The sequence below is a fragment of the Rosa rugosa genome, chromosome 2, assembly GCF_958449725.1.
Source record: "Rosa rugosa chromosome 2, drRosRugo1.1, whole genome shotgun sequence".
In the NCBI taxonomy this organism is placed as follows: domain Eukaryota; kingdom Viridiplantae; phylum Streptophyta; class Magnoliopsida; order Rosales; family Rosaceae; genus Rosa; species Rosa rugosa.
Genome location: NC_084821.1, coordinates 4,737,146 through 4,809,035, shown reverse-complemented (window position 1 = coordinate 4,809,035; position 71,890 = coordinate 4,737,146). Strand labels below are relative to the sequence as shown.

Below are 71,890 nucleotides of genomic sequence, written 5' to 3'. Positions count from 1 at the left end.
CACATACTTCAGTCTTCGCGGTCTCGGTCATCCCCATAGCTTTGAATAGAGTCTGAACAGAGACTGATATTTGATTTGTGCCACAACAACTCGTTCAGCCTAAGAAGTATACTGAAATTACATCTTTAAACCAGAATCGTGTGTGTGTGTGTGTGATTGAGACAAGATAGAGAGAAGAAAAAAGAACTTCACGCACCAACTGTCAAAAATTGAGACAATATATACCTGAATCTTCAAACATTCTTTAGCCTCCACAGGCTGATGAATCCCATCAGGCCACCTTCTCTTTCCTTCACGCTGCCTGTGAGCTGCAAATATAGTTTAATGACTTTCAGTTTCTAATTCAATGAGACTTAAATCTGTACTTTTCTATGAATATCATCATAAATCTTAATATTTTGATCCAAGAAACTCACAGGTATCAGTGATATGGCAAGAACACAATAATCAAGTATTACATGGTTACAGTCGGATTATTTATGCTAATAATATTTTCTGTAGAATTCTTTTATTAATCTTGTTCTAGCCTATCAGTTTTGCTTATTAAAAGTAAAAAGTAGACCTAAGCTTAGATATCTCTTTCCATATCCTATCAGGAAGGGGATTGGAAATCACCTCATCAGCTGCATGTTGAGCAACTCTGCTACAGCTGCAACAAGTATCAACAAGGGTAAAACGAACTGGATACATGCAGGAATAAGGAACAGGAAGCAAATGAAGCATATAACCTGAACATGCCTCCAAAAGCCAACTAATGTGAAGTACACTTGACTGGAGTACATAGGGTGCATCCGCATATGGTTTTGACAATCTGTAAACCAAAAGATAATTTAAGATAAGTAGGAATTCATGGCAGGAAGTCTTCGGACATGGATTCTGTAATTTTTGTCTGTAATCAGTTTGTAGCTATTTCACAGACCGCAACATGTTTGGTTGTCAATTCTTTAGATCAGCCCAATAACAAATTTGACAGATATATGTTGACCAATATGAAGGAAATACACCAATGAATTTTACCTCATGTATATGATATTTCATAGTCCAGTAAACCAGAATTTTAAATACCCAATTGTGGTTACAAATACATCAAGTACGTGGAACCTCTTAATCAGTGGGGATCCCCATAGACAGTGCCATATATATAAACATTAACTTAAACTCAAAGTAAACAAAGAAATACAAACTATGAATATTAAGTGGTAAGAACTATTACTTCTTTTTTCACTTTGTGTATCCCTCTCTCCCTCAGCAATTCTGTTGTTTCCAGATTTCCGACATTGAAGACACCTTATTGTTGGGGACACAGAATTTAACTCATCAGTTTCATCATCATGACATAAACCTACTAATTTTGAATTTCTCATATATGGTGTTCTGCAAACCAGAACTATAACACAGGTGAAATCAAATAATCAACAATTGTCTAGAGCTCTAAATTTTAACAAACCCAAAACCAAAAGAAGCAACTGCATTGCAGAACCCATCAAACATAGACATGAATCCAGCTCAAGATAGAAAAAATGATAGAGCATACATAGAGATGAACATGGAAGCGAGTAACTACAATGCAACTGAATGTATATTGGCACCAAAAATTAGAATATGAATCAAAACCCAGCAAGTGACCCAGATAAAATACAACAAAGTTTATAGCAACTGACCTCTAAAAGAAAGCGGCAAAAGGAAGAAATAGAGAAGAACCCAGCAATAGAATTAGACCAAAGAGACGAAAAAATCAAACAGGAAGCCTTATTTTGGGGAAAAATAAATGCCTCATTTTTTAGAGGGTTTGAAATTGGGAATGCTAATGGAGTAATGGGTGTGACTTGTGAGGAAACCAAAAATATGGACGGCTGAAGAACCGAGTACATGCCAAAAATATGTCTTTCCTTGGCTTGTGATGGAAGTAAGGGATTAACGGAGTTTGCCATTTCTAGAAAATAGATAATGGGCTTTTTTGTTTTTGTTTTCATAATGTATTGCGTTATACCATCGATTTATCTGATTGTAGAATTTGTGTATCATTTCCATCTTCTTTTAATTATATGCTAGCATTTCTCTACACATGCTTTGTATGTGCAAGTTTTTTTTTTTTTTTTTCAGAAATTAAAAAAGAAAAGAGTTTGTTATTACAGAGAAAAGAAAATGGGAGAGAGAAAAATGGGTTGTGGGTCATTTTTTAATTTTTTTTAATAAAATTACATTTTATAAATGTCTTAATTATTCTTGTGATTTAATTAATTCTCAAAGTTTATTAATCTTCTAGGGTCAATTCTGTCAAAATTTTAGATTTTGGCTAACATTCTCTCAATAATAGTTTAGATACACACTAAAAAACAAAAGCAACTTATTAATATTTTTTTTTATGCTTCAACGCTTAAAGTTTGAGTATTAGAACAAGTTCGATCACCCATTTTTTTTTTTTTTTTGAATCAATCCATCAATGATTGCATTACTAAAAGCTCAAGCCATAATGGTCATTACATACCCCTCCGCTACCATTCAAAGATAGACAAGAGGTTGTGGAGGTAACACATGGTACATAGTGCTAGACCATTCATTAGACATCTACTGCTCACTTATCAAAGCAAGCCTATTAACTATGATAATCTAGGACATAGTAATAGGCCGAGTAAAACTATACTCATTAGCGCTCGTCAAAAAACTAACAAGCATAGTCCCTAGAAATAAAGGAAATTATTTAGTAAACAAGCTAAACTAAAGAAAAAAGTCCAAAGGGCAGCCTAAAAGAAAACCCCAAAACTCAAGTCCATCAAGTTGGAGCAGCCTAAGCCCAGGCCTCCTCCTTTGCGCACTAGCAGCATCCATAGGCGGCTGCCTCGCCTCCGATTTCGGCTACCCTGATCCATATCGCCCTGCACCACGTTGCCGACCACAGCGCCTACACCACGACACCCAAACCCGGTCGCTTGCACCACGGCACCTGCACCACAACGCTTGCTCCATGTCGCCTGACTACATTGCCTGCACCACGGAGCCCCGCTTGATCGACGCCATGCACCATCGTTTACCGAGCCCTGCCTCTGTACGGCACTGCCACTGCGCATCAAAGGAGTCAAAAACCAGGTCTTCGCTGCCTCCTCCCTGCCAAATCGTTGAGCAGCAAACTTTCTCCAGAAATTGCCCAAGCAATAGTCTCAGAACTTCTCCCATCCGACCGCACTCTCCACACAACGACAAGCCAGAAGCTTGCCACGGGCGGGAGCCACCGAACGAGCAGCGAGATGGGTACTGGGAAACCTAGGTGTGGCGGCGTAGGGTTTTTCTCCTTGTGCCTCAACTTCAATCCAATACAAAACTACTTAATTTCTCTTCTTATAACATTAAGTTCGATCACCCATTGGTTACTGGTTCAAGGTCATTAGGCCACTATGTCAGATATTATTCACTGTTTTTTTTATGGTTGTTTCCACTAGTTGGATTTGGGTCAATTTCCAAACAAAACTGTGTAGGTAAAAAAACTGACCCAGAATAACCCAGATATCAGTTTAGAAACTAACTCAGTGACACAGACCCAACAGGTGGAAACAAACATAAAAAAGTAGTGAATTGTGTCTGACCCTGATGGATCAATGGGTGAACTTGCTCTTAAATCATCAGAGTTCTTTTTAAATCAATTGAGAGGGGGTTACTCGTGATAGAACCTTTTGAATAGAATAATGTCATCCTTCAAAAACACCAAAAAAAAAAAAAATGTTCCTGAATTTAAACCTTTTATCACCACTATTTGAGTTAAAGTGATTCTATTCATATATCTTCCCATCCCAATAGGGCACTAGTGACCGCGAAACGGCCGTCAATTTGGCATGTGGATGCTCTGAGATGATTACTGATAGGACTTTCATGAACTACAGGTCGCCAATTCAGTCCCTTAATTGCTAAAACAAGGCTATTCCCCAATCAATTATGTTAAAGTTTTATGAGAATACTGAGAAAGAAAGAGGATAAGAAACACGGAGCTATTAAATGGTGAACAATAGTTCTATTATGTCTTTTACAAATTAGGATATGATTGATAGAGATAAACAATAACAAAGATAAGATTGAATCACCATCCAATGAAATTACTATAACCTAAAAGCTGTAGATGTGATTTTAGCCAGCCCAAAAGGATTTAATTGTTGGGTAAACAATATAAATGGTCCATATAGTCAGGGCCGGCCCTGAGGGCTGCCGCCTGAGACGGCTGTCTCAGGCCACCGGTTCCCGGGGTCCTCTGAAAATTTAGTTCTGTATATATGTTATATAGGTATATATTATGTTTTTGCTTCTCAACGCACGCATAAGCGTGTTGCTTCAGTGGAAGCACTGTTAATCTTCTTCCTCCCTAACCAGGGTTCGAACTCTGCTACTTTCCTTTCCCCTTTTCTTAATTCAATTTTTGTTGGGCCCAGTTCGAACCTCTTTCACTTTTTTTTTTTTTTTTTTGGCAATCACTTATGAATTCTATATCTATTTTTATTCAAAACAGATTATTTTGTACTAGTATTTGGTGCAAATTCGAACCTTGCTTCCTCTTTCACTTCTTTTTTTTTTTTTTTTTTTTTTTCTGGCAATCACTTATGAATTCTATATCTATTTTTATTTAAAATAGATTATTTTGTACTATTATTTGGTGCAAATATGTGTATGTACATGGGTGTTTGTGTAGAGGCCACATTTTAATTTTTTGCCTCAGGCCGTTAAAACCTCAGGATCGGCCCTGCATATAGTTTGGTCCTGTGCTTTAGAATATTGAACAATCTCAATTATTATTATTTTAGTTCAATTATTAACTCTGTAAAAATTTTGATAAAACCTCAAACAATCTTGAGTCGTGTTTGTTCTATCTTGAACAAGTATAACAAAGCATATTGACTATAATCATTTTAAAAATAAAAATAAAAAACTCTTAGCTCATCCCACCCTTACATATGTCAGTGATGTTGAAATTATAATTTATCAACATGTCACAGCTCACTGACATATTGACTATAATCATATAACTATGATATATGATGATTCTATGTTGAAAGCATGGATTACTACCCAAGTGCTTTTATTAATGAAAATGTCAAACTGAGAGGAATAGTGAAACACCGCACATATACAATTGAAGAATTTTTTTTTAACAAGCAGCATATCCATTAAACTAATAAAGATTCATTAAACGAGAGGAGTTTTGGCACGTTTACTTACTTGGAATGAAAAATAATCATGAATCGAAGATAAGTGGAATGGGAGAAGAAAGGAATCGGTATTGATTCCGGAGGAATGATTCCTAAACCCATCTCCCCCCTTCGTAATCGAATTCCTGAGTATTCAGGAATCGATTCCTGATAAATAGGTGGGACCTACACCAATTCCGATTCTTTCATGTGTTAGTAAACACATGAATTCTTTTACCTGGAATCATTCCGATTCATTTATGTGTTAGTAAACACAGGGGCGTTTTTATTCCGTAATCATTACATTCCATTCCATTCCAAGTAAGTAAACATGCCCTTAAATTATTGAGATTTTAAGACATGGTCCAAGGCAGTGGATTGATCCCAAAAATCTCCATACTTTGGTTGCAGTTATGGACTTTTTTTTTTTTTGGGTAAAGATTTAATACAGGTAGAATGGGAAAATAAATTTTACAAAAATTAGGGGAGGTCTATATGTTATGAATAGAAATTCTCTTGTAAACTCTTTTTTTTTTTTTTTAAATAAAAAAATAAATACAAATTTAATCTCTATAATATTTTTTAGGGTATTTAACTAAAAACACCAAAATTAAGTAATTAACCCACTTATCCCAATAAGGCGTCAACAGATTTTTATTGCCACTAATCCAATTTAAAAGGAAATGACAACTTTGCCCTTAACCTCTCTCTCCCCCGCGCTTCCTCCTCGTCAGAATCGGACAGACGACGTCACCGATCTCCGTGCTCGACAATGGCGGCCTCTGCGGCGGCAACTTGCAAGAACAGGAAACCGGCTCGAGAACTCGTTATCGTCTCTGTTGCTCATCACATCCACAGATTCGCCTAAGATGAAGATCAGCCAATTTCAAAAATTCCAATGCCCACTTCCCAGGCAGAAGTACATCCCGGTCTCCAAGGCCGAGCCACTAGACGGCGCCGTTTCTCCAAGTCAGATTCTCATTCTAGCAAATGGGTGTTTGAAGTTGTCTGTGATTTGTTCTCGTCTCGGAAGAGATGCAAAACTCCAGCATTCTCTCAAATGGGTATTTGAAGACGGCTTCAGTGAATGGGTGTTGGCTAATCGAAATTTGTTTCGAGACATTTTGAGTGTACATGAATTTGAATTCCATTGGTTGCTGACATGCATAGAAACTATCCTTGCAGAGTTCATCTATTTATTATGAGTTCCAGTACGGTGCAATTATGATATATTGTGTGGTTGTGACTTGTGTCTTTGGTTGGCTGGTAGGGTCACACAAGAAAGTGTAGTTTACAGCTTTGCAGCCTTGTTGCTAGATCTTCCCAAGTCGCAAACATATTCTTCCCAGCCATGTGAGTTCAATGATATTTGTCTTTTTTTCTTCTTAAAAAAAATGATATTTGTCTTTTTTGAAAGATGTTAAACTTGAATGAGAACTAGTGCGATGATGACGATGATTTGAAGTAGCTTTGCAATGATATTTGTCTTTATTTGAAAGATGTTACTTCTTTTTTTAATAAAATGGGGGCAGAAGGCTCAGAAAGAAAGAAAGAAAAAAAAAAAACAATTATATTGGAGGGCAAAAAATGTCTATTGTGAGGCAATAAATGTTTGAATTGATGTAATCTCCTCATTTTTTTTTCTTAATCATAAAACTATTTGTTTAATTTTATGGAGATTAGTTCATATTCCAGTGATCGAAAGTTCTATTGAGGGGTAATACAGGTTTACTCAGGGGACAACATATATCTCCGGCCCCATATGAGATCTCCAACAATCTCTTTGGAGACTTCCAGCGAAGTTTCATAAACCTCTATTGCCCCCCAATGAAGGTCTATTGGGGGGCAATGGATGTCTGTTTGGGGGCAATAAACATTTCTGGCAACCTATGAGATCTCTCTCTCTCTTTAGGGACCTCCGACGAGGTTTTTACAGAAATCCAGTGGGTGGCGGCCGGTGATCGAACTCCGGCAAAATCTCCTATGGCTACGCTCTCTTCCACTCTCTCTTTATGTAACAAAGAGGTGATGGTAAAATAGTCACACAAAAAAAAATAATAATAATAATAATTGGGTATTAGGGAAGACCTTATTTGTAATACCCCGAAAAATCTAAATTATTTTTCCGAGGACATTTTAGAAATGATTTCGTGGTCATGGGAGAGAGTACGAAGCTTGGAGGAGTGGTGAAATTGGTTCGAACAATTTTTATTCGAAAACTGAACGTTTTAGGGGAGGTCAAAGGAGTTGACTTTTTATACGTTCATAATTGGGGAAAACTTCCTTCATGAAAGTTGTAGAGCTCGTCGATACGATCGCGTGCATATGCGGAACGCAAAAATCGGAGTTTGTATGAATTAGTTATGATTATTTGAAAAAGTTTCCAATTTAGTATAAAGCTTCCATTTTTGGAAATTTCCAAAAATAATTTCAGAATTTCCAAAATTGGAAAAACTGAAACTCTCTCTCTCAAACCCGACGAAAATGGTCTCAAATCTTCCACCGGCCATATCTCCCTCCACAGACCTCCGATCGACTTGATTCCAAAATCATTTTCATTCGCCTTGAAGTCAGTTAAAACTTCCTAGCAGACATCAAAGTGAGAAAAGAAACATGGAAGGCGCTAGGAGGCCGAGAAGCTGCACAGCTCGAGCTGGAATTCGCCCGATGCTGCTCTTCATTCACCGGCCGATATCTCTCTCATCCGACCTCGAATCGAGTTGATTTCAAAAGGGATTTTGTTGGGCTTGAGCTATATTACAACTTTGTAGAAGACATCGAGGGGAAATAACCAACGTGGTAGCCGCTACAAGTCGAAGAACACGGTGCAGTCGAGCTGGAAATCACCTCCTTTCCCCACCGTCGTTCTCCCTCCTCCGGCCACCTTTTGCCGTGATTCTTGAAGGGATTCTGCACTTCTGAGGATGTAGATCATTTTCCCTAAAGTGGATTGCATCGATTTCATGTGTGGAGATCGAATTGGAACGAATTCAAAACTAGGGTTCTTCGGGTTTCAAACCTTATGAGATAAAATTCTACTTTTTGGCTTATAATCTGACTTTGGTGTAGTTATGAAAGTTTCAATTCGAGTTAAGATGAAGAACTTTCGTGTTGGGAGTTTTGTCAAATTTTGATTTTGGATGGGCGGCGGTGCCGCCACTGTGATGGTGGTTTCCGGCGACCTCCGGCCACCCCAAGGACAGTTTCTGTCCATTTTTGTGTTCTACGTGTCGATACGATCGTTTGCATATATAATTCATAATTTTTGGATATCGTATGATTAAGTTATGAATTTTTAAGTTTAGATCGATTTCGATCGTTAGATTTGTGATCTGTGAAGTTAGGACCGTCAGATGGACTTGTAGTTTTGATATGATGATCTTATGACTGTCCCAGTGGCTTTGTGTGGTCATGGGCGAAGATCCGACCGTTGGATCTTCGTATAAATGTAAAACAGTGATTAGGGAGGCGATTCGTGAGAATCCGTCCGTCGGATTTTCGTATAAATTTGTGAAGATGTTAGTAAGGACGATTCAGGAAGATCCGACCGTTGGATCTTCGTGATGATTTTTGGGGGGTGATCCTAAAGGCGATCCGTGAGGATCCGACCGTTGGATCATCATTTAATTTCGATCCGACCGTTGGATTGTCGTTTGAGTATGTTTTTGAGCTATTGGCTAAGTTAAGGTCATGTGTGATTAGGTGATTGACGGTCTCCCTTGGGTGAACGATTTCGGTGTGTATTGTGTTGAATTGAAGACGCAGCGGGAATATCGAGGTGAGTAAATCGCACCTGGTTCATTCACGAACCGAAATTCGGTGATTTTATTTAATTGGGAAATTGTGGAAATTGTTTTATGAAAATAAATATTTGTTTTAAATTATATGGACTTGGTCGACTACGGTCCATAGGTAAGTAAAATGTATTTAAACTATAAAAATGAATTTCTAGATTTTATTGCATGTGAACTATAGTTGGTATTAGTGGTCACTCTTGTGTGGGTGACTACGTATATATATATTTACGTGGAATATATATTGGATGGTGTGACATCGGGTGAAGTATTGATGTGATTTACTGAGTTATATTTTGAGCATTACCCTTTGGAATATGTGATTTATCTTAGATGTTGTGTTGTCTATGATAATGGGTAATTGAGTAAAGTGCGATAGTTGAGTCGTTGAGATGAATTAAATGAGGAGTCGAGTGAATTGAGGAAAGCAGTCATTCGTAAGGTGAACCTTGGCCCAGGTGACACTTTACGATACAGTTAGAGCTCTAGTCTGTCTGCCATCATACTGCTTAGGGGATAAACGAGTTATCATATGCCCTTGGGTATGACATGACATACTGAATGGGGTGATTAATATAATTAATCATAAGCCTGTAAGTATGATATACTGAATGGGGTGATTAATATAATTAATCATAAGCCTGTAAGTATAATATACTGCATGGGATGATTTATATAAATAAATCATAAGCCTGTGAGTATATATTGAGTAAGAAGTTGTTTATTTTTGAGTAGTCATGATGAGATGTGAGTTGATTGATGCTTGAAGTGACGTTGTACACTTCAATTCTTATGCAAAACAAAATTAAAATGTGCTTGAGTTGATTGTGTTACTTTAAATCGTGCAATCCTTTCATTTACTCATACGAGCTTTGCAAAAAGCTTACCGGGTTTGTATTGTTGCAATCCCGGTACACTATTCAAACGGTGTAGCGGGTAATCCTGCAGGTCAGGAGAATCAGGGCGGTGATCGAGCGGGTTAGAGTATTTGTTATAGTTTTACAGCATTTGTAATAGTGAGGTGAGTTAAGCTCATTGAGCCTTACAATTTGATTTGGTGAGAGTGTGTTGTAATAATTAACTTGAGGATTTGATTTATTGTAATATTGAGAGGTGTGAAGTGTGGTTGTTTGTGAGAAAAAAATTCAGGACGTTAATTGTAATTGTTATTATTCATGTTTCGGATTTGAATTGATTATTCAAAATTCGGGGCGTGACCGTTTGGTATCAGAGCGTAAGGTACATATTTGGTGATAATCAGTACTCCCCGAGTGATGGCCCGTCTGCAGCGGATCCCCATCATATACTCTTCGGTATTGGTATAATCATTGGGTATGTCTTAGTATGGGGTCTAGACAGCGTGTATGTCCGTAGGACGGTAGAGTTGCCTTCTAAGTTCGTATTAGAATAAGTTTAGTTTCCGCGAGTTGTGATCTTCGAGGAATGGAAACCTCCGGATTTAACTCTGATGAGTCAGTGAGGATTGTTTATGGAAATGAGTTTCCTTTTGTATGTAGAAGTGTTTGGTTGAAGGCATGGTGTGGACCTATGCTCGTATCTGATGTGGATACGAGTATTAATTGATAGTAATTTTGCCTTCTTAAGTTGTACATACAGATGCATTTGAATAGATTCTAGACTCATGTGGAGTTGTGAGTAGTGTTGCGGTTAAGGAAGAAATTATTGTGGTTAATTCTTCCATGTGCTTGTAAGTTGTTGAGCAGAGTTTGAGGTGCGAGAACGGAGTTTGATCTCGTGTTTGAGTGATTGAGACGAACGACTATATATTTGAGTTCTCTCCGAGTACCTAAAATCTTAAGGGCTATTGAAGTGGGACTAGTGGTAGTTTTAGTATTTCTAAATTTAAATCGAGATCCGAGGAACATGTTTTGTATACGTGGTTGATGTTGCGAGCATCATTTTTGATTGATATTTTGCGTTTCACAAAGACAACTGGATTGGAAATTCTCCGTTTGGACACCTTGGTCTGATGACCTGACTATGACTTGTGGACATAGTTTTATTTAAGTGAAGGAAATTGATTTTGTGAACTAGTTTTCTTAAGTTTTGGATCGTAGTATGGAGTTGGACTGAAGTGAATTTGAGGTTGTTTGTGTTTTAAGTTTAAGTAGGCGGGACACTTAAAGTTTTGAAATGGAGTTTGATCTTGGTCGGTAAATAATGGGGAGATTTAGAGTCAACTCTCTGTAAATGTTATTAGATGAGGGTGTGTTTCTGTGGTGATGGATTTTAGGAGAAATGGTTAAGTGCAATTTTGGGTATTGATTGTAGTGACATTGTTAGGTATCCATAGTGGTTCAAGTGAATTACTATGCGATATGGAGTTTGATTCGGTTTCTAAATCGTAAATTCATAGGGTATGAATTGTGGTAAGTTTAATGGAGCAATTAATAGAGGAAATGGTTGAGATTTTATAAGATTTGTATGGGTAACTCTAAGGATGTGGGTTTTTCCTAGCTAACTCAGGATGTGTTTAGCTTTATTAAACCCTAATCCTAACGACGAAATTATTTGTGTTTGGTTTGACTCAGAGGATGCTAGCTAGACCTTTGTGCAACTTAATTGATTGTTTGTGATAAATCATTATGATTGATGTGTGCAGCAGAGTTGTCAATGGTTTTGAAAATAGTATTGGGTGACCAAGGTTGATCCTTGGTGTTGTTGTTGGTTTAACAAAAAGAAGAAACGACATGCATGCAATCTTATTGATTTTATATTACAAAAAGGAAAACGAGGACTATGCTATGCTAAGCCTAGTTAGCAGCTCCGGATGGATTGAGGCTGAGCTCAAGAGAAACGTTAGAGCCACTGTTGTAACCGCCTGAGCCACCAGAATAGTAACCAAATGCGCTACCTTCCTCGGAAGTAGTCTTCGGGTTACCAAAGACGTCCTCGCCGTGCACGGGGAACAGAGGAAGAGTTTCAACCTCCTGGTGATCTCCTCCTCGTTGTTGCAGGGATGTTTGTCCTCCTGTTGTGCCAAAAGAGTTGTACTGGTATTAGTGTTGAAGTGTGAGGAAGAATATGAAACAAAATTTAAATCAAGAAATCCTTCATTACCAGTAGAATCGGTGGAACCAAAGTTGAGATCAATGGATCTACCAGCACCAGTAGAACTAGTGGACCCAAAATTGATGTCAATGGATCCACCAGCTGGCCCAAAATTGATGTCGATGGATCCACCAGCACCAGTAGAACCAGTGGACCCAAAATTGAGATCAATGGATCCACCAGTACCAGGAGAACTAGTTCCCATGGGCACTTGAGCAGCCTGATTGCACCTCTTCATCTGCTTCTCTCGAGCCCTGACGTTCTGGAACCAAAAGTAAATGTTCTTGCCCTCAACCTGTCCATACTGGTTCAGCTGGAGACAGATCTCGTGAATGTGCTCTGTAGTTGGGCACTTAACTCCCTTGTCGTAGTAAAGATCCTTGAGGATTCTTATTTGATCTGGAGTAGGAATCCACCTGGTACGGCTTCGCCAGAAATCCGTGTTGGCACTACTCCCGGCTGCTTGGTTGTTTCCTCCATCCTCGATTTGTTGCTGGGTTTGGAGCTCCATTAGTTGCAGAGTTCGTGGTTCCATGGTGTTGGGTTGAGAGGAAGTGAAAATTGAAGAACGATGATATTGAGAGTGGTGTTGGAGATCTGAAAGTTCAGAGAAAAGAAGAGATTGAATCTACCAGATGGAAGAGAAGATCGGGAGGAGAAGGATTGAAATTGATGAAGAAAGGATTTGAGTTCGAGAGGAAGGCTGAAGAGTTTGAGAGAGAATGGCTGGGGAAAATTTCTTTTCTTTGGTGTGAACAGTTTTTCTCCAGGATGCACCTATTTATAGAACAAGGTGAGCAGATCTCCACCGTTGGATGGACGATCTCTGAGATTCATTCTACGCGTTGGATTAAAGTCGCCTGAAAACACGGAAAAGCTGTTGGCGCGTGGAGAGCGTGTGAGGGGACCGAGCGAATCTCGAGACGCTGTGGCAGGCAGCTTTCGCCGAAAGTGATCTGCTTTTCGTAATTCACGGAAGGGATAAGTCGTGGCACGTGGAGTGTACCGACAGTTTGTTTTTATTCTAACGCTTTTGATAGAATAAATAAAAGAATTGTGAGGACAACAGCGAGAGCAGCTGGTGCTCTAGTGGTTGAAGAGCAAAGCTCTTGTACAAGAGGTCAGAGGTTCGACCCTTGCCTCGTTTATTTTTATTATGTTCGCTTATGACATAATAAGTATAACAATTGTACACATTATATTAAGCACAGCTTGTGCTCCAGTGGTTGGGGACAAAACCTTCGTGCAGCAGGTTAAGGTTTCGAACCTTGCCTCCCCCGTTATTTTATTTATGTCGCTTATGACATAATAAATATAACACGTGAGCATATATTAATGAGAGCAGCTCTTGCTTCAGTGGTTGGAAGCAAAACCCTTGTGTTTGGGGTCTGGAGTTCGAACCTTACCTCCTACAAATATTTTTGGATCTCGTATATGCTTGATATACGGACGCATATACGGTATGTACGGTATGCATACGTATATACGGTTTGTACGGTATGCATACATATATACGGTTTATACGGTATACATATGTATATACGGTCTATACGGTATGCATACATATATACGGTATACCTACGGTATGTACAATTTCATACCGTAGTCGAACTGAAAGTTGGTGAGCCGATTGGTAGGCCCAAATAGTAAGCCCAATTGTTCGGCCCAAATGGTAGGCCCAAATGTTAAGCCCAATTGTTCGGCCCGAATGGTAGGCCCAAATGTTAAACCCAAATTGGTTCGGGCCGGTTCGAAATGTGGATGGTTCGGTTTCTTCGGCCCAATTGACCAGCCCTAATGCTTAGCCCAAGGATTGAGCAAGCCCAAGTCATCATCACTGGGTGACATATTTTATTGGCGTGCTTTTGGGGATGATTTGTTTTGAGTGATGCATCTCTATTGTTGTGTAGAATAGTGCATGCTTAAGTTTTACTATAGAGATTTACCGTGATGCTAATTGAGTAGAGAAACGCTTTGTGGGAATGTTTACTGTGCTTGTATGCCAGTACAGGATGATGATCTATGTGAGGATCTATGAGATGATCTATGTGAAGATCTATGTGATGATCTATGTGAAGATCCATGTGATGATTTTGTGTAATTGATGTGGAGTGATGTTGAGCAGTTGTTTTGTGAATTTACATCGTGACGAAAGGATTTAGTGGCCATAGGAATGTATTTTTATACAAAGGGCTGTGGCTTTGTAGATTACTACAACTTTGGGAATGATGGAGATTCGATGGTTAGGTCAACCTTAATCAAGAGGAATTGACTTACGCTTAAATTTCGGGACGAAATTTCTTTAAGGAGGGTGGATTGTAATACCCCGAAAAATCTAAATTATTTTTCCGAGGACATTTTAGAAATGATTTCGTGGTCATGGGAGAGAGTACGAAGCTTGGAGGAGTGGTGAAATTGGTTTGAACAATTTTTATTCGAAAACTGAACGTTTTAGGGGAGGTCAAAGGAGTTGACTTTTTATACGTTCATAATTGGGGAAAACTTCCTTCATGAAAGTTGTAGAGCTCGTCGATACGATCGCGTGCATATGCGGAACGCAAAAATCGGAGTTTGTATGAATTAGTTATGATTATTTGAAAAAGTTTCCAATTTAGTATAAAGCTTCCATTTTTGGAAATTTCCAAAAATAATTTCAGAATTTCCAAAATTGGAAAAACTGAAACTCTCTTTCTCTCAAACCCGACGAAAATGGTCTCAAATCTTCCACCGGCCATATCTCCCTCCACAGACCTCCGATCGACTTGATTCCAAAATAATTTTCATTCACCTTGAAGTCAGTTAAAACTTCCTAGCAGACATCAAAGTGAGAAAAGAAACATGGAAGGCGCTAGGAGGCCGAGAAGCTGCACAGCTCGAGCTGGAATTCGCCCGATGCTGCTCTTCCTTCACCGGCCGATATCTCTCTCATCCGACCTCGAATCGAGTTGATTTCAAAAGGGATTTTGTTGGGCTTGAGCTATATTACAACTTTTTAGAAGACATCGAGGGGAAATAACCAACGTGGTAGCCGCTACAAGTCGAAGAACACGGTGCAGTCGAGCTGGAAATCACCTCCTTTCCCCACCCGTTCTCCCTCCTCCGGCCACCTTTTGCCGTGATTCTTGAAGGGATTCTGCACTTCTGAGGATGTAGATCATTTTCCCTAAGATGGATTGCATCGATTTCATGTGTGGAGATCGAATTGGAACGAATTCAAAACTAGGGTTCTTCGGGTTTCAAACCTTATGAGGTAAAATTCTACTTTTTGGCTTATAATCTGACTTTGGTGTAGTTATGAAAGTTTCAATTCGAGTTAAGATGAAGAACTTTCGTGTTGGGAGTTTTGTCAAATTTTGATTTTGGATGGGCGGCGGTGCCGCCACTGTGATGGTGGTTTCCGGCGACCTCCGGCCACCCCAAGGACAGTTTCTGTCCATTTTTGTGTTCTACGTGTCGATACGATCGTTTGCATATATAATTCATAATTTTTGGATATCGTATGATTAAGTTATGAATTTTTAAGTTTAGATCGATTTCGATCGTTAGATTTGTGATCTGTGAAGTTAGGACCGTCAGATGGACTTGTAGTTTTGATATGATGATCTTATGACTGTCCCAGTGGCTTTGTGTGGTCATGGGCGAAGATCCGACCGTTGGATCTTCGTATAAATGTAAAACAGTGATTAGGGAGGCGATTCGTGAGAATCCGTCCGTCGGATTTTCGTATAAATTTGTGAAGATGTTAGTAAGGACGATTCAGGAAGATCCGACCGTTGGATCTTCGTGATGATTTTTGGGGGGTGATCCTAAAGGCGATCCGTGAGGATCCGACCGTTGGATCATCATTTAATTTCGATCCGACCGTTGGATTGTCGTTTGAGTATGTTTTTGAGCTATTGGCTAAGTTAAGGTCATGTGTGATTAGGTGATTGACGGTCTCCCTTGGGTGAACGATTTCGGTGTGTATTGTGTTGAATTGAAGATGCAGCGGGAATATCGAGGTGAGTAAATCGCACATGGTTCATTCACGAACCGAAATTCGGTGATTTTATTTAATTGGGAAATTGTGGAAATTGTTTTATGAAAATAAATATTTGTTTTAAATTATATGGACTTGGTCGACTACGGTCCATAGGTAAGTAAAATGTATTTAAACTATAAAAATGAATTTCTAGATTTTATTGCATGTGAACTATAGTTGGTATTAGTGGTCACTCTTGTGTGGGTGACTACGTATATATATATTTACGTGGAATATATATTGGATGGTGTGACATCGGGTGAAGTATTGATGTGATTTACTGAGTTATATTTTGAGCATTACCCTTTGGAATATGTGATTTATCTTAGATGTTGTGTTGTCTATGATAATGGGTAATTGAGTAAAGTGCGATAGTTGAGTCGTTGAGATGAATTAAATGAGGAGTCGAGTGAATTGAGGAAAGCAGTCATTCGTAAGGTGAACCTTGGCCCAGGTGACACTTTACGATACAGTTAGAGCTCTAGTCTGTCTGCCATCATACTGCTTGGGGGATAAACGAGTTATCATATGCCCTTGGGTATGACATGACATACTGAATGGGGTGATTAATATAATTAATCATAAGCCTGTAAGTATGATATACTGAATGGGGTGATTAATATAATTAATCATAAGCCTGTAAGTATAATATACTGCATGGGATGATTTATATAAATAAATCATAAGCCTGTGAGTATATATTGAGTAAGAAGTTGTTTATTTTTGAGTAGTCATGATGAGATGTGAGTTGATTGATGCTTGAAGTGACGTTGTACACTTCAATTCTTATGCAAAACAAAATTAAAATGTGCTTGAGTTGATTGTGTTACTTTAAATCGTGCAATCCTTTCATTTACTCATACGAGCTTTGCAAAAAGCTTACCGGGTTTGTATTGTTGCAATCCCGGTACACTATTCAAACGGTGTAGCGGGTAATCCTGCAGGTCAGGAGAATCAGGGCGGTGATCGAGCGGGTTAGAGTATTTGTTATAGTTTTACAGCATTTGTAATAGTGAGGTGAGTTAAGCTCATTGAGCCTTACAATTTGATTTGGTGAGAGTGTGTTGTAATAATTAACTTGAGGATTTGATTTATTGTAATATTGAGAGGTGTGAAGTGTGGTTGTTTGTGAGAAAAAAATTCAGGACGTTAATTGTAATTGTTATTATTCATGTTTCGGATTTGAATTGATTATTCAAAATTCGGGGCGTGACATTATTAGAGTCTTGATGGATAATGAAAGAAAATAAGACCTTATTAGACCTTAATTAAAAAAACTTAATGGGGAAAAAAATCACTAAAATTAGGGTAAATAGACAAAAACCCTATTTTTTAACTGAATAAATCATTGAATTAATAATATTGATTCTAATCAAAGGCCATAGTAGTACAAGTACCAAGCAGAATCACAAATACCAAGCATAGTTCTCGAAAGCAAGAAGAACCTACGAATGGTACGTATGAGACTACTCACTTCAAACAAACTGACACTCAAAACAATCTATGACTAAGCAAAAATGCAAAATACACTTTACCTCTATAAGATATTTAAATTATTTATTATTCAATGCCGAGCATGTAATTATGATTCGCAAGATAATAATTAGTAGAAGTAAAAAAAAATTCATAGAAGATCTCTCACTAACACAAACTAAGAAAACTAAAATTAAACAACGAGTTCCTTCCCCCTCAAGGTTGGAACTATCATTTAGGGTGAGTAGCGATAGGAAGGCCATTCTCTTTTGCTTCGACCATGTTATAGCAAGAAAATTTCAAGTGATAAAACCAAATCAAATGAGTGAATGTGAACAATGCATGCATTGAAAAAGAAGAAGCTGTAAAATGTAAAGTTGACCATAATTTTTTTTTATAAATTTTTTTTATGATTTTATATCCTAAATTCCTAACTTTGAACACAAAAGAATTTGGCTCATTGTCATAACCAGAGTATCGAATATCATGAACATATAAATGGTTCAAAGAAAAAAATCGAAATGAAGCACTGAGGAATATTGACACTAGTAAATATTTGTAAAAGCTAATGGATATTTGGAGAAAACCATATAAAGTTCTAAATGAAGTTACACACTTTTTATGGAATGTTTACTTGATCAATTATCACTTGTATTTGGAAACAAACTGTTGAAAAAATTTCCTAGCATAATGAGTTGTAGCTGTAGCAATTTAGATGTGTATACTGACAAACTACCATTATTGAAATTCGACTTAATGCTTGGATAAATCACACAATGATAACAAATTCTTATTAATTTAATAATTAGAAAATAAGATTTTTTTTTTTTTTTTAAAGGTCCACTAAAATTTCTATACAACTAATAAAGATTTGAAATTTGATTAACAAAATTCTTAAAAGCTTAGGTAAATGGGAGGTTGTGAGTTTGACTCATGCAAGACTAGTTGTAGCATTTGAGTTATTTATCTGATAAAAAAAATCTTGGGTAAATGTAGAAATGATAAGTTGTGTGTATTTACAAAATACTGGAATTACACACCCGCTTTTATTAATGATTATTTAATATTGAAGGATTTTCTTTTCTTGAGAAAATATTAGAGGATTATTAAAGTAAAAAAGTGCTTCTTTTTGTAACCAAAAAATAATTTTTAAAGTTTATTTATGTAGATTTAAAAGGAACTACAGCAAAGAATATCCTCATGCACTTCCATATTTTATGTTTTTTTTTTCCTTAGTAATATGAATTAAACATGGCTGTTGAGTATTTATGAATGATGTACTAATGTCGTCCTCACTCCTCACTTTGTATTTTACTTTCCCCCTTCTGAATGATCTTACATCCTTCAGATAGCAGCTACATGTGTAGAAATGCATGTTCTTCCAGTGGGAATTGTCACTGTCCTCATATCCAGAAGGCAGCAATTTTACTTCAAGTAAGTTTCTTTCAAAAGCACAAATCATGTCTACATAGTACATCCATTTCTGAGCAGCTCAGGCTCCTTACTTATCATGACTATTGAGGTAAAGTCAGATTCAGGGGAATCAAATTTCTCCAAACACAGAAGTACTGAACTTCTCAGTTTGTTCCAGACCATTATAGCACCTATGGTCCAGAACTTAATAACTGGGATATTCTTCAGGCCAGAAGTTATTGCAGTTTCATCCCCTCAACCTTAAGGAGAGCATTTTGATGAGCACAGGTGACATTTTCAGATTGTGATTTGTACATTCACTAGGTCAGTATTCACCCTCCCCCATTCACCCCATGTTGTACATTCTCCGCCTGTTAAACCTGCGCTTCAGCAATCAACCTCTTTAATCTTTCTCTCTCGTTTCAAGGATACCACCTCTGCTTCACTTGCCTGTTTCAATTGAAATGTCGATCAATTATAAAATTATATTATGAAAGCAGGTACTCGTAGCAAATACAGAGAGTGACTGAAAATGGGACACAAAGTGAGTACACCAGTTGTTCATGATCTCCCAGATGGAATTTTCAGTTAACATCTACTAAGATTCATCTATTCTAAGCAAAGAACTGTAAATCCAACATTCCATGGAGAGAGGGGATGAGAGAGAGTGGCAAAAGGGAAGGGTTTCGTCACTTGTCTTAGATTTCCAACAGGTTTTTGCAAGCAAATTGAAAACAAGGACATTTTCTTACAATGGAGTATTGAAATTGAAATAACACCATCAGTTAAATTATATATTACAAATTCCATAAACTATAGAAAACCGTAAATTTATCAATCAAATTCTAGTACCATAGTATAGTACAACTTGCAAATGTGGGTTTATCACATACAGAATAAAAAAAAATAAATAAAAAATAAAAATAAAAACGGCAGTACACCATGACACATGACAAAAAGTGGGAAACATGCATACGCAGCATAACAGTTGCATCAAAGGAATCTTATAATGTCTGATCTAGATGAGATCATGACAGTGTATTCAATAGGTTTGAGTTAAAGTTCACACCAACATGAACAATATGTTGAAGTAGTCAGAGTCTTGCTGAGGAAGTTAGCACGATTCTAGGGTTGGTTTGTTGTTTCTGTTAATAAGCCCTATTCAACAGGGTCATCTAGTTTGTTTGATTCAGTCCTTAGCTAGTAAGCCACGTCTCTAGGAGTGTAAAACGTGGTTTGTTATATTTCCCATTCCAGTACTTTTGTAAGGCTATTTAAGCCCATGATTGCATTGAATTGAATAAGACATTTTCTCCAGAGAAGTTGTGTGTGTGTGTGATATTCTTAGAGTTTAGGTCTTCACAATTTGGTATCAGAGCCCCACTCAGGGGCCTGATTTTGGTACGAGAAAGGAGAGTGAGAAGAAAAGAGAGACGTGGGGTTCAGATAGAGTTTTGGGATGTCAACTTCATCTCAAGACAAATTCCTTCAAGCCAGCATTCCTAGATTCGATGGTCACTACGACCATTGGTCTATGATGATGGAAAACTTCTTGAGGTCGAAAGAGTACTGGACTCTTGTGGAGGAAGGACTTCCGGTGTTGCCACGTGGAGGAGCAGCGGCTGCGACTGAGGCACAGCGCAAGGTAGTAGAAGATGCAAAACTTAAGGATTTGAAGATCAAGAACTTTCTCTTTCAAGCAATTGATCGAGAAATTATGGAGACAATCCTGGACAGAAGCACAGCCAAAGCAATCTGGGATTCGATGAAGCAAAAATACCAGGGGTCTACAAGAGTGAGAAGGGCTCAATTGCAGGCTTTGCGAAGGGAGTTCGAGGTTTTGCAGATGAAGGAAGGAGAAGGGGTTGATGCCTATTTTGCGCGCACCCTGTCGATAGCTAACAAGATGAAGATGCATGGTGAGACTCTGACCCAAGTCGTCATCATTGAAAAGATATTGCGATCATTGACCTCAAAGTGGGATTATGTGGTGTGTTCTGTGGAGGAGTCGAATGACTTGGATCGACTCACTATTGATGAGCTGCAAGGGAGTCTTCTTGTACACGAACAAAGGATGAAAGGTCATGATCGTGGTGGTGAAGAACAAGCATTAAAGGTGTCTTTTGAGGATAAAGTTGGTGGCGGAGGAAGAGGACATGCAGCCTTCAGGGGAAGAGGACGAGGTAGAGGAAGGCAGTCGTTTAACAAAGCAATAGTGGAGTGCTACAAGTGTCACAGGCTAGGGCACTTTCAATATGAGTGCCCTAGCTGGGAGAAGAACGCCAATTATGCTGAGTTAGACGAGGAAGAAGAGCTGGTATTGATGGCACATGTCGAGTCGCACAACTCAAGGAGGGAGGACGTGTGGTTTCTGGATTCGGGGTGCTCTAATCACATGTGTGGAAACAAAAAATGGTTTTCACACCTGGATGAGAGCTTTCAACAACTAGTTAAGCTCGGAGACAATACAAGGCTAGCAGTCACTGGCAAAGGCAATATAAGGCTGGAAATTGGAGGGCTTACACAAGTGATAACGGAGGTGTATTATATACCAGAGCTCAAGAACAATCTTCTTAGTATTGGCCAACTCCAGGAAAAAGGGCTCGCTATCTTGATTCAGGGAGGAGAATGCAGATTGTATCATCCGAGAAAGGGACTGATTATGCAAACACCGATGACGTTAAATCGGATGTTTGTATTGCTAGCTTCGGTAGTACCTGACAAAGCTCCAGAGCTTCGTACCTCTTCCTGCTTCCAAGCTGTTACAGAAGATGTGTCACACCTTTGGCACTGCAGGTTCGGGCATTTAAATTTCAAAAGTTTGAGAACTCTGCAATATAGGAAGATGGTGAAAGGGATGCCTGCTCTTAAGACCCCAAGCAAGTTGTGCACACATTGCCTAATCGGAAAGCAGCACCGAGAAAGTATTCCAAAGAAAAGTTCATGGAGGGCGTCGCAGAGGCTTCAGTTGATTCACGCCGACATATGTGGTCCGATTACACCAATATCAAGCAGTGGTAAAAGGTACTTGCTTAGCTTCATTGATGACTTTAGCCGGAAAGTTTGGATTTATTATTTATGTGAAAAATCAGAAGCATTCGGAGTATTCAAAACTTTTAAACAGCTTGTTGAGAAAGAAAGTGGTGATCTTATAGCATGCTTACGTACAGATAGAGGAGGGGAATTTACTTCTTCTGAGTTTAACAATTTCTGTAAGAATAATGGTATTAGAAGGCAGTTAACAGTGGCTTATACGCCTCAGCAAAACGGGGTAGCTGAGCGTAGGAACAGGACCATTATGAACTCAGTTCGAAGTATGTTGTCAGAGAAGAAAGTTCCCAAGTTGTTTTGGCCGGAGGCAGTTAACTGGTGTGCACATGTGATGAATAGAAGTCCAACTGTGGCAGTAAAAGACAAAACACCGGAAGAGTCTTGGAGCGGTAACAAGCCGACAGTGGATTATTTCCGTGTGTTTGGGTGTGTGGTGCATGCACATGTACCGGACATCAAGAGAAGGAAGCTGGATGACAAGAGTGTTCGTTGTGTGTTGTTTGGGGTAAGTTCTGAGTCTAAAGCTTACAGATTGTACGACCCTATTTCCAAGCGTATTGTGGTGAGTAGAGATGTTGTTTTTGAGGAGAATGAATGCTGGGATTGGGGAATGAATGTGGAAGATGTGGAACGTGATTTATTAGAATGGGGAGATGATGAGAAAGAGCCCACAGAAGGTGAAAGTAACAATGGTGAGGGAGAGGAGGAAGACATCGAAGAAATTGATCAATCATCACCAGAACCTGCTCAAACACCATCAAGCTCGTCACCTAGAGAGCAACCTGAGCGCAGAACACCTGGGTTAGGAGAGCTTCTGCCCCCGGATACCAATGAAGGGAGGACGAGAAGAACTCCGGTCTGGTTAGAAGACTATGTTAGCGGAGGTGGCTTAGGTCTTTCTGAGGAGGAAGCTGAAGTTAATAATCTTGTTTTGTTTGCTGCTGCCGATCCTATTTCGTTTCAAGAAGCAGTGAAGAGTGAAAAGTGGCAGGAAGCTATGAGTCAAGAAATGAAGGCTATAGAAAAAAATGAAACGTGGGAACTGACCACGTTGCCGGCTGGTGCAAGGAAGATTGGAGTCAAGTGGGTGTTTAAAACGAAACTTAATGAGCTCGGGGCAGTGGACAAGTACAAAGCTCGTCTTGTGGCGAAGGGATATGCACAAAAACAGGGAATTGACTACAATGAAGTGTTTGCCCCGGTTGCGAGATGGGACACGATCAGATTAGTAATTGCTCTTGCGGCACATAAGGGTTGGAGCATCTTCCAGTTAGATGTTAAGAGTGCTTTCCTTCATGGAGAGTTGCTTGAAGAGGTGTTTGTTGATCAGCCACAGGGATTTGAGAAGAAAGGAGAGGAGCACAAAGTGTATCGATTGAAGAAGGCCTTGTATGGTCTCAAGCAAGCTCCAAGGGCGTGGTACAGTCGCATTGAGTCCTACTTTGTGAGGGAAGGTTTTGAAAGGTGCTCTTCTGAACATACTCTTTTTATTAAGTCTGATTCAAGGGATGGAATTCTTGTGGTTAGCCTATATGTAGATGACCTTATATTTACTGGGAATAATGTGGAGATGTTTGAGAGTTTTAAAAGGTCCATGATGCATGAATTCGAAATGACGGATCTTGGGAGGATGAGATATTTCCTTGGAGTTGAAGTGCTACAGAATGAAGAGGGAATTTATATTAGTCAGAAGAAGTATGCGACTGATGTACTTGAGAGATTTGGAATGTTGAAAAGTAACTCAGTTAAGAATCCTATTGTGCCGGGGTCGAAGCTGATGAAAGATGAGATGGGAGTAAGAGTTAACGCCACTGCTTTCAAGCAGATAGTCGGCAGCCTTAGGTACCTAACGGTAACAAGGCCTGATTTAATGTTTGTTGTTGGCTTAGTTAGCAGATATATGGAAAATCCCACTGAGTTTCATCTTCAAGCTGCTAAGAGGGTGCTTCGGTATGTGAAAGGAACACTAGAGCTTGGGATATTTTACAGAAGAGGTGGAGCTGGAGATTTGATTGGCTACACGGATAGCGACTACGCAGGTGATCTCGATGACCGAAAGAGTACTTCGGGTTATGCATTTTTACTTGGAGATGGAGCTGTAGCTTGGTCATCAAAGAAACAACCAGTTGTGACTTTGTCTACCACTGAGGCTGAGTTCGTGGCAGCAGCTTCATGCGCATGTCAAGGGGTCTGGATGAGAAGGATTCTCAAAGTACTTGGTCATTCTCAAAGCGAGAGCACAATAGTGTACTGTGACAATAGTTCTACCATCAAACTATCAAAGAATTCTGTGCTACATGGAAGGAGCAAGCATATAGATGTGAGGTACCACTTCCTTCGTGATCTAACTAGAGATGGAGTTATTAAGCTTGTTCATTGTGCAACTGAGAATCAGACAGCTGATATCATGACTAAAGCTTTGAAGCTTGAGGCATTTGAGAAACTTAGAAGGCAGCTTGGAGTGTGCGAAGTACCGAAGATAAACTGTTTGCAGGTTGCAAAGCAGTTTAAGGGAGGAAATTGTTGAAGTAGTCAGAGTCTTGCTGAGGAAGTTAGCACGATTCTAGGGTTGGTTTGTTGTTTCTGTTAATAAGCCCTATTCAACAGGGTCATCTAGTTTGTTTGATTCAGTCCTTAGCTAGTAAGCCACGTCTCTAGGAGTGTAAAACGTGGTTTGTTATATTTCCCATTCCAGTACTTTTGTAAGGCTATTTAAGCCCATGATTGCATTGAATTGAATAAGACATTTTCTCCAGAGAAGTTGTGTGTGTGTGTGATATTCTTAGAGTTTAGGTCTTCACACAATAAGGGTATATAACACAGGCTTATTCCCAAACGTTGAAATTGTCAGCATAAAAAGTTAGTATTTGGGAAACACTTTCTTGCTTTAGGAAAGGAGAATTCTTTAACAGAAGCAGACAACAGAACATGAAAATGCGTTCTGAAAACTTTAACAAGCAACTGTATAAGCATGGTAGATACGTGATAGATGTACATTTGTGAGCACGATAGATACTCGAAAGAGAGTGATGCACACCTGATACCAAAGGTCTTAGATTTGAACTCTAATCAAACTTGAATCTTTTGGCTATTGAACACTTCTCAACAATTTATCCAACTTCTGCGGGTTTTGCAATATTCTTAGCCTCTAAGAACTCAGACAATCTAAACACCGCAGAGTATCAATTCAACTATAAAGAGATAGCTATTTAAATAAGATACACTTGATCACAGTTCCTGAAAAACCATTGCGATGACTTGCTTTGAAATTATAATAATAGCCAAAATTGCTTACTCAGAATGGTCTATATAGGCACAACAATCCCTGAGATCGAGAGTATTTCTTAAACCCTTAAATGAGACAAACTGTAAAATGAAAGATGCTATAATCATGACAAATTAGTGCAATGTGCAAGAAATGAATTTGAAAGTAATGGTTACCAAACAGTCAAAGACTTAACTTCAGTCAAAGATGCTTTCCTATGTGAATAACTTGGTTCTGAGGGATGTAAATGTTCCCCACTGATACCTGAAGAAAGAGAGTATTTGATCAGTTTATCTTAAACATGTAAACAGTAGCATAGAGAATAAGTTTCAGAAACTAAAAAGAAAAGAAAAAATAATAAAAATAAAACCCATGCAGCATAAGTCACAGAGGTTTGACATATTTTCATCTCAACCGACGACTTTGGTCAGTATAGGTATCTATCTCTTCTATAAGACCAGTACAGGCATGTATTAGACATATATTAATGGTTCCATATGGGAAATGATAAACACCAAGTAATTTGAGGATGGTAGGATATAGTTCAACTTCAAGGGAATACCACCATGTCACATTGTGCACGTACAACCAAAAATTAGAAAAAGAGGAGTCAAGAATAGATTTGAGAGAATCAAAGAGATACTAAAATAGAACTGTTGTGCTTCCATTAATTTATATCCCCTCTGCGTAATTGAATGTTGATTATACAAAATATATGAAACCCAAGCAAAAAATAACATTCATCACAGCTTGTCCCACAATTTTTTTTTCCCTTTTTTTCTGCAAACGAAATTAAGATATAATAATTAGAATGAACCAGACCTTGACATGCATATGCTTCAGGATAGCAATTTGCAACATCAAAGCGGACAGCATCATAGCTTCATAAAGAGGGCCTCCTAGTCAATTAAAAACCACAAGAAAGGCTTGAATTTTTGAAAAAAAAAAAAAAAAAAAAAAGAAGAAGAAGAAGAAGAAGCAATATTGATTAATATAATCAAAATATTGATCCCTGGTGCATCAAGATTGATCCCATGAAATGGTAACTACTCATTTGAAAGTCTTATTTGAGCCACCTCAGCAACTTTGATACAAGCAGTAATCTCAATTCTACCTGTCAAATGGTATTTTGCCTGAATGCAAAGTTGTTGCTCTGATGTCTATATTCCGTCTCAATCAAATGGAAACAGCATCTTTTTGCACAAGTTCTTCCTCATTAGGGAGATTTCTTAATGCAGAATAGAGGATTGTTCCTTTAGACTCTCAGTATTCCATTGGCTATGCAATGCTGAAGATAAAGGTAAAAATTTGTCGTAGTATAATGAGGAGGCAGAATCCAGCTCATTAGAACTCCAAAAGCAACTGGGATACTAGCCACCCCAATATTACAGATGCACTTTAAACTCTTCTCCATGACTCCTAACCAGAAGATACAAATTCATATGTCAACGAGACTGTGGCATTTGTCCACCCTGCAGATTTTCCAAACATTACCATAATAAATCCGAGCACTTTCTCACTTATATGGCTTGTGAACTGACCTTTTGCTGAAGGATCTGATTCAGTTCCATACTTTTGGCACTCAAGGTGCTCTATCACATAAAAACTCAACACCTTTTCTGTAATAACCGAGTTTTGTCTTCTTTAGTCAAAGTGAAATTGTGGCAGACACCTTTTCTTGTTTTAGGCCGTAGAAACCGGTGCTTTATCTCTTTCATGATTGTGCATGATTGAAGAACAAATCAATAGCTAGCAAACAGATTACTCTCCCTCATTTTCTCTGTTTCACGTCCGAAAAACAGAGCAAAAGCTCTCAATTCTCTCTCTCTCTCCGCCGGCCACCAATCTGTACCAAACCATCTCCCACAGCTTCAACTCGATCTTGCGCAGCTGCAGGCGGCAGCCTTTCTCTGCAGAACAACCGGATACGACGGCGGAAACCGGTTTGTTTTGAAAACCGTTTTAGTTCCAAGCTTGATAACTCGTGCTTCCGGTCACCAATACTCACCAAACTTCATTCTCGAGCTCGCCTCAACTTCCTGAAGCTCCCAGAAGCAGCCTCACACGGCGGCGTGGCCCGTAGCAGTGGCTGCAAGTCAAACCCAACCAAGAACGAAACCGGAGCTATCGATCCGGATATCTCGAGCTACAGACCATCATTTCTTGTGATTCTTGAGCTGGTGAACTCATATTGAAGTTCGGAACAACTTTCATGAAGGGATCGAAGCGAGAAATTGAAGTTTTTACGTCGGAATTCAAGATCGCCGGATTCTGGAAATTTTCCGGCCACCGACGCTTTCGATCAAGATATCTCAAGTTGTAGAGCTTAGTTTTGAGTGATTCTTGAACCACTGTGTTCGCCTTGAAGTTATAAACAACTCTCTAGAAGGAATCGAAGCCTGAAATTGAATTTTTGACGTCGAAATCAAGCCTTGCCGGATTCTGCAAATTTTCGCCGGATTCTGGAAATTTTCCGGCCACCTCGACTGTTTTAGGTAATTTCAACCACTTCCGGTCATTTTCAGCTTACATGGTAGTTATGAAAGTTGATAAGCGTGATGAGAGGAAGAAGAGCAGCCCGGCCCCGACACCATTGGTGGTGGTCGGCGGCGGCTCTGCCACTAACTCCGGCGGCCCTTTCCGGCCACCTCCGGGGATCAAAAATATGGTTTCTGTACATTTTCAGATTCTATATTTCAATACGATCATTTTGATATATTATACGCAATTTTTGGATATCGTATGATTAAGTTATGAATTCTTAAGTTTCGATCGATTTCGATCGTTAGATTTGTGATCTGTGAAGTTAGGACCGTCAGATGGACTTGTAGTTTTGATATGATGATCTTATGACTGTCCCAGTGGCTTTGTGTGGTCATGGGCGAAGATCCGACCGTTGGATCTTCGTATAAATGCAAAACAGTGATTAGGGAGGTGATTCGTGAGAATCCGTCCGTCGGATTTTCGTATAAATTTGTGAAGATGTTAGTAAGGACGATTCAAGAAGATCTGACCGTTGGATCTTCGTGATAATTTTGGAGGATGATCCTAAGGGCGATCCGTGAGAATCCGTCCGTTGGATCATCATTAATTTAGAATCCGACCGTTGGATTTCCGTATATGTGTAGTTTATGAATGATTGCTAAGTTAAGGTCATGTTTGACTAGGTGATTGACGGTCTTCCTTGGGTGAGCGGTTTCGGTGTGTATTGTGTTAAATTGAAGACGCAGCGGGAATATCGAGGTGAGTAAACCTCAGGTGGTTCATATTACGAACCGAATAAATTTAATTACTTTATTTTGTCGTAATTGTGTGAAAATATTTATGAAATAAATATTTGTTTTAAATCATATGGGCTTGATCAACTACGGTCCATAGGTAAGTAAAATGATTTAATTATACAAAATGAATTTCACGATTTTTATGCTTGAACTATAGTTGGTATTAGTGATTATCCCTGAGCGGATAATTACGTATATATATATTTACGTGGTTATATATGGATTGGTGTGACATGGAGATGTGTGATTTTATAATGATTTAAGTGATGTGAAATCGAAAACGTGATTTACCATATTCATTTATGATGATAGTGATTGGTGAAATTATATTGGAAATTTATGGATGACGTGGTATTGAGTGATGATATGATTGAGTATGGATTGGTGATTTTTGGAGTTGTATTTTGAGTACATATATATACACAATAATAGTACGTATCATGGTATTATTGATCCTATTGTGTGAAAGAATATTATTGTACTCGATTTTGGTTTTAGGGTCAACATAGTGACCAGTATGGGGGAATCAGATGCTCTAATACTAGGTGGATGATGGGCTACGATTGGTTGAGTTTAGGGTCAACATAGTGACCAGTATGGGGGAATCGGATGCTCTAATACTAGGTGGATGATGGGCTACGATTGGTCGAGTGTAAGAGACGCCCCAACCCTTATTGGGTGATGGGCTAAGTTGAGTATGTGTATCGGATGTTCTAACCTATGTTGATGAACTACGATATTGATAATCATGTCGGATGCCATAACCTAGGCCAGGTGATGGGCTACGATTCAGTTAGAGCTCTAGTCTGTCAGTCACCGTATTTGTATAAATACGCTTTCGGGGTTTTGAGAAGAAAGATGTGAGTTTAGATCCCGTATTAATCTTTGGTGATTTAGAGTGGTGATTTTAGTGACTATGTAATACCCGAAAAATTCAAATTAACGTCCGATGTCATTTTGGAAATGATTTCGTAGGCGTGGGCACGAATACGAAGCTTGAAGGAGTTGTGGAATTAGTTCGAACGATTTTATTTCGAAAAACGAACGTTATTTAGGGGGTCTTGAAAAGTGACTTCTTATACGTACAGAATTTGGGAAAACTTTCTTCATGAAGGTTGTAGAGCTCGTCGATACGATCTCGTGCATATGTGGAACGCAATATTCGGAGTTCGTATGAATAAGTTATGAATATTTGAAAATTGGGAATTTTCTATAAATATAAAAAAATGTTGACTTTTTTCATTAAGGACGAAAACATGTTGAATTTGCGGAACAGTCCCCGCGTTTCCTCTCCGTTCTCTCTCTCGTGCGTCCCTCAGACCCGACGGGTCGCGACCGACCCGACCCGGTCGGAACGGACACTTCCCGGACGCCACCACCACCGGACCCGCACCAGACCGGCACGCCTTGCCGAGCGTAGCTGTTCTGTGGCCTCGCCCCGCCCCGCCGCTGCCTCCAAGCCGAGATCAAAGCCCGACCCGAGTGCAAAACGGACCCAGCCGGAAAACCAATTTTCCGACATCACCTCGGCCGATCCTCCCCATTTTCGTGATCTCCTCTTCCTTCTGATCATCCCCATATAAGCCTTGCATGACGATTTTGAGTGTAGACCGCTAGATCAAGGTTTGACTTTTTGGACGCCTCTGATTCAATCTAGGATCTGATCGTGCGGCCGAGATTAATCCAACTTCAACGCTTGATCTAGGACGATCTAGACCTTGTCTCAGAAAAAGTCAGGTATTAAAGTGGTTCAATTCTGTATTTTGAAGAAGTTTGTAGTTGACAACTTTAGCATCTGAGGTGGTTGGCCGGCGTTGACCGCCGTCTGACCTCCGCATGTGGCGGCGCGTCGGACCATATTTTGAGTTTATATTATCTGGACGATGATCTATGCATCCCTACGAGCGTTTTGATATATTACAAGGTTATGTTAGAAAAAGTTGGTAAATAGTGGATTTACGTTTTTACGTTACTATTTACGGTTTTTACGTTTTATCTTCGGTTTACGATCTGCGAAGATCAGACCATCGGTTTTACTTCAAATTTTAATATGTTGATCGTATGACTGTCCCGGTGACTTTGTGAGGTCACGGGCGAAGATCCGACCGTTGGATCATCGTTTAATTGAGAAATAGTGATTCGGAAGGCGATTCGTGAGAATCCGACCGTCGGATTTTCATATAATTTTGTGGAGATGTTAGTAAGGGCGATTCAGGAAGATCTGACCGTTGGACCTTCGTGATAATTTTGGAGGATGATCCTAAGGGCGATCCGTGAGGATCCGACCGTTGGATCATCATTAAATTAGAATCCGACCGTTGGATTTCTGTATATGTGTGGTCTATGAATGATTGCTAAGTTAAGATCGTGTTTGACTAGGTGGTTGATGGATTGATTGGTGAACGATTTCGGATCGTTGTTTTTGAGCTGTTAAGAAGACGCAGCGGGAATATCGAGGTGAGTAAATCGCACATGGTTCATTCACGAACCGAAATTCGGTGATTTTATTTAATTGGGAAATTGTGGAAATTGTTTTATGAAAATAAATATTTGTTTTAAATTATATGGACTTGATCGACTACGGTCCATAGGTAAGTAAAATGTATTTAAACTATAAAAATGAATTTCTAGATTTTATTGCATGTGAACTATAGTTGGTATTAGTGGTCACTCTTGTGTGGGTGACTACGTATATATATATTTACGTGGAATATATATTGGATGGTGTGACATCGGGTGAAGTATTGATGTGATTTACTGAGTTATATTTTGAGCATTACCCTTTGGAATATGTGATTTATCTTAGATGTTGTGTTGTCTATGATAATGGGTAATTGAGTAAAGTGCGATAGTTGAGTCGTTGAGATGAATTAAATGAGGAGTCGAGTGAATTGAGGAAAGCAGTCATTCGTAAGGTGAACCTTGGCCCAGGTGACACTTTACGATACAGTTAGAGCTCTAGTCTGTCTGCCTTTGTACTGCTTGGGGGATAACCTTGAGTTATCGTATGCCCTTGAGTACACTGTACTGCTAGGGGGATAACCTTGAGTTATCGTATGCCCTTGAGTACACTATACTGCTAGGGGGATAACGTGAGTTATCGTATGCCCTGGAGTATAATATATACTGCATGGGGGATTAAAATAAGAATCGTATGCCCATGAGTATACATTTGTATATTGGAGAGAGAACGTGTAGTTGTGTTGTGGTGGTCATTGTGAGATGTGAGTTGATTGATGCTTGAAGTGACGTTGTACACTTCAATTATTATGCAAAGAAAATGCTTGAGTTGATTTGGTTACTTTAAATCGTGCAATCCTTTCATTTACTCATACGAGCTTTGCAAAAAGCTTACCGGGTTTGTATTGTTGCAATCCCGGTACACTATTCAAACGGTGTAGCGGGTAATCCTACAGGTCAGGTGAATCGGGAAGGTGATCGAGCTGCTTAGAGAAATTGCATTGGGTAAATCTGGATTTATATTGTGAGGTTTGTTATGCTCTTTTGAGTATTGTAAATTAAGTTGTGAGAGTGTGATGTAATAAGTAAATTGAAGATTGGTTTTTGTAATATTGAGAGGTGTGAAGTGTGGTTGTTTGTGAGAAAAAAATTTAGGACGTTATTTGTATTGATGTTAATCATGTTTCGGACTTTGAATCCTTTATTCAAAATTCGGGGCGTGACAGACTAATTTTGGGGATTGTGGATTGCTTTGTGGTTGTTGTGATTGTTGGTTGTTTTGCTTGAGTTAAAAGAAATATGATTTAATAAATCAACCGTTCATTTCTTGTTTACTCATACGAGCTGTCAAAAGCTTACCGGGTTTGGTGTTGTTGCAATCCCGGTACACTATTCAAATTGTGTAGCGGGTAATCCTGCAGGTCAGGAGAATCAGGGCGGTGATCGTACGGGTTAGAGTATTTGTCATAGATTTACAGCAATTGTAATAGTGAGATGAGTTAAGCTCATTTGAGCCTTACAATTTGATTTGGTGAGAGTGTGTTGTAATAAATAAATTGAGGATTTGGTTTATTGTAATATTGAGAGGTGTGAAGTGTGGTTGTTTGTGAGAAAAAAATTTCAGGACGTTATTTGTAATTGTTATTATTCATGTTTCGGACTTTGAATTGATTATTCAAAATTCGGGGCGTGACATTTTCATCATCTTTCTAGGTTAACTAGGAAATTTGGCAATGCTCATAAACATTAAATAAATCACCCTTAGTTTATTTTCTGCATTCAAATATCACTGAAGAAGGAAGTCTTATTTTAACACTGCCATATGCTTGACAAATTACAGTATCTCCATTATTGAAGACTGTGGCACTAGTAGTAATGTTCCATGGCGATCCTACAGATGATCCTCTTAAACTTCTACGTTCAGTTGCTAGTTCATCATCCATCCTAGTACATTCATCATTTCGACCAATTGTTGGGCCTCACTTCAAATTAAGCACATCAGATGCACCACGTACAAGAAAACATCATTTGGTGAAACCTAGCTTGATAGTGCATAGACTTCCACCATTTTTAATCGGTTGACTCTTTTCCTATTAGGTAAAGCAATGACAAAGAAAGTTGTGATCCCAAGATGTGTAGCGAAGAGCTTAACTTTTGGGACATGAAGGAATCCACCCCCTGAGTTTGAGACATCATAATGTCCAACACCTCAATTTTGATCCTCAGCATGCACTGCAACATTCATGTAGGCAAACTGATAAGAGTCCAAAGTCCCGAAAACAGTAAAGTCCAGCCATAAAATAAATAGTCTCTTTGATGCCCTCCATAAGGCATATAACTTCTGGCTATATAACCATTATCTACAAGTTATGCAACTTGTACCACAGCAGAAGCTGCAAGTGGAGAAGCAAGCCCAACATCATAACCGCATCAACTGATAGTACTGTTATAAATCTGTTGAGGGTTTCTTGATAGTTATAGAATCCTTCACAATAACTATCAAGAAACCCACAATTACTTTGCAGCTGATTCACTATGGCATTGGTATTTAAAAGTACCGCATGAAACTCTGCGCTGACAATCATTGTAGAAACCAGCCTGCATATGCATGTGCAAGAACACTCTCCAAACTCTCAAGCAATGGTATAGAACCCATGGTATTACCAAACATCAATAAAAGAAGCACAGACAATACACATCTTGCAAGATCAAATACCTCTAGCAACTGTAGTTTGATAATTGTAAACTATACCAGATGACCACATTCAAAAACAATATCATAGACTCCCCAATTATATAACTGAATACCACTCCGACAGTAGCTTAAAAGGGCTTCTTTGTGAGGAAGACCATTTATAGTTGGTAGATGCTTTTGCCCAATCTCCCTTAACCAACATCAGAGCCTGGAACTACAAACCTCCAGTTGCTTCTTGCACATCAAATTGAATAGCTTTAGTTTCTTCTAAAGAACCTGTAAGATAGATAGAGCCAATTTAAGCAAAATAATTAATCTCTTTAAACCACGGATCGAATTGATAATCTAATAACATTGATCATTCATAGTCAACAAAAAACCACGGATGGAATTGCTTTAGAGAAACTAAAGCTTAAAACTTTAAATATGAATTGAAACACAGAATCAATCAACTAAACTAAAGAGTTTAATAACTCCAATTGAAAGAGGAAGTAGAGAAATTTGAATCAGAAAATACATTTATAATGAACAGATTAGAGCAGCAGTGAAGAAAGTTTATATCTTGGAGCTTGGAGAAAATCAACACCTATTTTGGTTCTTTTGAAAATCAACATCTATTTTGGTTCTTTTGATTTTATTTATTTTTTATTTTTTAAAAAAAGGAAAGGAATTTGGTCCCTTTGATTTAAGGAGCTTGGGAGGCGTCAAATATCGGATGGTCTAAAAATGGGGTTATTTTGGTAATTTAGACACAACTCGAAAACACCTATATAAGACTTCGGGACAACCTACGACGCCATTCACCTCTCTCTGACTCTCACTCTCTCTCTCCTCCTCCCAAGATTGCATCTTTTCACTTCTGTCTCTTCTTCTCCTCCTCTCAAGATTGCATCTTTTCCTTCTTCTCCTCCTCTCAAATTTCACTTCTGTCTCTCTCCTTTCCCTCCCCCTGTTCTCCCAAGATCTGATTTTTGATGGCTATATAGTGTGATTCTTCTCCCATGAGTTTGATGCGATGTCAAGGAAAATTTGAAGAACACGAAGAAGAGTTTCCATGAATTTGACGATGTGAATGGAAAATTTGAAGAACACCAAGTGTTTCGAAAGAACAATCTGGTAAGTACCGTTTTCAAAAATCTAATTATTATTATTATTATTTTTTTTAGGGCCTTTTATTCTGTTCTTCCGATCCAGTTTTTTTGGGGTAATTTTGACAAAGGCGATGGGTACCAAAGCAAATCTGTCTTGGTTTTTAGTCCTTGTAATATTGAGGAACCCAATGGGTACAAAAGTAATTTGGGTTCAGCGTTGGGGGGAAATTGAATTCCAAGTCGATCCGTGTCATTCTGTTTCCACCAATAGGGTGGAAGCACTAGGATTAGGATTTGGGGTGATTTTAATCTAACGGTCATTATTATCCTATCACAATCCAACGGCGCTTGCCTTATGACCCAATTTGAAATTTGAATTTGGATATTCGATTTAAAATTTGAATTTCGATGTTCGATTTGAAATTTGAATTTCTATCGGGATCCCGCGCTTCATTTCAAATTGTGAACTTCACCTATATAAACAAACAGCCCGCCCTTGTCTGTGTGAGTTTAGACCGTTTACACTGTGAGTTTCAAATTTTGTGTGTCGAATGGCTGGGAATGGGAATGTTGGGGTTGGAGAGTTTGATGGTGAGGTTGAGAAGCTCGTTCTCTGGAGGCGTCCGAGTGTGGGAGCGGTAAAAATCAACCTCCATGCCGAATTTCCCAAGGGGAGTGGGACGGGTTGCATCGCCGTAGTTGCCAGAAACCGAGCCGGGCAACTGTTGGGTGGTGTCACGCTCAAGTCTCCAGCCTCAACCCTTGTGTCAGCCGAAGTGCTCGCTGCGGAACAAGCGGTGGAGCTCGCAAGACGATTTCCTGATTTCAAAATTGTTTTCGAATGCCAGAGCAGCTTTCTGATCCGAGCCATCACCGGAGACGTAATCACCGACAAATGGAGCATCTACCCACGAATTCAAGGCATCAAATCCACACTCAACACGATTGCGGAATTTTCTTGGAGTGAATGTAAAAGCCGTGCCAATTCGCTTGCCGTTGCCCTTGTCTCTCATTTGGTGAATACCGAGGTTTTTGAAGGTGATGAGACATCTTGGATCCATCCCCCACCTAATTGGGTGGCGAGGCCTCCAAAATTCGTCGATGAGATATTGAGGAAGGATAGGGGAATCATGGATGAATAGTTGATAGGTCTGCAAAATATTAGTTGGATATATATATATATATATATATATATATAGTAGTATTAAGAGTGGAGAGGTTGTATGCTAAGAGGAGACTATCTGATATATATAATTAGTATTAAGAGTTGAGAGGTTGTATGTGCTAAGAGGAGACTATCTGTTACTTTTTTGTAATGCTTTTCTTTCCTATCTATGAAAATCGAATGACTGTTTTCTTCTGATTGATGTGAAGCATGACTCTGTCTGTTTAATACTAGTTTAGTTATGTGTACATAATTAGATGGCTAACTGGTTTGAATTTTAATGGATTTCTTATTAAAGATGAAGTTTGAACCCGAGGTTAACAAATACATGATTCAGTCAGTAAATTGCATATTGAAGATTGACTCCACATGTGAGAACCCTTTTGGTTGGGCATTGCCTATGGATAATCACAACTTCTGGAAAACAATAAAGGAAAACAGAAAAGATGGGTGTTATCAATAAAATTATTTCTGCTGAGTTTTACTGTCTTGGTTTGTTGCCAGCTTTTGTGAAGATGGATTCCATATCATATATATATATACGTGTCTGATTGAAACATGGTAAAAAATCTGGTGCAGATTGGGGTGCTTGAGGATACCAGAGATCTTACATTCCATGGTATTTTTTACGAGTTCGAAGCTGCTTTAGAGGACACCAAGCTCAGTGTTACCTTAAGAAGTTGAGAAGAGGAATCACCACGCTTTTCAATCATGTATTGACTTGCTCCTTACCTATTTTGGTGGATCACATTATATTTTTGCTAGGAAGCAAACTGAGATATTTGAAATATAATTTCAATTATTTTGTTCAGTTGTAAGGGGAGAGAAAACGAGAAAGGAGTATGCAGTCTTACTACAGAGGCATAGAGCTGCTGTCATACAAAAGCTGATGAAAAGCAGGATTGCAAGGAAGAAATTCAACAACATTTGTGATGCATCAATTGTGATACAATCAGGTATATTAAGCCTAATGATTATATTCAGAATCAAAAGAACTTGCACCCAAAGTAAATACGTTTAATTGTCACTATTTTTTAGGTATCCCTACCCAAATTAGTTTCATTTGTTTGACTGTCTAAGCTATCTTTGCAGTTTATCGTGGCTGGTTTGTCAGAAGATGCTCAGGAGGTATAGGATAAATGAAACCTGGGAACACAAATGTGCTTAATTATGGATCACCAGGTTTGCTATTGTGCTTAATTTTCTATAAAATGATGTGAAATCATCACAGACAAATTGAGCTGTGCATTTGAGATGCAGTTCATATCATGATACAACATTATGTGATGAAAAATATAATAGTATGAACGCCACGGAATTGTGTCCAAACCGAGTTTGATGCAAGTGTATTCCAAAAAGTAAATTAGGATTCATGTAAAGAAACATCATGAAAGAGTGGTAGAACCCAAGTAAGAGTTGCACCAATAATCTAAAATCTTATCCAAATCACGAGGACTGAGGATGATGATGACCCATATGCCAGGCTGCCATTAGTTTCCCACTTACATTTTTATTGTTATAACCTAAGCAACAGAGCAAGTAACAACTTACCAACCCCGACAGACTACTTATCTGTGTGCTATCCTATTTTCATTTCCTTATTGTTCATATCTTTTTATAGGCAATCTTGAAATGTATATGTGATTTGGATACCCTTGATTTTGATGTATGCTCTGCATTTTGTTCAATCAAATTCTGGGAATTTAAGAAATCTGTAGAATGTGTGGACTTTCATAATATAATATAATGTTCAGCTCACAAATTAGAACTGGAGTTGATGAACTGTAGTGGTATTGGATGTGTTCTAATATGTGCAAAATTTCTTTCTAGATAAGACACACATTGAACTTTTCCTTGATTTTGATATTTCTCAGCATTTGTGTTCAATGAAGTGAAAGAAATTTGTAGATTGTATGGACTGTTCATAATATGTTGTTCAGTTAGTAACATTAGAAATTGTGCAGAAGTTGTTTGTACTGTGTAGCTAAAACACACACATTAATCGTTTCCACTTGTTTTCAGCAGAAAGGAGTTCTTTTTCGATAAAGGAGTGTGTGATTTCAATAGCTTTGACGTGGGGCTAATAACAGGAGTTCCTGCATCGGAAATTTGGAATTGTCTAAGGATTCCTATGCAGCTACCCCAGTGCTGCCTGATCTGGCTGTACTGATGTCCGGACGGCCAATGAAGGACCCTGATATGCTCTGCCTATAAATAACAAGGGTATCAGGGAGGTACAAAAGCCGCTTGAAGATATCACAGGGAGTCTCAAGATAGCTGGAGTCAAAGGCACTAGGTTCAACTGAGAGGGTAATACATCAAACTAGAAAGCTGTGTTTGTTTTGGGTTTTGTCAAAAGAATTAGATGATAACCAAGACTTTAATTTGTATGTAGAATTTGAGGCAGGCGTCTCGAGCACTGAAGCAGGGGAAGGCTTGGTGGAAAGACACACTTTTATGATGGCATGGAAATCCAAAGAGGTAAATCTCACAGCACAAAAATATATGATATTAGTTTGACACTCATTCCTTAGTATTTACTGGATCATCTTACCTCAACAAGACTTATAGATTGTCTTGGTTTTGATTGCAGCGGACGGATTTGTTGTACAAACTGGTGATCTGGAAGGACCTGCAGAGGGTTTAATTGATCCAAGTACAGAGAAAACCAGGACGATACCTTTAGAAATCTCTGTAGATGGAGAGAAAGCACCCTTTTACGGTGCAACTTTGGAAGTAAGATTCCTCCTTCCTAGTCACTCCCTCTCTCCCTTTGTATGTATATGATGTGTGTGTGATTCTGTTGATACATTACAGAAAATGAGGACTTCTTGGCAGATCTCAAGGTTGGTGATGCTATTGAATCTATCCAAGTTGTTTCTGGCCCGGAAAATCTAGTGAATCCAAGCTACAAGATTGCTGGCTAGACAAAAGCCTCTGTCTACTTATGTCTTCCATTTGCAAGTTTATACACGGCAACCATTTGGAAGTCTGTCATTTCTAGAGAATAATATAAATTCGAGAATGTATTCATCGACTGAAATCAAGTCCAGGTTATGCCTGTGTTTAACTAGATTGTGATTATATAGCATATTTTTCATTTTCCCCAAAAAAGAAGCACAAAAACATAAATTTACCTGTTCAGTACGGAAAACCAATTTTGTATAACCCACTTGATACATCTCTAGTAATATGTTGAACTGATGAAGAATAGCAACTGAAACATTAAGTGGCTCCTGTGATGCAACATTCTCCAGCAGAAGAAAACCATATCTATACAAGATCTAATAACACAGACTAACAATAATTAGACCCCGGAGAGAGGTATAAAGTATCTGAGAGCTGAAAGAGGAGTGAAGTCATCTTTTCTTACCTTCTTGCAAATTTCTTGTGAGACATTATGATAGGAAAGCTAGATCTCGATATTCGAACAACTTCAAGGACTCCTCAACATCTTAGTCGCTGCAGGACAATTCCTTGTTCATATATTGAAGGAGCTTATTGACTATTGTTGGGCTTGAGAATAAAACCAAATAACCAAACTCATTTATTAATAGTATTCAATTTTCAAGAATGTGACATTCCTAAAGGACAGATAGCATACATGATCATGTTACCACAATCCTGAGAGCCAGTAATCACGTTACCATAATTATACTCCTCCTTTAATTAATAATCATGTACAGAAATCCAAAAAAAATGGAAAGCAGCATACCTAAAATTTTGTTACAACACTCAGCTTCTGGGAGTCTGCTCCACCTAATTTATGCAAGGGGCCAACTACAGGCTTCTCAGATCGATTGAGCATACTAGATGCAAATATCTGAGGAAGCCCTATGAGGAAAGAAGCTGAATGAGAGACAACCATAGACGAGGAATAAGTACGGTAACTTAACGTACAAGTTTCACAAACCAGCAAAATAAGAGGTGCTCATCAGTCTATGCTTCAATTAATACTGGATATGCATAATCACAATATATTAGGTCACCTTACATATGAAGAATTTATTAGGAATCTAGCTTTCTGCACAATAAAAATCTTCAACCATGCACGAAAATCTTGATTGTTATGTCATCTTTCAAGAGGTAGATCAATTACATCCTTCCAGTGCAATTATAGATATCATGAACAACTATGAACACATAAATTTTGTCAAACTTCTATATGAGGACCACTTTAATTTCTATGATTCGGATTAGGTTTATCGTTGGATGAACTGCATTGCTGATATTGACCCTAGAAAAAGAAAAGGTAGGTACAGCTAGTCCGTCAACAGCTAACCATCATACTGTAAAAATCGGATAGAAATTAATCGTTCGATGTCTGCTCGTTGTCCCCTCTCCGATTCCCAGTGAACAACATGATCTTGACCTATCATTTGTTCAATTTGGTCGATCTGATACATAGTTAACTCTTTTATCCTCTTTATTTTCCCACTGATATCTAATCGATAACGAACCTGAAGTACCAAATATAACTTTTATACAATCACGAAGTTAACAAGTTACTGTACAGTAAAAATGATGAAATACATATACTTAAGCTGATCATTGACAAGTTCAATACCTTCAAAAAGACCAAGGCAATCCTGGTTGCCTTCAAATTCAACTCTTGTCCGATCAATGCCATCCTGTATAAATTCCTGAAAAAGAAAATAGCAGTCAACATATAAGTCTCTGCTTTCATAAAGCTCTCCATTCAATTAATTTGTTCAAGGTCTAAATACAGAGCAATAAATCAGGAGTTGGTTAAGAATTTGGTTCACACAAGGCAAGCACAGTCTCTTTCATCATTTGCTCAACACCAACTCTTTGGTCCTTCTTCCTTCCCCTCATTATCATAGATCTCTTAACAGATAAGCAGAAAAGAATCACAGACGTTTCTATGTAATGAACTAACATGATACACAAAAGTGGCCAGGACTAGGCTCTGTCTCTACCATTATACTGATGAAAAGGAAATATGGAAGATTACCTCCTGCTCTAGTTTGAACAAGTGGTGATTGAAGTGTTACTGCAATCTCCCATTTGCATAATTAATGCAGAAGTTCAAAACTATTTCTCTACTGAAAAAGACAAATGTACAGTTACAAACACTTGGAATAAACCAAGTTCCAATGAAAGTTCAGATGAAACATACATCAAAGGATGCAAAGCCATAGACAGCGAGAATGCTAATAGATCTGCCAGTACGCTGCTTTCCTACTGCAAGTGATTTATTAATTTGTTCAACCAACCACTCAAACAAACATGCATGTATCGACTTTGCCAAAGCATCTCTCGTATCGACAGCCTGAAAGATGCAAAAACATGTTAAGGATAGCCTGATATCAATCAATTTTCTTGGGCTTTATTTGCATGTGTAACTTATCCAACACCCAAATGGAACCACCCGGTGGAAACTGAACCAAACTACGCCATCAACTTCCTAAGCACACTCGGCATCAACCTCCTCATAATCCTTCTCCAGAGCAGCGAGATCCTCACGGGCCTCAGAGAACTCTCCTTCCTCCATGCCCTCACCCACATACCAATGCACAAAAGCACGCTTGGCGTACATCAGATCAAACTTGTGATCGATGCGGGAGAACACCTCAGCCACACTGGTGGATCGAGTTGGAGATCATATACACAGCCCTCTGCACCTTAGCAAGGTCACCGCCGGGAACAACAGTGGGTGGCTGGTACATAGTTGATACAGATTCTCTCTCTTTTTTTTTTCAGTCTATCATCAACAGTATTGCTACCTTCATCTGCCACAGATTCCACACGATATTTGTTCCTAAAAGGCTTTTATAGAATAGTTGAAGCATTTTGTCTCACATGCTTTTAACTCCACCTCTTCTCACTCTCTTTCATATTTAAGGAATAACCCGAAGTACATGTGCCCTTTAAAAAAATAGAAGTACACGTACCCCATCAAATGGTAATGTACCATTTGACTTTAGCCATGTTACTTTACAAAATGTTACCTCTTGAAATGTGGTGATCAGTCTAATGTTTAGGCAAATTTCATTTTGCAAAAATTTGGGAAGTAAATGTGCAACCCAAATACACTGACACCTTTTAATTTAGGAAAAATATCACAAATCATGCACCAACTTTAGGCATTTCTACACTTTAGTATACCAACTTTCATAACTATCATATTAGTATATCAAGTTTGCTTAATTCTTTCATTTTGGTGTATGCCGTTAATTTTTCCGTTATCCTATCAAAAAAAAAAAAAAACTGACAAAGCGTAGTGGGCCCATATTTTTGTGTTATTACAGCTATAGATCTATCCTCTGCACTTGAAGGTAAATAGTTATTTTCACTATTCATAATGGCACATTTAGATCGTATCTTGTCTACAAGTTCATGTTGAAGGCATGTTGAAGGCTAGTCCTTAGGTGGGAAGGTTTTGTTCATCTGCATGATATATTCAAATTTTTGCAAAAATTCCAACAGTAGGCCAATAGTAGAACTTAACGGTGTTAGTTTGATATACCAAAATGATGTTGAAATGCAAAGTTCATACACCATTCTGATAGTTTTCAAAGTTCATACACCAAAGTGTAGAATCATCCATATTTCATACACTATTTGTGATAAAATCTCTTTAATTTATTTCTATCAGATTCATATATTTTGAAAAAATTTCCAACATTTATTTGATTTTGCGCGATTCAATTGTTAGAGGAAAAAACCACCGCACCAACCCCCCTTTAAGAAAAAAAAGACCATCGCAATCAATTGATATGTATGTAATTTTGTTGGATTTTAATATCTCAATTTCTAGAATATTGCTGTTGGTCTCAACTCTTAAGAAAAACTGGATTCAATTGTCAAATCCAAGAGTATTGATTTGCATTTTAGTTGAGAATAATGACCAAAATAACGAAAGTAATGGAAATATCGAGAATTTGAAAAAAAAATTGATGGAAATATCGAAAAAAAAAATCTAATATTGATGGATTTTACACTGAAAATTTGGATAAATATTGTATGATCAACTAAAAATGGACTAAAAACAAAAAAAATCAGAAATATATGAAAATTAATATCAATGCTTGAAAAAAAAAATTATAAACTGGGACAGACTAACTTGAGAAACAAAAGAACTCAACATAGCCCAACTAGTTATCTGTTATACCAACCATTCGGGCCAATTAACAAAGTCTGTCTTTGTACCATCCATAGCTAAAGTTGAAGTTGTAAATTAGAACGAGTTATTGAAAAAATAATGAAGAACGATGATGTTCGAAATGGCTTAATATCTTGAACTCATTTATTCTATAAAGCACATCAAAATGCGTTTCTCCTATAAACACCCCGACAATCACTTTTTGTATAAATTGTTACAGCATAGAAAAGTTGAATAAGAGATTCAATTAGTGTTCAAAAAATTGATAAGGAAGCCCCAAAACAAATGGCTCAATGTTTAATAATTTGTCTTCACCTGCTCTTTGTTGATATAAACATGGGCAAACATGAGTTTGTATAGTGCTCTAAACTTTTGAAACATGGAAACTTATTTGAACGTGATTAAGTCTCATGAGAGACTTCGAAGTATGGAAACTGACTTTAACATGATTAAATCTCTCATGGGATAACTGGTCAAGTCTCTCATGAGATAACTGTTATTATGGATATCTGTGTACTTTATCTACTTCCAGTAAGACCATTTAAATTTAATAATTATTTGAGTTTTATTTCATCTAGGCAAGGGTATATTAGCCAAACCATATTTTGCTGAAACTTTGGACAGCAAAAGAATGGCCTCGTTTTTCTTTCTTTCTTTTTTCTTTTTTTTTGAAAAAAAAAAAAAAAAAAAGAAGAAGAATGACCTCTTTTTATAATAGTACATATTAGAGATCAAAAACAAAAGACAGAATATTTAGATATTGTCTAAAACTTTACGGATATTATTTATGTTTAGTGTGGTTGCACCATCAGCATATTGTGCTAATATGAACAAAAAGTTGATGGCCCCCAACAACATTAATAATTATAAGATAAGGACTTCAAACTTTCCCGAAGCTTCTTAGCATGAATGAGCAACACACTAAATTTAAAACAATCTGATTTGTGTTTAAGGAAATCTTTTTTCTGTGTTTGGCCTAAACTCTAGGTTACTTGACCTAGTGGTAATAGGGTTAAATTAGAAGGATCTAGATTCCTATTCAATGTACGATTACTTTCCTTGTATGATTGAGATTCTATGCATTGTAATCCTCTATATAAAGAGGCCCCTATTATCAATGAGAATATACAGCAAATTCCTCTCAATTTCAGTTTCTCTAAAACACGTTATCAGCACGAAGCCCTAACCCTGAAACAAATAGCCAAACCCTGATTCAAGAAGCTAAAACCTTGAATCCGAATACAAAACCTTGAAGCCTTTTCTGCCTCCACCTCACACCTTGAAACGCTCGATCCCAGGAGTCGAGAACCGGCCGGAAACCTACCGAACCGGCCATCGGAAGCTCAATACAACCCGCAGCAAATATTCCACCGGTTCACCATCTTCTGGACATCCAATTTTAACCAAATTTCGTCAGCAGAACTCCCTAAACCTGAAGATTCTGGAACCGGAAGAAAAAGCACAAAAACCGGCCTAAAAGTGAGTGAACCGGCCGACTAAATCTTCTGCAAAAAACCGGCAGAAAAGAGAAAGAAAAAAAAAAAAAAAAGAGGAAGGAGGCAGCCCTAGCCAAGCCCAAGCCGAGCCCAAGCCGCGGTCCACTGACCTAAGTCCAGAGGCCTGATGACGTCAGCGTCCACGTCATTCCTGCATTGCCACGTCAGCGCCGCACTGCCACGTCAGCTACCCGGTCAACTCCAGTCAACGCCGGTCAACCCTCCAATCAACGACCCCCGGCAACTTTTTCCGGCCAACTTCCGGCGACTTTTTCTGACCACTTTTTCCGGTCAAAATTTTCCGGCGACCTATTTCAAGGGATTTTTTACTAAATGTTCCCGTTTTTTAGAGTTTTTTAATTCAATTTCTCTTCCTTTTCGGGGACTTGCAACCTCCCTTCTTCTACCCCCTTTTCTTCATCATAGGGGAGACCAAATTAAGCCGAACTGTGGGGGTTCGTGCTCACTCCAAGCTTAGAGCTTGTTGAGATCTCCAAACTTACAGTTTGTAGAGAATTTATGATCGACCACTTACGTCATTGTTTCGATCTAATTCAATATCTCTTGAAATCGAATTTCTTGGAAGCGAGTACGCTCGGAAATTCCTAATTTCTTGGAAGCGATTACGCTTAGAAATTTTATATGTTTTCGTGGTAGCCTATTTCGCTCCGAAACTAACCCTAATTTCTTGTTCTCTTTCAGGATGAGTAACCTGAACAAATTGGACTTTGCTCCATTGGGAACAACTGGCTCTGGATATCACAGGTGGGTTCGTGATGTCCGCCAGCATCTCAAGGCTGATGGAATCCTGGATATGATTCTCGAGCCTAGCCAGGACGAGCTAACTGTTGAGCAAGCTCAAGCTTTGGAAGCAAATATAGCAGCCTTAGAGGCAAATAAGGCAAAAGCCATCATCCTAATGACTCGTCATATGGATGATTAGCTCCAGTACGAGTGAATGAATGAAGAAGACCCCAGAAGGTTGTGGGTCTCACTCGAAAAAAGATTTGGCAACGTCCGTGACTCCTTGCTTCCTGACCTAGAAGTGAGATGGCATAGCCTCCACTTCTGTGATTTCAAGTCAGTTCTTGACTACAACTCCGAAGCACTTCGCATTAAATCCTTAATGGAATTCTGTGGTAAAGAGATCACAGATGCGATGTTGATTGAGAAGACTCTCTCTACCTTCCCCGTCTCTGCATTGATGGTTGCTAAGAACTATCGAATCGAAGTTACTGTAGGACGGATCACAAGGTTTCATGAGTTCATTGGAGCTATGAATGTCGCTGAAAAGCATGACAACATCCTTATGAAGAACTATAATTTGAGATCTGTAGAAATAGAGCATATTCTGGAATCCAATTGTAGTCGCGCCCCTAAGAAAAGGCTCCAAGAGCGAAACTCTAACCTTAGGGATACTTCTGGACGTTTTGGTCTATATAATCGCTCTACTTGGGAAGGTAACCGTCAATATAAGCGAACACGGAACCGAAGAGGTCAACATGGAAAGAGAGAGGGAGGAAACGCCTCTGGCCATGTTGGTGACGCCACCAACACTAAGAGCCATCTAAATGACGCTTTCAAAGCGCCTCAATCAATGAAGTTTGAGCAAAGAGATGTATGTTCTCGATGTGGAGTGTCTGATCATTGGGCACCCATTTGTAGAGCTCGTGAAAAAATCGTCACCGCCTACAAAGCATATTGTGAGGCAAGAGAAGCTCACTATGTGGAACAAGAAGATCAAGAAGATGATCTAGAGTGAAGGGTTGAAGACTAAAGGTGTATGAATTATCTATTCTTTTGGCCTTCAATTTCGATAGGCTCGTCGCAATCTATAGCCTACAGGTTAGATACGATTATAAATTGTAGGAATCTAATTCATTTAAAATTTAACATACACTTCATTTCAGTACAGTTATCGGGACTGGAGTGTACAAGATTTGTTTGTAAGACTCAGATACTTGGTTAATTTGTTATTTCTTCTGCCATCTATGGAATCTTGTTAAGACTTAAAAGTGTGTGGTGCTTATGGAACTGTATTTTCTACTAATTGATGGGCTTCTCTATATTTGGTGGTTTCATCATCTCAAAATGATACTTTGTATTATGCAACTCTTCTTAAAGTCTGTTAAGCGCAATTTTATGTTTCTCCTGTCATGTGTGGGACATCTTTGCTAATTGAGCTAAGCTTTCTATTTGATGGAGATTTCATTTTGTATTCCTTTTCTTTTCTTTTGCGGTGAAATGGCGCCTCTCATGGTTTGCATCTAAAGATATGCTAGCTAGTTCTTTCCAGGGTCACTCTTGCTGACCAGTCAACTTTCGATGCAAAAGTTGTTGGATTCGACCAAGACAAGGATGTTGCGGTTTTACATGTTGATGCACCGAAAGACAAACTAAGGCCCATACCAATTGGTGTCTCTGCAGACTTGCTAGTTGGCCAGAAAGTGTTTGCTATCGGCAATCCTGTCAGCTTGATATCACTTCATAATTGGTTCGTCCTTGCATTGTTGGTATCACTTGTTAATACATTAGACATATCTTACATAATCAAACCTGTGATTTACTATGATCCTCTATTCGTTTAAATCACTTAATGTGATGATGTTGATTTTAGAACTGTATGTCACAAAATTGTCCACAAATTACGTGATCAAACACCTTGTGATTTACTAAGATTCTCTATTATTTAAATCACTTAATGTATTGATTCTTTATCTCTGGATAATGGGTTGAAAGTTGAATGTATTATTTGTACCCATCTTTTCTGTTAATTAAAGACAAAGAAGACCATCCCTCTAGAATTGCTTTTGCCATAGCAGGGTTTTGCCTTCTATCAAACAAGAGGGTTTTATAACTACTAATACAGTTAGGTATGAAATGCTACTAATACAGTTAGGTATGAAATGCTGTTGACTTTTAACAAGCCTTATAATGGCATGATCCTTCACTCACTAACTGGTTATGAAGGCTCTGATTACATCTTACTAGATGGTTGCATGGTTGCATTTAACTGAGGCTTTTATTTCCTTGTGTGTAACTTGCAGTTTGGGCTTGACCATACCCTTACAACTGGTGTTATCAGGTACAAAGTCCATTACCCATTTCTCTTAGAAAGAAGTCCATTGTTCTATCTTTATTCAATTCTTTCACTCCTGAGTCATGCACGAAATAAGCTTCATATTTAGAAGGCAGCTATTAGCTAGTTTTTCTTAGATGGTTGCTTTGTATTGTTTTAGCTCTTGTAAATTTTTTTCTCCTGTGAACTTTTTGTCCACGGTATGTATTTGTCCAACATAGTTCCTTTCCTATAAGAATAGTGGACTACGCAGAGAAATCAGTTCTGCTGCAACTGGTCGTCCAATCCAAGATGTTATACAGACAGATGCTGCCATTAACCCCGGTAATAGTGGGGGGCCACTTCTAGACAGTGCAGGGAGCCTTATCGGGATAAATACCGCAATATATTCTCCATCGGGTGCATCATCCGGTGTTGGGTTTTCTATTCCAGTTGATACTGTTAGTAGACATTAATGAAGTTCCTTTCACTAATAATCCTTCAATTCTTTCATGCGAGACATATCTCTTCCGACTCCTTCTTTCTTCTTTTCAAAAATATTCAGGTAAATGGCATCGTTGACCAGTTGGTCAAATTCGGGAAGGTCACCAGACCTATTTTAGGAATTAAATTTGCACCCGATCAATCTGTTGAACAGTTGGGGGTCAGTGGAGTACTTGTCCTAGATGCACCGGCAAATGGTCCAGCTGGAAAAGCGGTACTTTTTGCCCCATCTTTTTTTCCTCAAGTTTCATGTACTACAGAAATTGATTTCCACTTTCAAGTTAACATGATTCTAGAATCGTGGTATGGAAATATGCTGTTGTGCTTCCACTGAAGTAAAGCTCATGAGCCTCCAATATGCAGGGATTGCTACCAACAAAGCGTGATTCCTATGGCAGACTCATATTGGGTGACATTATAACTTCTGTGAATGGAAAAAAAGTCACCAATGGCAGCGACCTGTATAGAATTCTTGACCAATGTCACGTGGGTGATAAGGTATAGTCTTCCATTTCATGACCATATTCCTATATTATTTCCAAATTAAAACTACCCCTGGAACCGTTTAGATCTATTAATTCTGGTACAATCACACATTTCTTCATAATATGGTGATGAGTTTTATTGAATTTCTAGTCTCTAATGGGGATTTTAGATGGGCAAAACTGAGGTGACAGCATGTTTTGTGCATCGTTCAATAATATACTGCTTTGAACTCAGGTGATTGTAGAGGTGTTGCGTGGTGATCAGAAAGAGAAAATCCCTGTTGTACTTGAACCGAAGGCTGACGAGTCGTGACTTACCAAATGGTTGGGCTCGTGTATCTAAAATGTAACACATATCAGATGAATTGCCATTTGTTCATATGTATACTAGCTTGATGATAAGGGTTCTCTGGTACATAATTTAACTGCTGTAATTACCCCTTATGCTTTATATGTAGTTCAATGCATATGATGTAGAAGAAGTACGTGCCAAAACAGTGCCCTTTTATGTCATTGACGAAGAATATGAAATGCACGTTGTTGATACCCAAATTTCCACAAGTTCGAATTCGAATTTAACTAGTGACAGGCAAAGGGAATGAGTTATCGACCTCATAACCTAAATTGGGCCTTCAAGCAAGCCCATTTTGCGGCAAAAGGAAGTTCTTTATTTTACAAGCGATACGAGATGCCTAAACGTTCGAACGATTGACAGGGATTTTTAAATGAATCAACACGCTTATTTACCACGCGATACGCGTAGACCCAAGCTACGTTTGGGGCTTATACGGCGGGGTGTGGTGTGGAAAGGTAACGGATCATGCGAGGCCCATTGTTATGGTAAGGCCCGTCGGTGATTTTGGACTTGGGAACCAAAATCCATGCTTCAAGGGCCAATATCTTAACATGGGCTAGCAGAGAGATAAAAGCAGGCCCAACAAGACTTAGAGCCCACTAGAGTCATTCACCCTATCCAAAACCCATTACACTAGAACCGGCAGCCCAAGATTTGTTGGAGTCATCTTCCCCAAATCAGGAACGTTGCTTCATCAAATCGTTGCTGGGATTACTACTCCATCTATTTCTGGTAATAACCCCAAGTTTATGCAAAAGCTTCCCAAACTCTCATCCTCCTAAGTCCTATCTCAGTTTCCAATAATCCATAGGTTTCTGTGATCACAACTCACAATTCACAATAGCACAAATCAAGGGATTATGATCTCCCCAAAATCACGGCAGCACGAAACCGGGGATCTCCCTCACCGTCCTATACCTACATCGCCGGTCTTTACCCATACAGCCAAAGCAAGCTTTCGTTCTTTTGGTTTCATGGGGAAAACAAAAGCTGGAAGTTTTAGCATGATCCCATCGAAACCAAGAATACCCTCTCAAAACCTCTGGTTCTTGGCACAAATCTTCCCTGTCTATCACCACTATAAAGGACGAGTTCATCACCGTAGGAAACCAAGCCACAACTGCCCAGAAAGATCAAGCAAGAGATCAAGCTTCATCTCTGAAACAATAGCCAACTCTTCCCAACCAAAACCCAAAACCCAGAAATCGTGTTACTGTTGGAACCTTCTCTCTGCTAAAAACTCTCATGCATCTAGCTCCCACACCATGCCTGCCTATAAGTCCTGTTCTTATGAAATATAGTTCAATCGTTGCCGTTATCATCAAGCCAAATCGTTGCCGTTATCATCAAGCCGGATCGCTGCCGTTATTGTCAAGCCAAATAGCTGCTGTTACATAGACTTGGTCACAACGAGGTTGTTCTCAGGTCTAACCTTTGATCAATCTTGGGCCTAGTCTCGCTTGATCAAGAGGGCCCTGTTGCAAAGATCTAAGACGCAAAAACACCCTCACATTTTTGGCGACTTCACTGGGGACTAGGCTGTGACCTGCGAGATGACTCCACCACGAAGAAAGAGAAATAACAGCAGTATGCCTTCCCAAGAGGAAGAAGAGCACGTTGATTCTATTTCCAGGCACGAGGAGCAACAAGATCAGGAAGAAAGGCAAGAGGAAGAGGAGATTGCTCCTGCAGACTTGGCACACATTCTCAGCGCTTTCGGTAGGACTCAAAAGGAGATGGTTGACACCATGAAGCAATTGGTCAACTCAATCTCAGCAGCAAAGCAGCTTGAGCAACCAAATGATGGAGAGCAACCACAGAAGGTTTCCCATGAGGACTCTGTTGCGAAAGCATCAGACAACCAGAAAGCACCTTCTTTTGTCACCCAAGACGATGTTGTTGCCATGCTAGAAAAAGAATTGCGTCGAGGCTCCGAAGACTGGAAGTATGCTCCTCAACCCCCTTATCCTTCAAACATAATGCATTTGTCTTATCCCAAAAATTATGAGACGCCCACTTTTACTCCTTTCGATGGAAGAAAAGGCAGCCCGAAAGAGCATATTAGTCGATTTATTGACGCTCTTGGCCCTCATGCTAGTAATCATAATCTCAGGCTGAGGGAGTTTTCCAAAACCCTCACTGATCGTGCATATACTTGGTACACCACCTTAGCTCCTGGTTCCATTAGGAACTGGGACGAAATGGCAGGCAAGTTCTGTAGAAAATATTTCCAATATGAGGAAAGGGTGACCATTGCACAGCTGAACAACACTCGTCAAAGGACGGGAGAAAACGTGGTAGATTTTGTTCGTCACTTTCGTGATTTAGCTTTGGATTGCTATGATGAAAAGGATGAAGAATCATTGGTGGAAATCTGTATCAGCAATATCCTGCCTGAGTACAGGGTTTATTTGGAAAACATTGGCATTACTCAATTTTCCAGATTAATCGAAGCAGTGAGGAAAACAAGCATGTCTGTTAAGACCACCGCAAGTCAGAGGAGTTGGAGGGACAAAAAAGACGCAACTCAGAGGGATGCGCATCAAACTCTAATGGTGGATGAAAGGTATTTGAAGAGGAAGGAACGGTCTGGAACGGTCCCGGCAGTCCCTTGTACTGATAAGGAGCTCCATGCTATCCTTGATACATTGTTTGCTGATGGAGTGATCAAGCCCGTGCAACGAGAAAAGCCCCCCACCAGGGAAGATAAGAAGAATCCACGCTACTGCCGTTATCACCAAATAGTGGGACATCCTACTCCTGCCTGTCAAACTTTGCGAAGGATCCTTCACGCAAAGATTGATGAAGGTACTCTCGAGCTCCCATCAAAGAAGCAAGCTATAGATGATGATCCATTGCCAAAACGGCATGGAAAAGGGACATGCTCTGTTATCACTGGAGTTGGAGATGATACCATGCATCAGGATGATGAGTCTTGGGCATTAAGCAAGTATCAAGGCCCCATTGACCAAGCTTCTTGGCGGCAGTATTTCAGGGCATATGGCTATAACAATCCATGGTCCTCTCATGATGAGTGCAGCTTAAGTATGGAGGGCCGAGTGAGAACTAGTGGTGGTCAGAATTTTGTGGACACAATCACTACTACAGAAAATAGATACGTGGACACCCCGTTTTTTTTTTAAGGACGGTTTTTATCTTTCAATGTCATATATATTGTTTAAGGACGTTCGGTCCAAAACAAGCCGAGAGATTAAAAGGAAAGAAAAGTCTTCACCCTAAAAAATAAAAAAAGAAGCCACGCTCTCTCTCTTCTCTAGCGAAACGACTCCTCTTCAGATCTAGATCTAGCAGTCTTTATTCATCTTCTCGGCTTTCTCCGTTCTCTCGGATGATTTTCAAGTTTCTCGATTTGCTATCTTCTCCGACTGGATGCGAGAGAAATCTGAAAGCCATCTGGCAATACAAACCATTGACGTTCTCTCTCCCATCGGTGAAGCACCATGGTAGATCCATTATCATGTTGGGCTCTTCAGGTGAATGCCATATATCTCAATTGTATTTTTTAACTGTTAGGCTCATCAATCAATCATACGCTTGTTTGTTAGATTTAACTAAGGGTTTAAAATTTTCTAGGGTTTAGAAAAAAAAGAAAAAGAAACCATAGAAATTTTTCCATTAAATCTGGGTTGATGAACGAATATTGGAATTTCTCTAAATTTCTAGGTTTGGTTGTCAGAAAATTTTCCATTAAATCTGGGTTGGTACGCTAGCTGTAGGTTTGGTTGTTCCGCTGACCTGCTCTCAGCCAAAGCATCGTTCCCGTTGAAGATCGAAGCTTTTTCAGGCAGTCACTCCCTCTCTGTAAGTTTTTACTTGAACAGCTTCCTAATTCTCTTCAAATTACTTTGCTTTGTTTAATTTTGCTACACCTATGGATTTATGCTATCTCTGCAATTTCTTCTTTTGCATGAACTTCTGGATAGAGCTGAATTTGTCTGTGTTAAACTTTGAGCCCGAGAATTCTATTGTTTTCCTTTTGGTTATTTTTGATAGTTGTTTTACTTGAGGAATTTCCTGAGGCGGTAATTAGGCAACAGAAAGCGATTACAAAGCTGTATAGAGCTAAAGGGCGTCATTTATTTCAATACTTTGTCTATAAAGATCAAAGTTATTTGCTTTAAAGAGATTGGAATGCAACCAATCATATATAGCTTTGCCCATATAAAGTTTGGTCCGTGTTTAAAGTGTTGAATTAGTTTACTAGTGGTATAATGTTCCAATGATGACCAAGGCAAAGAGGGTGGTTTTCCCCAAATTCCAGTGCTTCTATTAGCGTTCGAGGATATGTGATCCGTTTGTGGAGTAGGATTTGACTTTGGTTCTAAGTATGTATAGAATTAGTTGATGTTTGACTGGTAAACTTATCTCGCTTACAGTAGAAGTTTACATTGATGAGTGACTAGTTTGTAGATGTAAGTTGAAACTTGCAAGATCAGTTATTCAGTTTAGATGATTAAGCTGGTATTGTATATTCACAGATGATCATTTATTGAGTTCTTTGTGGGGACAACTTGAGATTGATATTAATGGTCTATGACTGTTTCTTTCTTATTTGAAGAAGAAGATACAGCTTCATAACGTCTTTTAGTGAGTAAAATTAGGATATTGATTCACTCGAACCTCTGACAAATTCCTAAATAACAATTCACTCGAACTGTGTTCCTTCCATTTCTTAATTATTTTTCTTATTTATTATATGTGACTGTTAAGCTTCTGGAATTTTACTCCTCTAATTGAAAATTTGTTGGTCTGTGCAGTTGGAGAACAAGCTTATGTATATGCCAAATGATCGTACTTCTACCACAAAGTTGGATATATATGGAGTTTCAGTGATATTGCAGGTCCTTGATCCCTACTCGTTAGTGATGAAGTTCATATATATATATGTACATGGAATTTATCATTAGTGGTCTTTCATGTGGACCATATATGAATGACTTAAAGGCAAGATGAAGGATGAGAGCAGAAATGACAGGAATCCTGGAAATGGTAACACTCTTCTAGGTAACTACTGTCACAACCATCTTTTTGTCCAATGATTTGGGTTTTGTATTTGATTTTTTTGTATTTACGTGTATATGCTTATAAGCTTATATGATAATTGTATCACTACTACCGAAAACAATTGTTTGCATTTACTGATTTTAAGCTTGGTGCTTGTCCATGTTAATAAATTGTTTGCATTTACTAATGTTTGTGCTTGTATCCAACTTTGTTTGGTTTCTCTTAAACTAGAGAGTTCATTCCTATGTACTTGAGAATTCAAATAAGTGGATTTTGATTCTTTCTCTTAGAGCTTTAATGTCTCAAAGTTGTGCCAGTACTTCAATATATCAATGCTATTAGGCTAATGCTGTTAGAATTATCTTAGAGTACAAAGTTGTGGGTTAAATGTGAGCATAAGTATGCGTATAACTTATTTAATCTGATTCATTATGTGTATCTATTATATCTCATTATGTAGGTCTTATCACTGTCAACTTGTTCTTCAGTAAGCTACGCGTTAAACTTAATGACTTACAATGCATGTTTTCTTTTTCATATATTTTTTTTCCGCAAGTAATTGACTACAACTTGAGGAGCTTATTGCAGTGAATTATTTTTGCAGTTTCAGTTTAGGTTTTTGTCTGTGTTTAGTCCATTTGGGTTTTTTTCTTGTTTTTGTTTGTTTACTAACATGGACCATATATGCTAACTAAGAACTTTTCTTTGTGAATAATTGCAATCTACTTCAAGTTTTACCATCATCATCTCTTATTGTTTTGACTATTGAAAATCCTTTCAGTGCAGGTAATTGTTCCCTGTCATGTTTCTTGAAACTGTCTCAAAGGTGAGCCACCTGAGCCACTACTATCTTCACAAATTAAAGCTTTTGCATTCTATTTTTTTCTTCATTGTATTGTAGCAGATTTGAGATGTGTTATTAACTTGGCCCTATGATTTCTATTAAATGCTTGGCTTTTTGTTATATCTATCAGGTAGTGGATGAAGATATTGGAGATGATGAAACCAAGTTTTTGTGCCTCTACTGCCATCTAAGATCACATAGGATATCAACATGTAATTAGGATTTATTTAGTTTGTTTTAATTGTAGTTTAGTTCAACTGTTATGAGTAACAGATCAGTAAATGTCCTCTTTTCTTTTCAAGGACAGTTTTTGTTCATACCAAGACTTTTTTTTTTGTGTTCTGTAATAGTTACAATGACGTTTTTTTTAGATTTCAGGACCTTTTTTCAGCGTCCTCGTATATATAAGATGACACTTTTTTCAGATTTAAGGACACTTTTTCAGTGTCCTATAAAACATTAGAGGACGCTTTTTTTGAGATTAGAGGACACTTTTCCAATGTCCTTATAGGTATTTAAGGACGTTTTTCGAACGTCCTTGTAAGCGACTTACAATGACTCTTTGATAGATGACGCTTTTTTTGCGTGTCATCTAAAGTTTTTAAAGACGTTTTCTGAACGTCCTTAAATGTTTTTTTTTGTAGTAGTGAATGGATCGGGCCTATCATGTTGTTGAGGTAGAAGAAGACGTTGTAGAAACTGATGCAAGGCAACGTACTAAGCCTACTGCTACACAAGTCCTTCAGCAAAACCCCAAATTCAAGTCACTCTTTGATCAGCTAGAGTATGGACCCCAAGCTAGGCAAGCTGCTGCTGAAGCCTTGATGGACGTATCAGAAGCATTCGGCCCCCAGTGTTTTACTGCCGGGACTGAGACACAAAGGGGCAGGAGCTTACTAGAAGGTGACAATGCTATTGTGTTCACCGATAAAGATATGGAAGTTTCTTACCCAGATCACCGGAGACCACTCTATTTGGAGGCACAAGTCAATGGTGTGTTCGTGCGAAGAGCCTTGGTAGACACAGGGTCTTCCTTGAACATCATATCTCTTCAGGTGCTCAACGTCGCTGGAATTCCTCTGACTAAAATTATGAAGGCAAACATGGCAATTACCGGATTTGCAAATGGAAGTGAGCAAGCTGTGGGATACATACTATTAAACCTCAAGGTTGGACCAATTCAGTCTCTTACCAGATTCTATGTTGTGGATGCTGACACTAGTTACCATGCGCTGCTGGGACGCCCATGGTTAAACAAGCATAAGCTCGTGCCTTCCACTTACCATCAATGCGTTAAGGGGAGGATTGGGCTCAAGCCTATCAGGTTGCCAGGAAATCGAGTGCCGTTCCATCGGACAGAAAGTCATCACGCTGAGGCACAATTTTATGATGAATTCACTGATGGGGAAGGAGGCAATCCATCCAGAGCTGCAGGCACCCCCTTACCTTCATGGCTCGACATCCAGGACCTCAGCAACGACGAGCTTGCAATGTTGGTGAGGCAACAAAGCGCCTACGCTCAAGCACAGCAGCCTCAATGCTCTCGAGTGGTGCTGCCGGACGGCCGCACCATATATCGCTTATGACGGGATGCGGGGCCTAACCGTTCATTATGGGAAGGCCCCAAATCAGCAGGTGCCATGGAATGTGATCAAGTTCAAGAGGCAGAAGGGGCTTCCGTGGTACCTGAGAGATTTCCCCTTCAAAAGGCGATGCCAGCGCCAAAGTGTATGCAGGACGGAAGCGCTGCTGTGACAGAAGAAATGGAAGAGGTCAACCTGAGTGATGATCCTGCTGTTCAGAAAAATATTTCCATCTCCACCAATTTGTCACCTGAGGAAAGAATCTGCCTCATTTCTCTATTAAGAGAGTATAAAGATGTTTTTGCCTGGAGCTATGAGGAGATGCTGGGATTAGACCCGGATTTGGTGTGTCACACTCTGAATGTACAGTTAGGAGCGAAACCAGTGGTGCAGTCAAGAAGAAATTACCATCCCAGTGACGAGCAGCAAATCAAGCAAGAAGTTGAAAAACTCTTAACATCTGGTTTTATCAGGCCAATCAAGCACCCTACTTGGCTGGCAAATATTGTTCCTGTGAAGAAAAAGAATGGTCAGATACGAGTCTGTGTTGACTTCCGGGATTTGAATAAAGCATGTCCTAAAGACGAATTCCCATTACCAAACATGGATGTCCTCATAGATTCAACCTCAGGCCATGGGATGCTGTCATTCATGGATGGTTTCAGCGGCTATAACCAAATTAAAATGGCCACCAGGGACGCAGAAAAGACAGCTTTTCTCACACCATACGGAAATTTTTACTATACAGTCATGCCGTTTGGCCTGAAGAACGCTGGCGCTACCTATCAAAGGGCAATGACGGCAGTATTCCATGACATGATGGGAAAAGAGGTGGAAGATTATGTCGACGATCTGGTGGTGAAATCTAAAACTAGAGGCGAGCATTGGGGTACCTTGAGGAAGGTACTACAAAGGTGCAGGGAATATAAGCTGAAGATGAATCCAAAAAAATGCGGATTCGGGGTGTCTTCGGCGAAGTTTCTTGGTTTTGTGGTGCATAGCAGGGGCATTGATGTTGATCCCAGCAAGATCCGAGCCATTGCATCTCATCCACCTCCCTCAGGTCAGAAAGAATTAAAGAGTTTCTTGGGAAAATTGTCTTACATAAGACGCTTCATACCTGGTTTAGCTGTTGTAATCCAGGCATTCACACCTCTGTTGAAGAAAGGGAACAAATTTATTTGGAACGCTGAATGCAAAGAAGCTTACTTGAGGGTTCAGCAACTCATCACCAAGCTCCCAACCATGAAAGCATCAACTCCAGGCGTCCCCTTAAAAGTGTATTTGGCCTCCACTAATGCAGCAGTAGGAGCATTATTAGCACAAGATGGTGAAGCTAGTGAGGAATTTCCTATTTACAATGTAAGCAAGCTTTTGAGAGGAGCTGAAACACGCTACCCTAAGGCAGAAAGACTTTGTTTAGCGCTTGTCTATGCAGCACAAAGGTTACGTCACTTTTTCTTGGCCCACAAGCTTCAACTTATGGTGAAGACTGATTTGGTCAGATATTTGCTGACGAGACCAGTGTTATCAGGACGGTTAGCAAGATGGCTGCTCCAGTTGTCTGAGTTCGACATCGTGTGTACGACACCAAGGGCTATTAAGGGGCAAGCTATGATCGATATGATCACCCTCTTCCCGGAGGAAGGAGGATTTGATGTTTCTCATGACATACTCGGAGAGTTACCTGGAATGACAGCAATGGCTGAAGAAGAGGAGCCTTGGACCCTTCACTTTGATGGGTCAGCCACAGCTAATGGAGGAGGAGCTGGAGTTGTACTCGTGGACCCTAAAGGGCATGCCAAACTCCTTTCGTTCAAACTAAACTTCTCATGCACCAATAATGTGGCAGAGTATGAGGCTTTTATTGCTGGGCTCGCAACTGCACACGAATTGAGAGTCAAGAAAATCAGAGTGATTGGGGATTCAAACTTAGTCATTAGCCAATTGAAGGGAGATTTTGCAGTAAGAGAAGTAACCTTGGCACCCTATAGGACTTTGGCAGAAAAGTTAATCAAGAAGTTTGAGCAGATAACTCTTGAACACATTCCCGGCAGCACTAACAGATACGCAGATGCTTTAGCTACCCTTGGTTCCAAGCTTTCATTCACAAGAGAACAACCCAACATCACTGTAATCCAGAACAACAAGCCATGTGTAGAAGCTATGATTTTCTCAAGCCCGTCAAGTGAAGAGGATTGGCGGGAATTTGTCAAGGATGAGATGGCTCAGTTGGACAAGGAAGATAGGCTCAGAACACTGGGAGACTATAGTTTGATATTTGGAGAGTTGTACAAGCGTCTTCCAGGAGGAGTTTTAGCCCTCTGTGTAGATGAAAAAGAAGCCCAGAGGAGATTGCAAGAGGTACATGAGGCCACTTGCGGGGTTGAGCAGGTGGTCAGCTTGTACCGAAGATTGCAACGTAGAGGGTACTACTGGCCGAACATGAAGAAACAAGCAGCCGAAACACAACTCTCATGTTCTAAGTGCTCCTCAACTTTGTCAGAGCAGGAAGGATTCACGGCAGTAATTACTGAAGATTGGAGGTCACCATACTTGGAATATCTCATAAGTGAAACACTGCCGGAAGATCACAAGCATGCATACAAGGTGAAGAAAACGGTAAAAAGGTATTTTGTGGATGGGAGCACGCTGTATAGAAAAGGATTCAATGGCGAACCATTAAGATGCCTTGGGACTGCTGAATGTCAACAGGTTTTACAAGAAGTTCATGCTGGGGAGTGTGGAGAGCATCAAGGAAGAAAGAAGCTTTACCGGCAGCTGTTAGACTTGGGATACTACTGGCCCAACATGCGTGAAGATGCCTATAACACGGTCAAGAAGTGTCATACATGCCAAGCACACGGAAACTTGAGTCACAAGCCATCAACGTTGTTACAAGACATGAAAACGCCTTGGCCATTTCACACTTGGTGGTTGGATTTGGTAGGAACCATTCACCCACCTTCTGGGGGTTTCATATGGATTCTCACGGCAACTGAGTCTTTTACCAAGTGGGTGGAGGCAGTTCCACTCCGCAAGGCCACAGGAGCTGCAATTTCAAATTTCATAAGGGAGAACATCGTTTGCAGATTTGGTATTCCTTACAAAATTGTGTTTGACAATGGGACACCCTTTGTCAATCAAGAAGTAAGCAAAACACTCAAGGGATATGGAATCAAGCACAGGAGATCAACACCTTATTACCCTCAAGGAAACGGACAAGCTGAAGCTACAAACAAGACGCTCGTCAGGATCTTAAGCAAGATGGTACACGAATACAAGGGAGGATGGAGCACTCATCTACCGGATGCCTTGTGGGCTTATCGCACCTCACCTAGGAGTGCCACCGGATTTTCCCCATACTCCCTGGTTTATGGATCCGAAGCAGGTTTACCAGTTGAGCTTATGATCCCAACGGCTAGAGTGCTGGCTGTTAATGACCTGGAATGGGATGATGAATCTTGTACTAAGTGGAGGACGATGGACCTTGAAGCAGTAGATGAGAGGCGAAAACAAGCGGAAGCAAGGGCAGAAGCATATCGGCAAAGAGTGGCTAAAGCTTATAATAGGACAGTCAAAGAGAGAAGCTTCAAAGAAGGGGATTTGGTTCTTAGAACCGTTGACTGGGTAAGAAGACAGATGCCTGGCCCTTCTAAGTTTGCAGCTCAGTGGGAGGGACCATTTGTCGTCAAGGAATCTCACAGCAGCGGTTATTATCGCCTCATTCATGCTAACAGCAGTAAGCTGACTGATCCCATCAATGGCAAATGGCTCAAGCCTTACTACTGTTAGACCTTAGTACATAAAGGTCCCTATCTTATCATTTAGCTTCCTTTCAAAAAAAATATATACCTCATCTGTAGTCACTTGCAAGACACATCTCCTGTCTTATCATTCGGGAGCTTTTGTAAGGCACGTCACCATGACGATGCCTAAATTTGTATTAAGAAACTTGCAATGTGAAGTGAAGAGGTGTTTCTAAATATATTCATTATTGCCTTGCCTCATTTGCCAAAACCAAGATGCTCTAACAGAAGACTCGGTGTACCTATACAAGGGGGCTAGCGTGAACAAAAAGAAGGAGAAGGAAGAGTCAACGCTAGCCTGAAATCCCAGCAGTAAAGCAATCATACAATTCCGGCAGCAAACAAAATGCTATTCATGTAACTCCAACCTTTTCAAAAAAAAAAGTGGCAAGCAAGAACATGCAATATCTTAAACGATAAGTAAAGATAGATATTCATACATGCCGAAAAATTTAGTCCTACTAAGAAAAGCTTCATACTTGAATGTCCAGTTAAAAGCAAAAGCTGCATTCGTACTACAAAGCAGTTTAAACTCAAATCCTAATACAGATAATGAGAGAAGTGACTGTCATCCTTCCAAGAAGATTCTAGTACACACTCCATAGCAGACACAGGAACGTCATGCAAACTGAAACTCAGATCATCTTGAGCCTTGCGCAACTCTCTCTCAAGACGTGCAAGCTCCTTCTTGGTTTGTGAAACCATCTCCTGTAGACCGCGAATTTTAACATACTGGTCCTCTGATCCTTCAGACCTCATCATATAACCAAAGAAGTGCTTTGCACCTTGTTTTAAGGAATCCAGCAGAAAGCTAACATTAAGACCTGCCCCCATGAAATCACGACAAGCGTCTCTCCAAATAAGGAACACTTCTCCATCTTTTATCTGGCAAATTTCCATGCTGTACAACATCATGCCAAGCTCCTTAATCAACTCACACTTCTTCCTTGAAGTATAGTCTCGATCAATTAAGCTAAGGATGTCTCCACCACTATATCTCTCAGCAAATCTAGCCAAGGGATCCGCTAACTCTGAAGGAATTTTCATACCCGCAAAAACAGCGGTGTTTCCACTCAATACTGGTGCAACATCAGCCATGCCTAGAGCAGACTCCTCTTTAGAAGCAAATCGAATCATAAAGTTGTCCATATGGATCGCCCACTCACTAGTTGACCCTTTGGCAGGCAAGCTTGGGCCAAGGCTTTGAGCCTGAACGATAGTCACCTTATCAATCCCTGGAACATGCTTATCAGGTACCGCCGTGTCATGACCAACCCTGTCATTACTCTTACCAACATCTGAAGGAAGATCCTGCTCCTAAAAAAAAAAGGGGGGGGGGGGGGGGGGGGGAAGGAAATTGTAAGAAAAGGAAAATATTTGATTCTGCAAAACATTACATGTCTTCCACATTTCACATTATCAAAGGGGCAAAACTCATGTAACAACAGCAGTATCGCAAGGCAGTATTATCACGAACCACAGCGGCTAGAAAAGCACAAATACTTCAAATATCACGCTGCATGATCATAAAAATCTGTCCTCAATACTCAAGCACACTTCGCAAGAAATCATAAACAGATACAAAAACAGACAAATAATGCAACATACCTCAAGAGAAGGAAGTGATTTCCTCACGTTACCTCAAGCAAATAATTAGAATCATGGCAAAAGGTACATTTCAATCTTGCTCCCTCCCTTGTATTTTATTACACATACGTTATTTTACCTGAGAACTTGCTTCATTATAACTCAAATTTATTTGTTCACACTATTTAGTACTCATAATTTTTCAAAACACACTTTATTTCTTCTACTTTCTCACAAGTACTACTCCTGCTGCTGGTCCCGGCAGCAAATAATCTCTCTAACCTTTCGATTATACGTTTCCCCCCTACTCTTTTCATCACTCTTGTGTCAATTTTCACAAGGGGCTGCAGGCATTTTATCACCATTCTTAACACAAAAGTCATGCTTGCTGCACTACATGACATACACTTCACATAACTAGTACAGACGATGTCAATTTATGTGTTACATTTCATTTAAGTTTTACTGCTGTTAATCGCTTGACTACATGATCTCCTTATCTTGTTTCACGAACAATTTAGCAAACAAACTTGATACTTTCACTCTTCAGTTATAGTAACCGAACATTGAGAGCACTTCAAATACTCATTTGATTGTTTAACAAGCATAGTTATGCATACTACAATACAGATACACACATCAACCTATTTGACTATCTGATCTCCATGACATTGCTCATTTATCTACTCTTTCATACTATTATCTCAAGCTAAAGATTTGATAAGCATGCATAAAAGTGTTCCCAACACATGGTAGCAGGCAAATGAAAGGCCAAAAACTCCGATTCAAAAACACATCAGCACGCTAATGCAAGAAAAAAAATAATAATCCAAGCTCTCAGTTTCAAACAAGCAAGCTACCTGATCATTATTCTCACTCTCACTTGGACTATGATGCAAAGGCTCGAATTCCGCATCAACCTAAGAAGGATGTACTTTGTGAGCCAAGGAATTCCCATGCATGAGACAAATACAATAAAGAAGAAAAGGAATAGCTGGGACATACCTGATCGTCATTGCTCACACTGCCGTCTTCAAAGGCCTGCGGAGAAGCAACATCATAAAAAAAAAAAATGAAAGAGAAGGGATCTTGGCAATAAAAAAAAAAGAAGAGAGAGAGAGCAGTAGATAAGCAAAAGGAGATGTTGCGCACTTGGTTATCACCATCACTCATGCCCTCATCTTCGACAACCTTACCACCATCACTCATGCCTTTATCTTCGCCAACCTTATCACCATCGCTCATGCCTTCGTCTTCGATAACCTACGAAAGAGAAGCAGTCTTAGCTCCCTTTGGAAAATATAATAGTAACAATAGGGGAGAAGTCGTTGCAAAAAAAAAGAGGAAAGAAGAAACAACCTGATCACTGCTGTCTTGATTAATTATGGGAGGCACTGCAGGCAGATGATCAGATACCTCTTTTAAGAGATTAGTATGGTCCTCTTTAGAAGAATCAGTTGGACCCCCTTGAGAACCCTCTCCGTGATTGGACTCAGATAACTCAACATAAGCTGGAGGACCACGGGGAGAAGGAGAACTCATAGACTTCACACGGTTACTTCGACGAAGAGGGACATCAAAATCTACACCAGCCTCCCTTTTCACCCTTTTCTTCACTTCAGAACTTGTAGCATTCGCTTGCCTTGCAGAAGAAGTACCACTTGCTCGGGAGGTTGATGATCTTTTCTTCTTTACCTCCTTGTCCTTTTGGAGCGGCATGCTTGGGGGAATCAACAATCTGACTCCATGTTGGGTCGTATGCATAAACTTATCAAAATCCACCTTGGGCTTGAAGCGATGAATAGGCTTCTGAACGTTGCGCTCCTTTGCGTCACCCTTGTCACCCACCTTCTCATCGCACTTCTTTCCCTCTCCTTTCACCTTCTTAGCTTCAAAACCCTGTTTCTGAGTGTTGTGTTCCTTTGCATCATCCTTGTCACCCATCTTCTTATCGCACTTTTTTCCCTCTCCCTTCGCCTTCTTAGCTTCGAACCCTTTAAATAGCCGACAATCTTTCTAGTCCCATCGCTGTACACTTCAGTATAGGTGAGATTATGCTTTTCAGCATAAGTCAGTACAGCCTTAGAACTGGCCAACCTACTGCTGGTAATAGGTCCCGACTCTAGCCGAGGACTGCCGGCTTCCACAAAAAGCCTGAACCTGCACAACACCCCCCTCCAATAACAACTATAAGCAGGAGAAGCATTAGCATTTGTGGCGTTCCCTGGTAACTGAGACGGGAAGTCCGCAATTCTACCAGAAAAGTCAAGCACACATCTACGCTCCATATGAGAAAAACTCGTGATCTTAGAGTTAAGAGAGCGAGGTGGAGGTGAGGGAACATCCTGAAGGCAACCAAGTTGCCGCATCACTCTGTCAGGAGAATAAACAACAGGGAAAATATCCAAGTCTTCCTTATCTTCACTGATGGATGGGATAAAACTCGGGCAGACAGTCATGTATAGCTCAACCCGACCGAGAGCTGTAGCACACTGCTCTTCTCTACCAGAAAACGAAAAGGTCTCAAACTCGGAAGGCTGAAGATAGGGTTGCCAGATGAAATTATTTACATTGTCTAACATCCTCGGAGCAAACACATTCTTATCTTGTCTCCTTTTGAACCAACAACACAGTAGAGGGAGTACCGGCGGCAAATATTCAGTCTGCGCTTGCTTGCTGCCTTCCTTGTCGTTATTGTACAATTCTAAAGAGAGATTCATGGTCAGGGGCTCCACATTTAATCCTTTGAGTCGCTCCCAGATAAATACTTGCAGAAAGGTGGTGGAAACCAATGTAGTAACTCCACACCGACCAACACTCTCCAACTCGTCGACAACGATATAGTCAAGCAGACGATAGACGTGACCAAGAAACATTGGTCCCAAAGAAAACCTACTGCCAGCTGCTATTGCAATTGCCAAGGGAAACATGCGCTCTTCAACATACTCATAAGAAAACTCAATAAATACAAATTTCGTCAGCCACAGACATAGCATTGCTTCCAGACGGCAACCAGAGTTAAAGCCTTTACCCGGAACAAATAGCCCATTTTCAGTAACACCCCAAAAATGCTTCACCCAATTTGAGAAACGGCGCTTACTTCCTTTGACACTGGAGGCCCCTTCTACAAGGAACCGTCAACTTCTCCGAGTCAACTTCTCCAACCGCCTTTATCTCAATATATAGGAGGTTTTACTTTTCTTTCTTTTGAGGGATATAAAATGGGAGTTCCGATCATGAGTTTTGTGAATATGCTGATCCTTCTGGAGTACTCCTAGGAGAGTCTAATCTAATCTAATGAATTGTTCGCTTTCGTAGGTCAGAAATTGTTCAGTTTTCACCCCATGTAATTTTCCTTTTTACTTCATTACATTATTTACCAAAGCGGATTAGCAGACTGATCGATTAGGATAACAAATTGATGACAAAGATTTCTGCTTTAGATTTTTATAATAAGCACGAAAATTCCTGAGAAGGATATAGCATCGTACATATCAGCTGAGTCATTTGGCTCGAGGGAAAAATTCCTTTCAAATAGTGGTTACAACTTACAAGGACATAACGGTTAACTATGAAAGAAACCCAATTATTTCTTTTTTATTATTAAAAAGAAGGTATATATATCCAGCTGCTTTCACTACAATCTAGAATCCACCATCAGCATTTTGTAATATGATTCGCGGCGCTTCTGATCTCAGGTTCGTTGGATTCGAATTCTTGTTCCATTGGAATGCCTAGCTATATATAGTGTTCTGTTACTTCAATCTGATGCTTTAGCGGGCGTCTGGTTTAGCTAAGGATGAAATGTATGTATTGATAAGTGGTACAAAAGTGTGCTAAAGGTGTATGAATTATCTATTCTTTTGGCCTTCAATTTCGATAGGCTCGTCGCAATCTATAGCCTACAGGTTAGATACGATTGTAAATTGTAGAAATCTAATTCATTTAAAATTTAACATACACTTCATTTCAGTATAGTTATCGGGACTGGAGTGTACAAGATTTGTTTGTAAGACTCAGATACTTGGTTAATTTGTTATTTCTTCTGCCATCTATGGAATCTTGTTAAGACTTAAAAGTGTGTGGTGCTTATGGAACTGTATTTTCTACTAATTGATGGGCTTCTCTATATTTGGTGGTTTCATCATCTCAAAATGATACTTTGTATTATGCAACTCTTCTTAAAGTCTGTTAAGCGCAATTTTATGTTTCTCCTGTCATGTGTGGGACATCTTTGCTAATTGAGCTAAGCTTTCTATTTGATGGAGATTTCATTTTGTATTCCTTTTCTTTTCTTTTGCGGTGAAATGGCGCCTCTCATGGTTTGCATCTAAAGATATGCTAGCTAGTTCTTTCCAGGGTCACTCTTGCTGACCAGTCAACTTTCGATGCAAAAGTTGTTGGATTCGACCAAGACAAGGATGTTGCGGTTTTACATGTTGATGCACCGAAAGACAAACTAAGGCCCATACCAATTGGTGTCTCTGCAGACTTGCTAGTTGGCCAGAAAGTGTTTGCTATCGGCAATCCTGTCAGCTTGATATCACTTCATAATTGGTTCGTCCTTGCATTGTTGGTATCACTTGTTAATACATTAGACATATCTTACATAATCAAACCTGTGATTTACTATGATCCTCTATTCGTTTAAATCACTTAATGTGATGATGTTGATTTTAGAACTGTATGTCACAAAATTGTCCACAAATTACGTGATCAAACACCTTGTGATTTACTAAGATTCTCTATTATTTAAATCACTTAATGTATTGATTCTTTATCTCTGGATAATGGGTTGAAAGTTGAATGTATTATTTGTACCCATCTTTTCTGTTAATTAAAGACAAAGAAGACCATCCCTCTAGAATTGCTTTTGCCATAGCAGGGTTTTGCCTTCTATCAAACAAGAGGGTTTTATAACTACTAATACAGTTAGGTATGAAATGCTACTAATACAGTTAGGTATGAAATGCTGTTGACTTTTAACAAGCCTTATAATGGCATGATCCTTCACTCACTAACTGGTTATGAAGGCTCTGATTACATCTTACTAGATGGTTGCATGGTTGCATTTAACTGAGGCTTTTATTTCCTTGTGTGTAACTTGCAGTTTGGGCTTGACCATACCCTTACAACTGGTGTTATCAGGTACAAAGTCCATTACCCATTTCTCTTAGAAAGAAGTCCATTGTTCTATCTTTATTCAATTCTTTCACTCCTGAGTCATGCACGAAATAAGCTTCATATTTAGAAGGCAGCTATTAGCTAGTTTTTCTTAGATGGTTGCTTTGTATTGTTTTAGCTCTTGTAAATTTTTTTCTCCTGTGAACTTTTTGTCCACGGTATGTATTTGTCCAACATAGTTCCTTTCCTATAAGAATAGTGGACTACGCAGAGAAATCAGTTCTGCTGCAACTGGTCGTCCAATCCAAGATGTTATACAGACAGATGCTGCCATTAACCCCGGTAATAGTGGGGGGCCACTTCTAGACAGTGCAGGGAGCCTTATCGGGATAAATACCGCAATATATTCTCCATCGGGTGCATCATCCGGTGTTGGGTTTTCTATTCCAGTTGATACTGTTAGTAGACATTAATGAAGTTCCTTTCACTAATAATCCTTCAATTCTTTCATGCGAGACATATCTCTTCCGACTCCTTCTTTCTTCTTTTCAAAAATATTCAGGTAAATGGCATCGTTGACCAGTTGGTCAAATTCGGGAAGGTCACCAGACCTATTTTAGGAATTAAATTTGCACCCGATCAATCTGTTGAACAGTTGGGGGTCAGTGGAGTACTTGTCCTAGATGCACCGGCAAATGGTCCAGCTGGAAAAGCGGTACTTTTTGCCCCATCTTTTTTTCCTCAAGTTTCATGTACTACAGAAATTGATTTCCACTTTCAAGTTAACATGATTCTAGAATCGTGGTATGGAAATATGCTGTTGTGCTTCCACTGAAGTAAAGCTCATGAGCCTCCAATATGCAGGGATTGCTACCAACAAAGCGTGATTCCTATGGCAGACTCATATTGGGTGACATTATAACTTCTGTGAATGGAAAAAAAGTCACCAATGGCAGCGACCTGTATAGAATTCTTGACCAATGTCACGTGGGTGATAAGGTATAGTCTTCCATTTCATGACCATATTCCTATATTATTTCCAAATTAAAACTACCCCTGGAACCGTTTAGATCTATTAATTCTGGTACAATCACACATTTCTTCATAATATGGTGATGAGTTTTATTGAATTTCTAGTCTCTAATGGGGATTTTAGATGGGCAAAACTGAGGTGACAGCATGTTTTGTGCATCGTTCAATAATATACTGCTTTGAACTCAGGTGATTGTAGAGGTGTTGCGTGGTGATCAGAAAGAGAAAATCCCTGTTGTACTTGAACCGAAGGCTGACGAGTCGTGACTTACCAAATGGTTGGGCTCGTGTATCTAAAATGTAACACATATCAGATGAATTGCCATTTGTTCATATGTATACTAGCTTGATGATAAGGGTTCTCTGGTACATAATTTAACTGCTGTAATTACCCCTTATGCTTTATATGTAGTTCAATGCATATGATGTAGAAGAAGTACGTGCCAAAACAGTGCCCTTTTATGTCATTGACGAAGAATATGAAATGCACGTTGTTGATACCCAAATTTCCACAAGTTCGAATTCGAATTTAACTAGTGACAGGCAAAGGGAATGAGTTATCGACCTCATAACCTAAATTGGGCCTTCAAGCAAGCCCATTTTGCGGCAAAAGGAAGTTCTTTATTTTACAAGCGATACGAGATGCCTAAACGTTCGAACGATTGACAGGGATTTTTAAATGAATCAACACGCTTATTTACCACGCGATACGCGTAGACCCAAGCTACGTTTGGGGCTTATACGGCGGGGTGTGGTGTGGAAAGGTAACGGATCATGCGAGGCCCATTGTTATGGTAAGGCCCGTCGGTGATTTTGGACTTGGGAACCAAAATCCATGCTTCAAGGGCCAATATCTTAACATGGGCTAGCAGAGAGATAAAAGCAGGCCCAACAAGACTTAGAGCCCACTAGAGTCATTCACCCTATCCAAAACCCATTACACTAGAACCGGCAGCCCAAGATTTGTTGGAGTCATCTTCCCCAAATCAGGAACGTTGCTTCATCAAATCGTTGCTGGGATTACTACTCCATCTATTTCTGGTAATAACCCCAAGTTTATGCAAAAGCTTCCCAAACTCTCATCCTCCTAAGTCCTATCTCAGTTTCCAATAATCCATAGGTTTCTGTGATCACAACTCACAATTCACAATAGCACAAATCAAGGGATTATGATCTCCCCAAAATCACGGCAGCACGAAACCGGGGATCTCCCTCACCGTCCTATACCTACATCGCCGGTCTTTACCCATACAGCCAAAGCAAGCTTTCGTTCTTTTGGTTTCATGGGGAAAACAAAAGCTGGAAGTTTTAGCATGATCCCATCGAAACCAAGAATACCCTCTCAAAACCTCTGGTTCTTGGCACAAATCTTCCCTGTCTATCACCACTATAAAGGACGAGTTCATCACCGTAGGAAACCAAGCCACAACTGCCCAGAAAGATCAAGCAAGAGATCAAGCTTCATCTCTGAAACAATAGCCAACTCTTCCCAACCAAAACCCAAAACCCAGAAATCGTGTTACTGTTGGAACCTTCTCTCTGCTAAAAACTCTCATGCATCTAGCTCCCACACCATGCCTGCCTATAAGTCCTGTTCTTATGAAATATAGTTCAATCGTTGCCGTTATCATCAAGCCAAATCGTTGCCGTTATCATCAAGCCAAATCGTGCCGTTATCATCAAGCCGGATCGCTGCTGTTATTGTCAAGCCAAATAGCTGCTGTTACATCGACTTGGTCACAACGAGGTTGTTCTCAGGTCTAACCTTTGATCAATCTTGGGCCTAGTCTCGCTTGATCAAGAGGGCCCTGTTGCAAAGATCTAAGACGCAAAAACACCCTCACACACGTTAAAAGGTCGGAATGATGGAATTGGATGGTTAATTGGCCTGTATGGCTAGCGACTCTGGAATTAGTTTTCAGAGAAACAAACAATAGCTTTCAAAACTAATCTAAATTTGCAGCATGCATGCCCTGGATTGTATCCCAGAAGCATTTGTATTATGGTTTTTTGTCCATTTACCCAATTTCTAGGGATTTTTTTTTCTGTTTACCCCATTAAATTTTTTTAATTTCTCCTTACTCAAAACACTCTATGGAAGTCTTCCCTAATATCCCATTAATTTTTTTTTATTTTTTTAGTTTTTAGACTATTTTACCCTCATCCCTTTGTTACTTAGAGAGAAAGAGAGAGAGAAACCATAGGAGACTTCGCCGGAGCCCGGTTATTAGCCGCCGGATTTCCGTCACCCGATTCCGGCCAACTTTCGTCTGAATCTGGTCATCGGCCGCCACCGCGCACTAGACTTTTCTGAAAACCTCGTCGGAGGTTCCCAAAGAGGTTGTCGGAATTTTCATAGGTCGCCGAAAATGTTTATTGCCCCCCAATGGACGTCTATTGTCCCTTATTGACTCCCAATAGTCTATTGCCTCCCAATATAACTTTCGATCGCTGGAATGAGAATTAATCTCCCTAAATTTAGACAACTAAACTTTGATTAAAAAAAAGAAGAAGAGATTACATAATTCAAAACGTCTATTGCCCCCCAATAGAACTTTCAGTCGCCATAATGGGAACTAATCTCTCTAAATTTAAACAAATAAAACTTTGATTAAAGAAAAAAAATGAAGAGATTACATCAATTCAAAACGTTTTTTGCCCCACAATAAACCTTTAACAGGCTTCTATTACCCTAATAGAACTTCTTCTTTTTTTTCATTTTTCTTTCATTTTGGGCTTATGCTCCAATTTACCCCAAAAAGAGAAAAAAAAAATGATTTGGGCACTTAGAGAAAAGTTATGGGCACCAAATCCTCGTTCTCCTCCGCCACCGGCATACCAGATCAACGTTCTCCTCTGCCACTGTTTGCCTCAAAATCGTCTCGGCCGAAATGAGGGCCGAGGGACTTGTGGTTGAATCGTCTTTCTGATATTGCGCGGGCGTGCCAACTCGCGGCCGAATGGTCGACTGAGGTTTAGATCTGATTTGTGCTTGTATCTGACTTCTTTCAAATGATTGTAGCCCGAGGAAGGAACCCTCTCGGCCGTTAGGTTCTGATGCCTCTGTTGCAAGGACTTCGGTTAGGCGTCAATCCTGACCGGGATCTTCTATCACACTCACCTCTTGGGTAAACTCAAAGGTTCGGGTGACAAGCGAGAGATCTATTGGGTGAAGGTACTCGCAAATCACTGTAAAGACGAAGGTGAAGTGGATTCGGTTGTCAAAACGTTGTGAGATGATATGTGTGTGAACGGAGAATCGCATCAATCCAATCCGGACTGGCCGAAAGAGATCAATGGATGATAATTCTACGTTACGAACTACTCCTAAGTGCGAAAAGTAAAGTGCATATAAAATAAATAAACAAAAAAGTAAAGTGCTTGAATGTAAAAGATTGAATTGAAACTAAGAAACTAGAAATGAAAACAAGTTGTAAAGGTTGAACGGAAAGCAAAGTACCTATGAGATAACAAGAGAAAAGTTTGTGAGTAAAAGTTGTATATTGATTTGTTTGTGTGGTGTAGGACCTTTTACAAAGAGTTACAATGTGCTATATATACAAGTCAAAAACCCTAGCTAACTTGTCCTCCAAGACGTGGAATTGAAGTAGGATTCTCCTTCCTTCTAGGATTGATTCGTCTCATAAAATCCTGACTTGGCTGATATATGAAATATTCACAATCGAAATCTATAATTGATTCGAACTCCTTCCTTGCGAGGGTTCCTCAGTCGATATTGTTGCCTAAACTTGGCCGAACACTTTTAATTCTCATTTCGGCCCACATGCATAACCACCCTTTTGAACTCGGACTAAACCAAACATATGGCTGCATGGTCCAACTCACTGATTTTTGGGTCGTCCGTTCCTAAAACCTCAAATCAAGCTGGGTGACCGACCGACACTTTTCCCTC

The 71,890-nt window shown here is 39.4% G+C and overlaps 2 protein-coding genes and 5 long non-coding RNA genes across 10 annotated transcripts; 6 read left to right on the top strand and 1 right to left on the bottom strand.

Annotated features, from left to right (window-relative positions):
• Positions 1 to 15,151: 15,151 nt before the first annotated feature.
• Positions 15,152 to 17,266, top strand: LOC133734883 (uncharacterized). Its single transcript, XR_009858637.1, has 3 exons — positions 15,152 to 15,284; positions 15,960 to 16,035; positions 16,985 to 17,266. It is a non-coding gene; the product is annotated as an uncharacterized LOC133734883 (long non-coding RNA).
• Positions 17,267 to 24,810: 7,544 nt separating this feature from the next.
• Positions 24,811 to 34,277, bottom strand: LOC133728010 (uncharacterized). 2 transcript variants are annotated; one of them, XR_009855500.1, is made up of 5 exons: positions 34,211 to 34,277; positions 32,693 to 33,969; positions 26,372 to 26,871; positions 26,080 to 26,156; positions 24,811 to 25,521 (listed from the first exon to the last, which is right to left on the bottom strand). It is a non-coding gene; the product is annotated as an uncharacterized LOC133728010 (long non-coding RNA). The 2 variants fall into 2 exon arrangements; XR_009855501.1 differs by lacking the exon at positions 26,080 to 26,156.
• LOC133728716 (uncharacterized) lies at positions 27,259 to 32,616 on the top strand. Its single transcript, XR_009855971.1, has 3 exons — positions 27,259 to 27,752; positions 28,425 to 28,500; positions 32,405 to 32,616. It is a non-coding gene; the product is annotated as an uncharacterized LOC133728716 (long non-coding RNA).
• Positions 34,278 to 34,615: 338 nt separating the features above from the next.
• LOC133733239 (uncharacterized) lies at positions 34,616 to 39,173 on the top strand. Of its 2 annotated transcripts, none has more exons than XR_009857586.1 (7): positions 34,616 to 34,809; positions 36,529 to 36,662; positions 36,769 to 36,905; positions 37,030 to 37,131; positions 37,975 to 38,259; positions 38,345 to 38,430; positions 38,543 to 39,173. It is a non-coding gene; the product is annotated as an uncharacterized LOC133733239 (long non-coding RNA). The 2 variants fall into 2 exon arrangements; XR_009857585.1 differs by having other exon boundaries at positions 36,762 to 36,905; positions 37,042 to 37,131.
• A 7,554-nt stretch (positions 39,174 to 46,727) lies between these two features.
• LOC133730204 (protease Do-like 1, chloroplastic) lies at positions 46,728 to 48,985 on the top strand. Its single transcript, XM_062157836.1, has 7 exons — positions 46,728 to 46,786; positions 46,868 to 47,039; positions 47,619 to 47,656; positions 47,892 to 48,090; positions 48,195 to 48,347; positions 48,497 to 48,631; positions 48,854 to 48,985. Exons 1-7 carry the CDS (start codon positions 46,728 to 46,730, stop codon positions 48,929 to 48,931), a joined length of 834 nt encoding a protein of 277 aa, XP_062013820.1. The 3' UTR covers positions 48,932 to 48,985.
• A 3,160-nt stretch (positions 48,986 to 52,145) lies between these two features.
• Positions 52,146 to 55,266, top strand: LOC133733409 (uncharacterized). Of its 2 annotated transcripts, none has more exons than XR_009857689.1 (5): positions 52,146 to 52,467; positions 52,705 to 52,795; positions 53,752 to 53,998; positions 54,785 to 54,824; positions 54,973 to 55,266. It is a non-coding gene; the product is annotated as an uncharacterized LOC133733409 (long non-coding RNA). The 2 variants fall into 2 exon arrangements; XR_009857688.1 differs by having other exon boundaries at positions 52,147 to 52,467; positions 54,780 to 54,824.
• Positions 55,267 to 65,493: 10,227 nt separating this feature from the next.
• On the top strand, positions 65,494 to 68,298 carry LOC133732825 (protease Do-like 1, chloroplastic). The gene is made up of 7 exons (XM_062160413.1): positions 65,494 to 65,519; positions 66,181 to 66,352; positions 66,932 to 66,969; positions 67,205 to 67,403; positions 67,508 to 67,660; positions 67,810 to 67,944; positions 68,167 to 68,298. The coding sequence occupies exons 1-7, from the start codon at positions 65,494 to 65,496 to the stop codon at positions 68,242 to 68,244; spliced, it is 801 nt and encodes a 266-aa protein (XP_062016397.1). The 3' UTR covers positions 68,245 to 68,298.
• The last annotated feature ends 3,592 nt before the right edge of the window (positions 68,299 to 71,890 follow it).

Excerpts from the sequence above, each read along its gene's own strand:
- LOC133730204 (XM_062157836.1), top strand. The coding sequence starts at position 46,728 with ATGTGTGGGACATCTTTGCTAATTGAGCTAAGCTTTCTATTTGATGGA. Across the intron at positions 48,348-48,496 it reads ATGGTCCAGCTGGAAAAGCG|GGATTGCTACCAACAAAGCG; the intron begins GTACTTTTTGCC and ends TCCAATATGCAG. Across the intron at positions 48,632-48,853 it reads AATGTCACGTGGGTGATAAG|GTGATTGTAGAGGTGTTGCG; the intron begins GTATAGTCTTCC and ends CTTTGAACTCAG.
- LOC133732825 (XM_062160413.1), top strand. The coding sequence starts at position 65,494 with ATGATTCGCGGCGCTTCTGATCTCAG. Across the intron at positions 67,404-67,507 it reads TTTCTATTCCAGTTGATACT|GTAAATGGCATCGTTGACCA; the intron begins GTTAGTAGACAT and ends AAAAATATTCAG. Across the intron at positions 67,945-68,166 it reads AATGTCACGTGGGTGATAAG|GTGATTGTAGAGGTGTTGCG; the intron begins GTATAGTCTTCC and ends CTTTGAACTCAG.